Below are 72089 nucleotides of genomic sequence, written 5' to 3'. Positions count from 1 at the left end.
TTAAATGCGGGGAACCCAAATGCAATTTTATGCTATGGGTTAAGAACCTATTTTGACTCAACATATCTGTAACACTGGCAAATTTTTTTTTTTTTTTTTAAACACAGCGGAAGACTTTATTAACAAACACACTATAAGTCGCGTCATTACATTAATGTGAGTAATTAAGTGTAAGTTTACACAACGGTGTTACGTTATTACAAAACATGATTTAAACAAAAGTTCACATTAGAGTAGGGTTGTCAAACATGTCTTCTGCTGACTAGCAGTACTTAAACCTGCAAGGGGTAATTATGTGGGGGATTAGCGCACCGCTAAGTGAATGGAATCTATCTAACAGATATAGCTTAAGTCACACACAAGTTATATACTAACAACAACACATGCTAACTACCAACTAGTATACAATAAGATTATATGAGGATCGGCGGCTTGTACGAGCACACGACTCCCAGCTTATTGGGCCTGAGTCTACCGATAGTCCCTGCTACTCAATTCACAGTATAATTACCCAGATGCAGGGGATGCATCGTTCACACTATACTTTACAATCAGTATCCTATGGACCCAACCTCCCTTAGGCACGGTTGACCTCATACGGACTCTAACCTCACCTAAGCACAGTCTCGAGTCCCCAGTCTCCCTAGGCCCGACTGGTGCCATTCACACAGTGTACACATAATTCACATACAACATCAGGCATACTATATTATTCTAACATGGTAATTTTTTACACTATGCATGGTAAAAGAGTCAACCACAGTAGCATGATATGCTACTTAAACTCTATCCAGAGATAGACCCACTCACCAATTACCAGCAACTGCTCAGTTATTATTTCTGAGCTTCCTCCTTGTCCTTATAACCTGAGAACAACACAAACAAAGTTAATATACATATCCAATAAATAATATAATCATTTCATACGATTAACTAGGTCATAACACCATATATTCATAATTTTATGAGTCTACATCATGACTCCATTCAATAATGGCATACAGGTGCGTGCAAAACACGACATACACACTAAAACTCCTTTTCTGGCCCAAAAACACTTTGATCTAGTTTCTTAAAAGTCACCATTGAAAAGTATTCTTTATTACGATTCTAACGATAGTTTATTCATCAAAAACAAAGTTACGTTTTGAAAGTTACGCCCGTTTCAATCTCATAAAAGGCAATGTAGCAAATAGTGGCACTGTAGCAACTCGAGCACTGTAGCAAATAGTGACACTGTAGCAACTCGGTACTGTAGCAAATAGTGACACTGTAGCAACTCGGGACACTGTAACAAATAGTGACACTGTAGCAACTCGGGTACTGTAGCAAATAGTGACACTGTAGCAACTGGTTTCGAACAAGTTCGCTGATTTCGAACATTTTTCGCCCAAAACTCGATTTTTGAGCGATTTTGATCAAATTTTAAGCACATGGAAGCTACTAAACATATATACAACCTATTTCTAACATCAATTAAGCATAACAAACACCAAACATGAAGATTCAAACTTAAAATCACACTTTTTATTCAAGAACACAAAACCCATTTAATCAAGAATCAAAGCAAGGATTCAAGTAAACAAACCTGATTAGATGATCACAAGGATACAAGAAATTAGTCACTTATGTTACTAGATCTAATTTCTAATCTTGAATTAAACTAGGGTTTGTGTAGGAGATGAAGTTAGGTACGAGCAAGTTTTGAGAAAAATCTAGAAATGGAAATAAAGAAGCAGTTTACACTCTTAAATGGGTATTAAAACCCATACCCCACAACACACGGGTATTTATCAGTTATCTTATCTGATAACCTTTCGTATCTCCTTAGGCGGTCCTAAAGGAGTCCAAATTAAATAAACCAACCTGTTCTGGGACCCTTGTCACAAACTGGTCACCACACAAATATAATAAAACACTAATAAAATAATTAAAATAAAAGCACTTAAGACTAAGCACAAACCCTAAGGGCAAAATAGGCAACTTACAACTAGCTCGGGTTTCAGTCTCTTACAAATCCACCCCCCTTAAGAAGATTCCGTCCTTGGAATCTGATCTTGATCAAACAAATGAGGGAAGCGTTTTCTCATCAACTCTTCCGTTTTCCACGTAAGATTAGATCCCAAACTGTGTTTCCACTCAATCAACACCATCGGAATCTCTTTCTTTCTTAGCTTAGTCACCTTTTGGTCAACCACACGGACCGGCTCTTCCACCAATTTCTTATTCAAATCGACCCTTAAATCTTCTAAAGGAAGAACTTGTGTTTCATCGTCGACTTTACACTTACGAAGATAACATACGTTGAATGTATTATGAATACCAGCTAACTCTGGTGGAAGATCTAACACCACAGTCTGATTATTCAGCACTTCACTGATCGGAAACGGACCAATAAATCTAGGTGCTAACTTACCACGTTTACCGAATCTGATAACCTCTTTCCACGGTGAAACTTTTAGATACACTCGTTCACCCACATTAAAGTTTATCGAACGTCTACGTGGATTAGCATACATTTTCTGCCTATCTCTAGCGGCTTACAACTTTTCTCGAGCAATTGCAACTTTTTCGGCTGTCATTTGAACAATTTCAGGACCTGCAAACTGTTTCTCCCCAGCTTCTAACCAACAAGTCAGAGTTCTGCAACGACGACCGTATAACATTTCATAGGGCGGCATCATTATACTCGAATGATATGAATTATTATACGCGAATTCGACCAACGGCAAATGTGTATCCCACGAACCACCGTATTCTAACACACAAGCCCTTAACATATCCTCCAAAGTCTATATCGTTCTTTCACTCTGACCGTCTGTCTGAGGATGATAAGCTGTACTTAAATTTACACATGTACCGAGATTTTGTTGAAGACTATTCCAGAAATTCGACACAAATCTAGAATCCCTGTCTGAAATAATCGATAACGGCACACCATGTCGACTAACTATCTCTTTCACATACAATTCAGCTAACTCACTTAATGAAGCTGTTTCACGAGTAGCAAGAAAATGAGCACTTTTGGTTAGACGATCCACTATTACCCAAATCATATCATGTCTTTTCTGAGTTCGAGGTAATTTTGTCACAAAATCCATCGTTATATGTTCCCACTTCCACTCTGGAATCTGTAACTGGCGTAACAAACCATAAGGTTTCTGATGTTCTGCCTTCACTTGAGCACATATATGACACTTTTCGACATATCGAGCGATATCTGTTTTCATTTTTGGCCACCAATACACTGTTTTCAAATCATGATACATCTTATTACTACCTGGATGTACTGTTAATCTGGATTTGTGAGCTTCTGTCATGATTAAATCCCTCAAATCTCCAAGCCTAGGCACCCAAACACGACTGTTTAAGGTCTTTAGTCCACGTGAGTCATCAATTAAGTCCACTTTTCGTTTGGTCATTTGTTCAGATTTAATATATTCGTCCTCTAAAGCACAGGTCTGAATGGTTCTTAAGCGGTTAATCAAATCTGAAGTTATATTCAAACGAAGAAATTTCACATTTTCACTTGACTTTTTACGACTTAGCGCATCTGCAACCACATTTGCCTTACCCGGATGGTATTTAATTTCACAATCGTAATCTTTGATCAACTCTTGCCATCGTCTCTGACGCATATTCAATTCTTTCTGTGAGAAGATATACTGCAAACTCTTGTGATCTGTACATATAACACAATGGGTTCCATACAAATAGTGTCTCCACAGTTTCAAAGCAAACACTACTACAGCCATTTCAAGATCATGCACTGAATAATTCTTCTCATGAACTTTAAACTGTCGCGAGGCGTAAGCAATTACTTTATCTCTTTGCATTAATACACAACCCAACCCAGCAAATGACGCATCACAGTATACCACGAAGTCGTCTGAACCTTCTGGTAAAGCTAATACTGGTGCCTGACACAGTAGCTGTTTCAAAATCTGAAAAGCCTTTTCCTGTTCATCAGTCCATTGAAATGCTACATCTTTACGAGTTAACTTAGTCAACGGACCAGCTATTTTCGAGAAATCCTTGATAAATCTGCGATAATAACCGGCTAATCCCAGAAAACTCTTAATCTCAGTCGGAGTCTTCGGAGAATTCCAATTCATTACCGCTTCTATCTTTGTCGGATCAACTTTTATACCCTCGGCACAAATCACATGACCCAAAAACTGCACTTCACGTAACCAAAATTCACACTTTGAAAATTTTGCAAATAGTTGTTCACGTTTCAACATGTTCAAAACCTGTCTCAGATGTTCAGCATGTTCACTTTCGATCTTTGAATACACTAGTATATCATCTATAAACACAATCACAAACTTATCTAAGAACGGGCGACACACTCTATTCATTAGATCCATGAAGATTGCTGGCGCATTCGTCAACCCAAACGGCATGACAAGAAATTCATATTGACCATACCTTGTTCTTAACGCTGTTTTCGGTATATCTGATTCAGCAACACGAACCTGATGATATCCGGATCGTAAGTCTATCTTAGAAAAGAATGAAGCACCATGTAACTGATCGAACAAATCGTCTATTCGAGGTAACGGATACTTATTCTTCACTGTTCTTTTGTTCAATTCACGATAATCAATACACATACGCATTGACCCATCTTTCTTTTTAACAAACAATACCAGAGCACCCCACGGTGAAGAACTCGGTCGGATAAACCCACAATCTAATAGTTCTTGAATCTGTGACATCATTTCACGGATTTCAGACGGCGCTAATCGGTATGGAGCTTTTGCAACTGGAGTTGTTCCAGGAACCAACTCAATCTTATATTCGACTTCCCTTACCGGCAGCAGACCTGGTAACTCATCTGGGAACACTTCGGAAAATTCTGATACTACCGGAATATCAGCCACTGTTTCTTTTCTTTCTTCGCATCAATTACATATGCAAGAAATGATTCACAACCCTTTCCCATCAATTTTTTCGCTTTCATCATGGTTATCAACGGAAGATTATACCCGCTCCGCTCCCCTCGGGCCACAACACGGGTTCCATCGGTCGGACGAAAGGTAATAATTAGCCCTAAGCGAGCTCAACCAATCCATTCCTAGTACTACATCAAAGCTAGGAATAGGTAACACTAAAGAAGTTACCGGGAAAGACTTCCCTTCGATCTCTATACAAACCCCAGTCACATAGGTTGTGACGGGTGTGGTCTTACCATCGGCTACTTCTACACTAACTGGCTTGGATAACACAGTAGCTGGTAAATTCAACTTAGCATAGAAATCTAGGGACATAAAACACCTATTGGCACCACAATCAAACAATACGCGAGCATGTATTGAGTTGATTAGAAACATACCGGTGATCACTTCGTCGGTTGCCACAGCATTCTCAACCGACATCTGAAATGCTCTAGCCTTTGCTGTTGAAGGGTTCTTCCTCTTCTGCCCACTCGAGGCAGTTGACCCTCCAGCTGATGCTGAACGCGCCCCTGACCCTGCCCCGGAACTACCACTCTTCGACGGACAACTAACTAAACGATGCCCTGGTTTGTGACAAGTCCAACACACACTATTCGAATACGGACATGCTGAAGACTTATGCCCAACAACACCACACTTTAAGCATCTTCTTGTAGCCTCAGAACACCGACCACTGTGAGAAGATCGACACGTGTGACACCAATTCCCTTTACCTGATCCAGATCCAGTACTACTCTGACCACTTTTACCCTTCGATTTAAACCCACTAGACTTCTTGGATTTTGATCCTGATTGACCAGATACTTGGCCACCTTGTTGTAGCACATTACCAAACATTCTGTTTCTGGCGGCCTGAACATCACTTTCTACCATCTTAGCCATCACAACAGCTTGAGACAATGATGTAGCTGTTCTAACAAAAGTTCTGTACTCAGGAAGAATGATATTAACAAAATGCTGGATACGAGATGCTTCGTCTGGCACCCATTGTTGTACAAACCTCAGTTTATCCATAAACCTCTCTACTACCTCATCGATCGTCATTTGAGGTGTCATCTTCATTTCAAGAAACTCAGTCTTGATTCGGTTCATATCAAACGGATTACAATACTGTTCACACACCTTCCCATAAAATTGCTCCCATGTGATCATACTCACTTGCTCTTTCGGTATACTGGAAATCAAAGAATCCCACCAAATCATAGCCCTACCTTTCAACAGTCTACTAGCATATGTTACCTTCAACTCGGGTTCACACTGACACGCTTCAAATACCCTTTCAACTTCTCGCAACCAATTGAGAGTTACAGTCAGATTAGTACTTCCAGAGAACTCGGAGGGTTTGCAATCACGAAAATTTTTATAAGTACACCTTTTGGATGGTTGCATGTAAGGTTGTTGGAACATTTGCATTTGGTATGGATTCATCATCATGGGATTTTGGTAAGTAAAGGTGTTTTGTGGTGGCATATAATATTGGTTAGGTATTTGATTCTGAAACTGGTTCTGGGGCACATTAGGTATCGTTTGGGATTGCGCGGTTGGTAATCCAGGTGATGTATCATCATTTCCAGAATGCCTCGCCAATTCAAGCTCATTAATTTTACCCTCAGCCTCTTTTAGCTTGCTTTCTAACTGAAGGATGTAACTACTCTAATCATCATCCGACTCAACACCCTCTTCTGATGCTCTGAATGTTCCGGAGTTGGAGGGGCCAGTTGCGTTTCTATCAGCCATACCTGTGCTACAAAACATCTCACACAAAAGCTTAGTGGATAACAGTTAGTTCAATCACAACTAACACACGTATATCCTATTTTCACTTAGTCCCCACTCACACAGACATGTTTGACTTGCCTCAGGGTTTGGGAACAAAATACGCGCACGTATTTGCTGCCAAACCATGCTCTGATACCAACTTGTAACACCGGCAAAAAAAATTTTTTTTTAAACACAGTAGAAGACTTTATTAACAAACACACTATAAGTCGATCATTACATTAATCTGAGTAATTAAGTGTAAGTTTACACAACGGTGTTACGTTATTACAAAAAATGATTTAAACAAAAGTTCACATCAGAGTAGGGTTGTCAAACATGTCTTCTGCATCAGCACCCATCCCGACTAGCAGTACTTAAACCTGCAAGGGGTAATTATGTGGGGGATTAGTGCACCGCTAAGTGAATGGAATCTAACTAACAGATATAGCTTAAGTCACACACAAGCTATATACTAACAACAACACATGCTAACTACTAACTAGCATATAATAAGACAATACGAGGATCGACGGCTTGTACGAGCACACGACTCCCAGCTGAACGGGCCTGAGTCTACCGATAGTCCCTGCTACTCAATTCACAGTATAATTACCCAGATGTAGGGGATGCATCATTCACACTATACTTTACAATCAGTAGCCTATGGACCCAACCTCCCTTAGGCACGGTTGACCTCATACGGACTCTAACCTCACCTAAGCACGGTCTCGAGTCCCCAGTCTCCCTAGGCCCGACTGGTGCCATTCACACAGTGTACACATAATTCACATACAACATCAGGCATACTATATTATTCTAACATGGTAATTTTTTACACTATGCATGGTAAAAGAGTCAACCACAGTAGCATGATATGCTACTTAAACTCTATCCGGAGATAGACCCACTCACCAATTACCAGCAACTGCTCAGTTATTATTTCTGAGCATCCTCCTTGTCCTTATAACCTGAGAACAACACAAACAAAGTTAATATACATATCCAATAAATAATATAATCATTTCATACGATTAACTAGGTCATAACACCATATATTCATAATTTTATGAGTCTACATCATGACTCCATTCAATAATGGCATACAGGTGCGTGCAAAACACGACATACACACTAAAACTCCTTTTCTGGACCAAAAACACTTTGATCTAGTTTCTTAAAAGTTCACCATTGAAAAGTATTCTTTATTACGATTCTAACGATAGTTTATTCATCAAAAACGGAGTTACGTTTTGAAAGTTACGCCCGTTTCAATTTCATAAAAGGTACTGTAGCAAATAGTGGAACTGTAGCAACTCGGGCACTGTAGCAAATAGTGACACTGTAGCAACTCGGTACTGTAGCAAATAGTGACACTGTAGCAACTCGGGACACTGTAACAAATAGTGACACTGTAGCAACTCGGGTACTGTAGCAAATAGTGACACTGTAGCAACTGGTTTCGAACAAGTTCGCTGATTTCGAACATTTTTCGCCCAAAACTCGATTTTTGAGCGATTTTGATCAAATTTTAAGCACATGGAAGCTACTAAACATATATACAACCTATTTCTAACATCAATTAAGCATAACAAACACCAAACATGAAGATTCAAACTTAAAATCACACTTTTTATTCAAGAACACAAAACCCATTTAATCAAGAATCAAAGCAACGATTCAAGTAAACAAACCTGATTAGATGATCACAAGGATACAAGAAATTAGTCACTTATGCTACTAGATCCAATTTCTAATCTTGAATTAAACTAGGGTTTGTGTAGGAGATGAAGTTAGGTACGAGCAAGTTTTGAGAAAAATCTAGAAATGGAAATAAAGAAGTAGTTTACACTCTTAAATGGGTATTAAAACCCATATCCCACAACACACGGGTATTTATCAGTTATCTTATCTGATAACCTTTCGTATCTCCTTAGGCGGTCCTAACGGAGTCCAAATTAAATAAACCAACCTGTTCTGGGACCCTTGTCACAAACTGGTCACCACACAAATATAATAAAATACTAATAAAATAATTAAAATAAAAGCACTTAAGACTAAGCACAAACCCTAATGGCAAAATAGGCAACTTACAACTAGCCCGGGTTTCAGTCTGTTACAAATCCACCCCCTTAAGAAGATTCCGTCCTCGGAATCTGATCTTGATCAAACAAATGAGGGTAGCATTTTCTCATCAACTCTTCCCTTTCCCACGTAAGATTAGATCTCAAACTGTGTTTCCACTCAATCAACACCATCGGAATCTCTTTCTTTCTCAGTTTAGTCACCTTTTGGTCAACCACACGGACCGGCTCTTCCACCAATTTCTTATTCAAATCGACCCTTAAATCTTCTAAAGGAAGAAGTTGTGTTTCATCGTCGACTTTACACTTACGAAGATAACATACGTTGAATGTATTATGAATACCAGCTAACTCTGGCGGAAGATCTAACACCACAGTCTGATTATTCAGCACTTCACTGATCGGAAACGGACCAATAAATCTCGATGCTAACTTACCACGTTTATCGAATCTGATAACCCCTTTCCACGGCGAAAGTTTCAGATACACTCGTTCACCCACATTAAAGGTTACCGAACGTCTACGTGGATCAGCATACATTTTATGCCTGTCTCTAGCGGCTTTCAACTTTTCTCGAGCAATTGCAACTTTTTCGGCTGTCATTTGAACAATTTCGGGACCTGCAAACTGTTTCTCCCCAGCTTCTAACCAACAAGTCGGAGTTTTGCAACGACGACCGTATAACATTTCATAGGGCGGCATCCCTATACTCGAATGATATGAATTATTATACGCGAATTCGACCAACGGCAAATGTGTATCCCACGAACCACCGTATTCTAACACACAAGCCCTTAACATATCCTCCAAAGTCTGTATCGTTCTTTCACTCTGACCGTCTGTCTGAGGATGATAAGTTGTACTTAAATTTACACGTGTACCGAGATTTTGTTGAAGACTATTCCAGAAATTCGACACAAATCTAAAATCCCTGTCTAAAATAATCGATAACGGCACACCATGTCGACTAACTATCTCTTTCACATACAATTCAGCTAACTCACTTAATGAAGCTGTTTCACGAGTAGCAAGAAAATGAGCACTTTTGGTTAGACGATCCACTATTACCCAAATCATATCATGTCTTTTATGAGTTCGAGGTAATTTTGTCACAAAATCCATCGTTATATTTTCCCACTTCCACTCTGGAATCTGTAACTGGCGTAACGAACCATAAGGTTTCTGATGTTCTGCCTTCACTTGAGCACATATATGACACTTTTTGACATATCGAGCGATATCTGTTTTCATAGTTGGCCACCAATACACTGTTTTTAAATCATGATACATCTTATTACTACCTGGATGTACTGTTAATCTGGATTTGTGAGCTTCTGTCATGATTAAATCCCTCAAATCTCCAAGCTTAGGCACCCAAACATGACTGATTAAGGTCTTTAGTCCACATGAGTCATCAATTAAGTCCACTTTTCATTTGGTCATTTGTTCAGATTTAATATATTGGTCCTCTAAAACACAGGTCTGAATGGTTCTTAAGCGGTTAATCAAATCTGAAGTTATATTCAAACGAAGAAATTTCACATTTTCACTTGACTTTTTACGACTTAGCGCATCTGCAACCACATTTGCCTTACCCGGATGGAATTTAATTTCACAATCGTAATCTTTGATCAACTCTTGCCATCATATCTGACGCATATTCAATTCTTTCTGTGAGAAGATATACTGCAAACTCTTGTGATCTGTACATATAACACAATGGGTTCCATACAAATAGTGTCTCCACAGTTTCAAAGCAAACACTACTGCAGCCATTTCAAGATCATGCACTGGATAATTCTTCTCATGAACTTTCAACTGTCGTGAGGCGTAAGCGATTACTTTATCTCTTTGCATTAATACACAACCCAACCCAGCAAATGACGCATCACAGTATACCAAGAAGTCATCTGAACCCTTCTGGTAAAGCTAATACTGGTGCCTGACACAGTAGCTGTTTCAAAATCTGAAAAGCCTTTTCCTGTTCATTAGTCCATCGAAAGGCTACATCTTTACGAGTCAACTTAGTCAACGGACCCGCTATTTTTGAGAAATCCTTGATAAATCTGCGATAATAACCTGCTAATCCCAGAAAACTCTTAATCTCAGTCGGAGTCTTCGGAGAATTCCAAATCATTACCGCTTCTATCTTTGTCGGATCAACTTTTATACCCTCGGCACAAATCACATGACCCAAAAACTGCACTTCACGTAACCAAAATTCACACTTTGAAAATTTTGCAAATAGTTGTTCACGTTTCAACATGTTCAAAACCTATCTCAGATCTTCAGCATGTTTACTTTCAGTCTTTGAATACACTAGTATATCATCTATAAACACAATCACAAACTTATCTAAGAACGGGTGACACACTCTATTCATTAGATCCATGAAGATTGCTGGCGCATTCGTCAACCCAAACGGCATGACAAGAAATTCATAATGACCATACCTTGTTCTGAATGCTGTTTTCGGTATATCTGATTCAGCAACACGAACCTGATGATATCCGGATCGTAAGTCTATCTTAGAAAAGAATGAAGCACCCTGTAACTGATCGAACAAATCGTCTATTCGAGGTAACGGATACTTATTCTTCACTGTTCTTTTGTTCAATTCACGATAATCAATACACATAAGCATTGACCCATCTTTCTTTTTAACAAATAATACCGGAGCACCCCACGGTGAAGAACTCGGTCGGATAAACCCACGATCTAATAGTTCTTGAATCTGTGACATCATTTCACGGATTTCAGACGGCGCTAATCGGTATGGAGCTTTTGCAATTCGAGTTGGTCCAGGAACCAACTCAATCTTATATTCGACTTCCCTTACCGGCGGCAGACCTGGTAACTCATCTGGGAACACTTCAGAAAATTCTGATACTACCGGAATATCAGCCACTGTTTTCTTTTCTTTCTTCGCATCAATTACATATGCAAGAAATGATTCACAACCCTTTCCCATCGATTTTTTCGCTTTCATCATGGTTATCAACGTGGAAATAAAGAAGTAGTTTACACTCTTAAATGGGTATTAAAACCCATACCCCACAACACACAGGTATTTATCAGTTATCTTATCTGATAACCTTTCGTATCTCCTTAGGCGGTCCTAACGGAGTCCAAATTAAATAAACCAACCTGTTCTGGGACCCTTGTCACAAACTGGTCACCACACAAATATAATAAAACACTAATAAAATAATTAAAATAAAAGCACTTAAGACTAAGCACAAACCCTAAGGGCAAAATAGGCAACTTACAACTAGCCCGGGTTTCAGTCTGTTACAATATCCCAACATAGGATTTCGCGAGTTAGAAAGAGCTTCAAACATACAACATAAAGAAGCATGTTATGCTTACGGGTTAGTATGTTCGCTTCTTACCAAAGTGAGAAAAAGAACATCGGATTACAACTTTTAAATAAAACCTTTCCACAAGTGACGGATTCAGTAGTTGAGGTGAGAAACAAGGTTTTTAGATTATTACGGGGCTGTTGGACATTACGAAACCCTCGTCCTTTTGACGACATTACTACATACTGCCTAGCCAATGGTCATAACGGTTACTTTCCACAAGACCAAGGATGGGAAGTCGTCTTAGTAAAACCAGAATGCATGACTTGTTTCTGGACTTATGAATTACGTGTCTTTATTTCTTTTGCTGAACGACTTGCGTATTAACTAGAATTGCCTTTATAGCTGCGGAGTAGCAAAGTTATTATGTGCTATATTTCATCCTATATGCATAATAGCGGTATTGTAAATTTGTAAAATATTGTATAAATTTGAACGCAAAATATTATTATTATAATCAGTTTTTTCATATAGAATTATAGTAGTTGAATTGTATATTAGCTACGAAATACTATTGACTACTCTTAAAATTCTATATGATTAACTTAATTCTTTTGGGCTATTTTTGAAGGAAATGGCACCGGCAACTCGTCAGAATTTAAACATGAGTGAGGAAGACTTCCATGTTTTCCTTTGCAGCAAACATAGCCCCAGTACAGGCTGCGATGCAAAATAACAATAACTCTGGATCTAGCAGTGGAATTAATTCCACAAGAAATCGTGTAGGATGCTCCTACAAAGAATTCACTGCCTGCAAACCTTTGGAATTTGATGGAACCGAAGGACCAATTGGATTGAAATGGTTGACCGAGAAGGTCGAATCGGTGTTTGCCATAAGTAAGTGTACTGAATAGGACAAAGTTAAGTACGCTACGCATACCTTCATAGGTACTGCGTTAACGTGGTGGAACACCTATCTTGAACAGGTAGGACAAAATACTGCTTACGCACTACCATGGTCGGCATTCAAGCAATTGATGAACGAGCAGTACCGTCCTAGAAACGAAGTCAGTAAGCTCAAGGTAGAACTTAGAGAGTTATGAACACGAGGGTTCGACATTACCACATATGAACGACGATTCATAGAGTTGTGCCTATTGTGTCCGGGAGCGTTCGAAGATGAAGAAGAGAAGATCGACGTGTTTGTAAAAGGGTTACCAGTAAGGATTCAAGAAGATGTGAGTTCACACGAGCCCGCTTCCATACAGAAGGAAAGTCGAATGGCTCATAAACTCATAAATCAGATTGAGGGGAGAATTAAAGAGCATGCGGCTGAAGAAGCCAACACAAAACAACTCAAGAGAAAGTGGGAAGAAACCAGTGACAAGGGTCACCATTACAACAACAACAACAACAATCACAACCATAATCACAATAACAATCATAACAACCGCAACAATAATCACAACAATAACCGTAATCCTAACAATAACTACAACAAATGTCCCAACAACAGCAACAACTACAGCAACCGTTTCAACAACAATAACAATCCCAACAAAAACCTCAATAACAACAAACAACAGAAACAACCATGCATCAGGTGTGCAGAGTGCCATCCGAATGCATTTTGCACAACATTTTGCACCAAGTGTAAGAGAGGTGGTCATGGCGCGGCAAAATGTGAGGTTTACGGACCAAAGAACAACAAAAATAAAGGAACAAATAATGTCGGAACAAATAATGCCGATGTAGTTTGTTATAAATGTGGAAAACTGGGTCACATTATTAGAAATTGCCCAAACCAAGGGAATACTAATGGGCAAGGCCGCGGAAGAGTTTTCAATATTAATGCGACAGAAGCGCAGGAAGACCCGGAGCTTGTTACGGGTACGTTTCTTATTGACAATAAATCTGCTTATGTTTTATTTGATTCGGGTGCGGATAGAAGCTATATGAGTATAGATTTTTGTGCTAAATTAAGTTGCCCATTGACGCCTTTGGATAGTAAATTTTTACTCGAATTAGCAAACGGTAAATTAATTTCAGCAGATAATATATGTCGGGAGAGAGAAATTAAACTGAGGGATGAAACGTTTAAAATTGATTTAATACCAGTCGAGTTAGGGAGTTTTGATGTAACACCCCAGCTTAACATGACCACAATATTGTCCGCCTTGCCCTTAGGCGTACGGCTTTTTCTTGGCTACCACACACGAGAAGCACTTTTCTCAGGAGGTCACCCATCCTGGTAGTGCTCTCGCTCGAGCACGCTTAACTGCAGCGTACTCACACATCTGCTCTGCCTGTGGTCCCAAAATGCGTTGTGTCATTTAAGCGTGAGTATTACCTTATAATCCCATGATCACTCATGTCTGTGGGCGATGTGGGATTTGCCTAGGGTGTTACAATCACCCCCCTCAGGGACTCATCGTCCTCGATGAGGTTTGCCCCACCACCCCCAACGGCACATGAGTGGCTCTGATACCATTCTGTAACACCCCAGCTTAACATGACCACAATATTGTCCGCTTTGCCCGTAGGCACACGGCTTTTTCTTGGCTACCACATACGAGAAGCACTTTTCCCAGGAGGTCACCCATCCTGGTAGTGCTCTCGCCCGAGCAAGCTTAACTGCAGCGTACTCACACATCTGCTCTGCCTGTGGTCCCAAAACACGTTGTGTCATTTAAGCGTGAGTATTACCTTATAATCCCATGATCACTCATGTCTGTGGGTGATATGGGATTTGCCTAGGGTGTTACATTTGAGGTAATAATTGGCATGGACTGGTTGAAAAGGGTGAGAGCAGAGGTCGTTTGTTACAAAAATGCAATTCGCATTATGCGTGAAAAAGGAAAACCTTTAATGGTGTACGGGGAAAAGAACAACGCGAAATCAAATCTTATTAGTAGTTTGAAGGCGCAAAAACTAATAAGAAAATGTTGTTACGTCATTCTAGCACACGTCGAGGAAGTTAAACCTGAAGAAAAGAACATCAATGATGTTCCCGTCGCAAAAGAATTTCCCGATGTATTTTCGAAAGAATTACCGGCATTACCCCCACATCGATACGTTGAATTTCAAATAGACCTTGTACCAGGAGCCGCACCAATAGCTCGTGCTCCATACAGATTCGCACCCAGTGAAATGAAAGAATTACAAAGTCAGTTACAGGAACTTTTAGAGCGTGGTTTCATTCGACCAAACACATCACCGTGGGGAGCTCCTGTTTTGTTTGTCAAGAAGAAGGATGGTACATTTAGGTTGTGTATCGACTACCGAGAGTTGAACAAACTTACTATCAAGAACCGCTACCTACTACCGAGAATCGACGACTTATTTGATCAACTACAAGGCTCGTCAGTTTATTCGAAGATTGATTTACGTTCTGGATATCATCAAATGCGGGTGAAGGAGGATGATATTCTGAAGACTGCTTTTAGGACGCATTACGTACATTACGAGTTTATGGTTATGCCGTTTGGATTGACTAACGCACCAGCTGTGTTCATAGACCTCATGAACTGAGTGTGTGGACCATACCTTGACAAGTTTGTCATTGTTTTCATCGATGACATACTTATTTACTCAAAGAATGACCAAGATCACGAAGAACATTTGAGAAAAGTGCTAGAGTTGTTGAGGAAAGAAAAACTATACGCTAAGTTTTTAAAGTGTGCATTTTGGTTGGAAGAAGTTCAATTCCTCGGTCACATAGTGAACAAAGAAGGTATTCAAGTGGACCCGGCAAAGATTGAAACCGTTGAAAAGTGGGAAACCCCGAAAACTCTGAAGCATATACGCCAATTTTTAGGACTGGCTGGTTTCTACAGAAGGTTCATCCAAGATTTTTCCAAAATAGCAAAACCCTAGACTGCATTAACGCATAAAGGGAAGAAATTTGAATGGAAGGATAAGCAGGAGAAAGCGTTTCAATTGTTGAAGAAAAAGTTAACTACGGCACCTATATTGTCATTACCTGAAGGGAACGATGATTTTGTGATATATTGTGACGCCTCAAAGCAAGGTCTCGGTTGTATATTAATGCAACGAACGAAAATAATTGCTTATACGTCTAGACAAATGAAGATTCACGAGCAAAATTATACAACGCATGATTTGGAATTAGGCGCGGTTGTTTTTGCATTAAAGACTTGGAGGCACTACTTATATGGGGTCAAAAGTATTATATATACCGATCACAAAAGTCTTCAACACATATTTAATCAGAAACAACTGAACATGAGGCAGCACAGATGGATTGAATTGTTGAATGATTACGACTTTGAGATTCGTTACCACCCGGGGAAGGCAAATGTGGTAGCCGATGTAGAGACCCGTCCTAATCTATCCAGACGAAGTCCATATCGATTACAAACGATTCACAACAGTTGATTACATCGCGAGGTAATTGACCTCTATATGATAAATTTTACAAACATTGCATTCGTTTTTAAAAGATAAACTTTCGTTACATCGACAGTTGACAGGCATGTAAAGCATTTCATAATATATCCAAATATAATTGACTTAATAATAATCTTGATGAACTCAACGACTCGAATGCAACATCTTTTGAAATATGTCATGAATGACTCCAAGTAATATCTCTAATATGAGCAAATGCATAGCGGAAGATTTCTTTCGTACCTGAGAATAAACATGCTTTAAAGTGTCAACCAAAAGGTTGGTGAGTTCATTAGTTTATCATAAAGAATCATTTCATAATTTTAATAGACCACAAGATTTCATACTTCCATTTCTCATAATCATACGTCCCATGCATAGAGACAAAAATATCATTCATATGGATTGAACACCTGGTAACCGACATTCACAATATGCATATAAGAATATCCCCATCATTCCGGGATCCTCCTTCGGACATGATATAAATTTCGAAGTACTAAAGCATCCGGTACTTTGAATGGGGCTTGTTGGGCCCGATAGATCTATCTTTAGAGTTCGCATCAATTAGGGTGTCTGTTCCCTAATTCTTAGATTACCAGACTTAATAAAAAGGGGCATATTCAGTTTCGATCATTCAACCATAGAACGTAATTTCGATTACTTGTGTCTATTTCATAAAACAGTTATAAAAGTTGCGCATGTATTCTCAGCCCAAAAATATAAAGGGTAAAAAGGTAAATGAAACTCACAATACTGTATTTTGTAGAAAAAATACATATGACGACATTGAACAATGCAGGGTTGGCCTCGGATTCACGAACCTATATCAAATATTAACACATTATAGTATAAATCAATTAAGTTTATATATTTGTTATGTATTAATTATTCTTATAATATATTATGATACTTATTTGATATTTAATTAATGTTATATCAATAATATTAGTTGAAACATAATTTTATGTAATATTAGTATATTTTATGTAATAATATATTTACATATATATCTTTTGTTTTATAAAATTAATAATTGTAGAAATACCTAAGGATAATAATAATAATATTAATAATAATAATAATTTTTAAAAGTATAAAACTACCTTAGGAGTCAGTTTTAAAAAAATTGCACCAAGCCGGGCTCGAACCCGAGACCTCTCGATCACTCATCAACACCCTTAACCATTCCTCCATTTCAGTTTTTTTGATTTATAATACAAACCCAAATACTTATCTATTACATGTTTCAACCCACTTCATCTTCTTCACCAAAATCTAAACAATCAAACAACTTCATTCTTAATAGTCAATCATCAAAATGGTTTTAGGACTTCTAAACAAACATGAAACAAAAAATAAAAATGTGTTCATGATATAAAAAAAAATGAGAAAAAAAAACAAAAAAATCCTACTGCTTGCTAGTAGCCAAGAAAAAAAAAATTTTGTTTTCAATTTTGAGTTCGTTTTGGACAATCTTTACAACATGAAACATGTTTCAAATCATTCCTAAAAACTATTGAAATCGTCAATTGAACTTAAAACATCAAAACAAGCTCTAATTTCTCCAAGAACAAAACAGTTGACTTTTGACAATTTAACTTTGACTCGCAAATTCGAATTCGTTATCAAGAATTGGAACCTGAGATTTTGCAGGAAGTTTAAGTAAATGATTCCTAACAACTCTACATTTTTAGTCTTTGAAATTTGTTTCGAATTCACGTTAGTGTATATCACTGTGAAGAACTCAAGAACTCAAAAATTGATTTTTAGATTAAGAGTGTTATAGGTTATGATTACAACATGAATTGTGTTGTAAATCATTCCTATAATCTTTATGGATCATCAAATTAACTGGAGATATCAAAACAAACTCGAATTTGATTCAAGAACACTTAGTTGACTTTGAAAACCAAAACTTTGACTCTAAAATTAGAAATTAATAGAAAGAATTGAGGATTGAAAACTTACAGATAGTTTAGATAGACGATTCCTAACATGACTGCATTATTACATTTTGAAAATTTGTTCTAAATCAAAATATGGTGAAAAAGATGAATGTACAGAGTGTCGAGCTTATTTTCTGGGTTTTCTTTATTTTCAACTCAAATTGCAGTTTGTAACTTATATAGAGTGATTAGGTACATGATTTAACAGTTAAATTGATTTCCAATTGATTTGTGAAGTAGACTTGTAACAAACTAGAGACATGAAGTACGTAAATTATTTTCATGTGAAGAAAAAGAAAAAAATTGATAGTTACTTCTAACATAATGGGATTCCCTATTTTTATTTTTAATAAATATTAATAGTAAATACCCTAATAATATTAATAATAATTCTAATAAAATAACTAAATAATATCATAAAAATGATAATAAATAAAAATAAGAATTCGTTTAAATCATAAATAAATTTTAATCTTAATTATCTTGTACATTATTTTACATTTTCAATTCAAATGATTATTTTGTATTTTATTAATACAACTTAATATGCACTCTTATATTTATACATGTATATATATTTACATATTTATTTACACACAATTGTTCGTGAATCGTCGGAAATAGTCACAGGTTAAATGAATCTATATAAATAGTTCAAACATTTCGAGACTCAACATTACAGGCTTTGCTTATTGTGTTGGAACATATAAAGATTAAGTTTTAATTTGGTCGGAAATTTCCGGGTCGTCACAGTACCTACCCGTTAAAGAAATTTCGTCCCGAAATTTGAGTGGAATGGTCATGGCTGACAATAAGTATGTTTTCATGACGTATCCGAGCTAGAAATTAGAGTTTTATCATCAGTGAGTAATATAGGTAAAAAAAAAAAATTGATTACGCGAAGAGTATAATCGAAGCTATCGCAAGAGAGGGAACTGATGACGTAGTTATGATTGATTTCCGGAATTCATGGGATTTAAAGAAAATCTTCGTAATAAGATTTGGTTCTTCGGCGATATAGGAAATCAGATCTTCTTTGATTAAATGCAATAATTTGTTTCGATTGCTCTGTCGGATATTGATAGTGCTCCAAATGAACATATATTTAGTATCAATATCCCTCCGATATGTAAAGATTTCAGTTTCAATTGTTCCATTTTCATATAATATTCATTTATATTAAATAAGTGCGAAGACAAAAGGCGAAAACAACGAATTGAAGACGCAAAGGTCCAAAAAGCTCAAAAGTACAAGATACAATTAAAAAGGTTCAATTTATTGATAAGGAACGTCTAAAAATGACAAGAGTACAAGTTACGAAACGCAAAGTACAAAATATCTCAGCGTACGCAAGGACGTTCGAAAATCCGGAACCGGTACATGAACCAACTCTCAACGCTCGACGCAACGGAAAAAAAATTACGAGTCTACTATGTATATAAATATAATATAATATATAAATAATTATAAAAATTATTTATATATTATATATATTTAAATAAAAACCGTCGGCAGCCTTGGATCTTGAACTTGTGGGCTGGTTTTGGAACCTCCGCGACTTGCGGAGCTGGAAGGCCAAAATGGCCGCAACTCGCGGAGCAGTGAATTTCAGTTCTGGCTATAAAAGCTCTCGAGTTCTGCATGTAAAATATATAATAAAAATAATAATAATACTCCGTATAATATAAATAAATAAATATATATATATATATATATATAGTATAGATTAGTGTTATATTAGATTAGTTTGGGTTATGTAAAAGTTATTTTTACGGGTTTTTGAAGTCGAAATTCTGTCCGTGTAACACTACGCGATAAATACTCAATGTAAGTTATGTTCTCCTTTTTAAATTAATGTCTCGTAACTAAGTTATTATTATGCTTATTTGAGCCGAAGTAATCATGATGTTGGGCTAATTACTAAAATTGGGTAATTGGGCTTTGTACCATAATTGGGGTTTGGATAAAAGAACGACACTTGTGGAAATTAGACTATGGGCTATTAATGGGCTTTATATTTGTTTAACTAAATGATAGTTTGTTAATGTTAATATAAAGATTTACAATTGGGCGTCCTTATAAATTACCATATACACTCGATCGGACACGATGGGCGGGGTATTTATATGTACGAATAATCGTTCATTTAACCGGACACGGGAATGGATTAATAGCCACTAGAATAATTAAAACAGGGGTGAAATTACATTCAAGGGTAATTGGTGTAATTGCTAACAAAGTAGTAAAACCTTGGTTTACACGCAGTTGATAACCTGGTGTATTCATTAAACAAAGTATTAAAACCTTGTTACAATTCGAATCCCCAATTAGTTGGAATATTTAACTTCGGGTATAATAATAATTTGACGAGGACACTCGCACTTTATATTTATGACTGATGGACTGTTATGGACAAAAACCAGACGGACATATTAAATAATCCAGGACAAAGGACAATTAACCCATGGGCATAAAACTAAAATCAACACGTCAACCATCATGATTACGGAAGTTTAAATAAGCATAATATATTTTATTTCATTTTTTTTTCGTACTTTTATTTATTGTCATTTTAATTATTGTTATTTATTTTATATTGTTATTTAAATATCGTCATTTACTATACGCTTCACTTAAAATATAAATCGACAAACCGGTCATTAAACGGTAAACCCCCTTTTATATATTATTATATATATTTTGTACAAATATAGTCGTTTAAAAATATAGTGTGCAATAAGCCCGCTCCCTGTGGAACAAACCGGACTTACTAAAAACTATACTACTCTACGATTAGGTACACTGCCTATAGTGTTGTAGCAAGGTTTAGGTATATCCCATTTGTAAATAAATAATTAAAACTTGTGTAAATTGTGTCGTAATTCGTAGTAAAATATAGTACTATCACGTACCCCTCCGCTACAACATCAAGTTTTTGGCGCCGCTGCCGGGGAACTTGGCGAAACGCTATATTTTTAATATATATTTGTATAAATATATTTTTAGAAAAACAATAAAAAAAAAAAAAAACCGAAAAAAAAAATATATATATATAAATCTAGTTTTACGATTTTTATTTATAAAATTATAAAGTAGTTCTATTTTTATATAAGTTTTTATTATATAAATATTTAGATTTTAAAAAAAAAAAAAAAAAAACACGTCGAATTAAAAACTGTACCAGAGTTGAATTTTGGAACCCCGCGACTCGCGGGGTTTGCTGCATCAATTACCGCGACTCGCGGAGACACTCTGACACGGGTACACAGAACCCTAATTCAGCATTAATTACGGATAATTATTAATTATTATTATTATAACCCTAACTAATTATTATTATTATAATTACTTTTACTTTTTATTTAATTTATATATTTTAGTTAAATTAGTTTAATTAATTTGTAAAATTAATAGTTTTAATAAATAAATAATATAAAAATAATATTTTTATAAAAATTGTACTTTTTACAACTTTTTGTATATTTTTATATTTTGTCCCTTTTTAATCGTTTTAGCGTAATATTTGTATTTTTAGCTCATATTTAGTTTTAAACTTAGTTTTTGCCGTAGTTATTTTTATTTCTAGATTTTTAGGCTTTGCCGTAAAATCCCTTAAGTGCTTTTTCTTTAGACTAAGATTTAGGTGCTTTAGAATTTTGCGACGCCGTTTTTATATTTTAGTACCTTTTTAAGTTATTACCATTTGTGATATAGTTTTTCTTTTAAGCTTTAATATTTTTAGACGCAACTTTTAATTCTTAGTTTTTAATTCTTTTTTAAGTTACGACGCGCTATTTTCTTATTTTTATTTTTCAACGTTTTTCGACGCGCATTCTTTTTCTTTCTTATTTCTCGACGCTTTAGTTTTTAGGACTTAGAAATTTTCTCTATTTCTTATCTAATATCTCAAACGGAAAGAAAAATTATTTAAGTGGTTAAATTAATGGACGTTGACAATTTTCTGCTTCGTAGTAATAGATGGATTTGTTAGTGGCTGAGTTGTGAACTTCCGATTTAAAGGGTTCTGGCTCCCTGCTACATCTTTTGGCTATTCGAAACGTGGGCAAAAGCAGAAAAGTCTATTAATTGGACAACTTATATAAGTTTTTCTATTTTTATAACTAATAGGATAATTAGTAAATGCACCACATTGTAGCTAAAATTTGGCCATCGCAATAAAATGGAAAATTTTGAAAACAAGGCTATGGAAACCCTTTTTGATATCCAAAATCAATTAAATCAATACTCTCAAACGAGTGTTGATGACAATTCGTTCGGTCAATCTTGGATCACGAATGACGAAACAATAACTGGTTGTGAAATCTGTGGAGATTATCACTCGACATGGGAATGTTATTATTATGTTCCTATGGAAAATTACGCACCCACGGAACCTGAATGGAACGATTACGAAGAATACAATTCAAATTGGGATTATTCCCAAGAATATATCCAAACTCAACAACCAGAAGACGAGGAAAATTATGTGCCTGAAAATTCTTTAGACAATATGAAAATCAAACTCGAAGAACTCAATGCTCAAAATGAACAAATGAGAGAGTTTGTAAACCGGCAAGCTGAAACTCTATCAGACTACATACCTGTTAATCTGAGGAGTATTGTGCAAGAAAATCTCATATCATCGAATTTTGATGAATTCGAGAGCTCCGAAATCACCAACTATCCCGATGATACTTTTTATTCAGCTTTACCAATTTCACAACATATCGACACATTAGCCTCTACCGACGAAATCAACGATCCATCAATGGATGAAGAAGAAGAAGTAAGGGTGACAAATTGGTACTCTTGGGAAAACGATAACATTGAAAATTTTACCCCCGAGACCAAAATGGAGGGACTGATAAGGACCGTTAATGAAGAAGAATTTACTTCGATCCCGAAATTCACTATTCAACAACCTTCCAACCCAATATTCTCAATAGACGAGTCATCTACCGAAGATGAACTACGAGCTTTAATAGATAATGACACCTCGGATTTCACCCAAATGGGTAATAGAGGTGAAAACTTTGATCACGAGAATAAAAGGAAGGAAATATTAGGAATTGTCCACCCTATAGAAATATGTATGTCAGTGTATATCGATCCATTTGACCAAGAACCAGAAAAGAGATATATCCATTTACTAAAAGCTACACTTAAAAAAGAATTAAGTAGTGACAATCGGGCGAGTCTAAACTTTAAACCCATTGATATATTATACACCACCCGAGATGTAAATAACTGGCTCACTATTCTAATTCTTGGAACTTATTCTACTGACTTCACATGTCGTCAGCTAAGTTTGAGGAAGTTTAACCCCACTTAACGTTAAATTAGGGGTTCGGGTTAGTGCATAACTCGTTAATAAACATGCATAATAAATTAGGACAAAAGACGTATTTTTAAAGATTAGCAAACAGTTCAGAAAAGCAACCGTTTTTGAAGAAAAATATGTGTGATAAAACATGAAGGAATGAACGATGAGGCGCGCCATCTATCATTCGACGAGTTTTGTAATTAAAAACTGGGTATTTTTAATTACTTTTCTACACTAATCACCCTCATGAATTTATAATTATAGTCTGATTTCATGCAAATGAGGGCATTGCATGATCTAAAGTGTGGGGAAGGGTTATAAATTCTCTCGGGTTTATACTTGGTTTATTTGCCAAATTTTGTGAAAATTTTAAAAATTTTCAACTAAATGAATTCAAAATCATGTTTATACATATTTATGAACGATGAAAACTAGGTGTTAATACCGAAATTATCGTTACCTCGGAAAGGACATAAATTGAGAAACACCCTAAAATGCTTGAATTCATTTAAAATGGAATAAAGGAGAATAAAAAGGCAAAGAAAGAAACTAAGTGTGGGGAGAATGTACCAAGTTATTCAATTAAAAACTATCTATCACATGTTTCTGTAAAGTTTATTGCAAGTGCTTTTGTTTTGGACTAAATTAACTGTTTTACCCGATTTACTGTAATGAAAGATGGATCTACACGATGAATCAATTCCATCATTTAAAGGAAGTAAAGTCTTCCGAAAAAGAAACGCGCTTCTTGATTTAGGTCAAGAAGTTGTCGTTCAGACCAGCTGTAGGTTGACGAAAAATCTAGAAAAGTCAACACTAAAATCAGCAGGAAATCCACGGACCTCAGCATAAAACAGGGTCGCCAGGTGGTCAGATTTATCCTAACCATGAGAAGGATTTATCTCGTACAATGGGGGGGCACCATGCAAATTAGCTGGATAAGACTAATGAATCAGATCCCCGGAAAGGATAATCTCCTTAAAGATTAAAAATCAGCTTTTAAGCCTGATATTACTCAATCCTTGAGATTGACCTTAAAGATTGAGAATTACAAACTCATGGAATTCAATGATATCTAAACTCGAGCTTGAACGAGAAAATATTTTGATCAAAAATACAAACCGATTTGTTTTCTGAAAACCCATTTTCAATGCGTTCATTACCATTGAACGTAAAATCCTAGGAATTCACCTGGAATTCATTAGGTCACCTGAACCAAATCGGGTGTCAACCGTAAGAACGGTGGTTGCATAGCATGGTCGGAGACAGGACCTTTTGCCAAGACCGAAAAACTATAGGGTGATCTTTACTATTGCTCCTACAAAGGATAGTATTGCATCCGACACGTTAAAGACCATAATCAAAAGCATGTCACGGGACATTGCCTTAACAGTTGCTTGTTCATCGCTTTCCTTTACAACCGGACGGTAGTTTACCGAAAAGTAATATACGGGACAAGTAAACTGGACGTGTTGCTTTCCTAATACAAGGTTAGCAAGTGGGTGACACAAAACCATAAGTTTTGAGCTAAAATTTTCAAATCTGAAACCCACAAAACCCACAAAAATATTTTGCAAACACCGGTGAAGGGTTATTCCGGAAAACTTATCTAGGGTAAAAGCTAGATTGAATTTTCAAAAGATCAAATGTTTTCATAAAGATCCAATTTCCTTAAGGATCTACATTTTCATAGTCATGTGGGACTGTAAACCGCCTTTCAAATGTGCACTTTGCTTTGGAAACCGAAAGTAAATCGGCTATTTGATTGCAAGTGTCGTTGACCTAAACCCGAGGCAACTGTGGATGACACACCCACCTTTAACCATGGTTCTATCATTACTATCATTGTTTATACCACCATATCAAAATCACTGATGTACAAAGTGTGATGAATAAAAAAGTGATTCATGTATGTTTTTATTTCAAGTTCTGTATTGCTTGAGGACAAGCAACGTTCAAGTGTGGGGATATTTGATAGTGCTCCAAATGAACATATATTTAGTATCAATATCCCTCCGATATGTAAAGATTTCAGTTGCAATTATTCCATTTTCATGTAATATTCATTTATATTAAATAAGTGCGAAGAAAAAAGGCGAAAACAACGAATTGAAGACGCAAAGGTCCAAAAAGCTCAAAAGTACAAGATACAATTAAAAAGGTTCAATTTATTGATAAGGAACGTCTAAAAATGACAAGAGTACAAGTTACGAAACGCAAAGTACAAAATATCTCAGCGTACGCAAGGACGTTCGAAAATCCGGAACCGGTACATGAACCAACTCTCAACGCTCGACGCAACGGAAAAAAAATTACGAGTCTACTATGTATATAAATATAATATAATATATAAATAATTATAAAAATTATTTATATATTATATATATTTAAATAAAAACCGTCGGCAGCCTTGGATCTTGAACTTGTGGGCTGGTTTTGGAACCTCCGCGACTTGCGGAGCTGGAAGGCCAAAATGGCCGCAACTCGCGGAGCAGTGAATTTCAGTTCTGGCTATAAAAGCTCTCGAGTTCTGCATGTAAAATATATAATAAAAATAATAATAATACTCCGTATAATATAAATAAATAAACATATATATATATATATATATATATATATATATATATATATATATATATATATATATATATATATATATATATATAGTATAGATTAGTGTTATATTAGATTAGTTTGGGTTATGTAAAAGTTATTTTTACGGGTTTTTGAAGTCGAAATTCTGTCCGTGTAACACTACGCGATAAATACTCAATGTAAGTTATGTTCTCCTTTTTAAATTAATGTCTCGTAACTAAGTTATTATTATGCTTATTTGAGCCGAAGTAATCATGATGTTGGGCTAATTACTAAAATTGGGTAATTGGGCTTTGTACCATAATTGGGGTTTGGATAAAAGAACGACACTTGTGGAAATTAGACTATGGGCTATTAATGGGCTTTATATTTGTTTAACTAAATGATAGTTTGTTAATGTTAATATAAAGATTTACAATTGGGCGTCCTTATAAATTACCATATACACTCGATCGGACACGATGGGCGGGGTATTTATATGTACGAATAATCGTTCATTTAACCGGACACGGGAATGGATTAATAGCCACTAGAATAATTAAAACAGGGGTGAAATTACATTCAAGGGTAATTGGTGTAATTGCTAACAAAGTAGTAAAACCTTGGTTTACACGCAGTTGATAACCTGGTGTATTCATTAAACAAAGTATTAAAACCTTGTTACAATTCGAATCCCCAATTAGTTGGAATATTTAACTTCGGGTATAATAATAATTTGACGAGGACACTCGCACTTTATATTTATGACTGATGGACTGTTATGGACAAAAACCAGACGGACATATTAAATAATCCAGGACAAAGGACAATTAACCCATGGGCATAAAACTAAAATCAACACGTCAACCATCATGATTACGGAAGTTTAAATAAGCATAATATATTTTATTTCATTTTTTTTCGTACTTTTATTTATTGTCATTTTAATTATTGTTATTTATTTTATATTGTTATTTAAATATCGTCATTTACTATACGCTTCACTTAAAATATAAATCGACAAACCGGTCACTAAACGGTAAACCCCCTTTTATATATTATTATATATATTTTGTACAAATATAGTCGTTTAAAAATATAGTGTGCAATAAGCCCGCTCCCTGTGGAACGAACCGGACTTACTAAAAACTATACTACTCTACGATTAGGTACACTGCCTATAGTGTTGTAGCAAGGTTTAGGTATATCCCATTTGTAAATAAATAATTAAAACTTGTGTAAATTGTGTCGTAATTCGTAGTAAAATATAGTACTATCACGTACCCCTCCGCTACAACATCAGATATTTTACTATAAATCCACTCCCTTCGTTTCCTTATTTTCACAGCTCACACCTTCCATTCTTTCTCCCCTGATTCATATTTTTAAAGCATTCATTAATATGCTCCATCCAGTTCTGATCCTTGATATACTCTTAACTTTCATATCTGTCATTCTTCTCTTTCATCTACCACCGGAGGATTATATTTACTTCTACTATTATCTTGGGGTTATAGTGTTTTTAATTTTCCCGTGCCTTTACGTGGCAATACGTATTGATATGCACGGTTTGTAATTTATGTGTTGTTGTCGAGCTTTATATTTTCTTTATATTCAAGAGTTCCATACTTTCGTCTCCTCTTCCCGACTTCAAGTCAAGCGAATAATGGTCCGGAATTCGTAGATATGGATTTTGAAATGAACATAGTTAATGTTCTAGAAGGAAATCGTAATGGCACGATCTTGATTTTTCAAATTACTAGAATATCTGAAAAGATAGAACTATTAAGAATATATGTTCTTGATATACTTGGAGATTGGGTAGAATGTAAGAGTCGTGTAACATGGCACATGATGACGTTATGATCTGTGAATCATCACATTCCATTAGAAACTCAGCATGACTTACTGTAATATAATCACGTTGATAAAGTGTCATTATATTATACTAACTCATGCATCAGTTCCCAACATTACTTCAATAACATTCACATTTCAAGCTCGAAAGTTTACAGAATATAGAAACTAACAGTTTCTATATGATGTAACACTAATAGCACGAAGAGATTAATAATTTCAGATAAGAATTGTTATGAAAATATTCTCGGAAATATCAAAGATATTTATGATGATATTTTCAGAATTTCTGAGATCGAATGTTGATGAAGAAAATCCTTTCGCAAGGATTTAGAATAAATAAGGAGCAAGATATTCACTAAAGACTTCATCAGAAACAGAATCATCAGGGTTCTTTATGTACAAGTTTAGTCCTTGTGATTTGCTCAGAGTCTCCTTCATGGTTTGCTCAATTCGTTTTTCAGTACCAAACTTCCTTTTGAGCTTTTCCAACGTATCTTTTTTTTTTATCAAACTTTTGACTGTTAAAATCATCCATAGTTTTTGTTGCTTCATTCAACTTTTCAAAATTTAGAGCATTAATTCACAGACTGGGTGCTTTTCTGAATTTCAGAATGGAAGATCATAGTTCTAAGAGATAAATGTTATATGGATACATATAACTGTTGATGTGGAAACGTTGCGAGACTCAAAATACAAATTTGCTGATTCCCGGTAATTGGTATGGCAGTTCTCGTTACAAGATGCGGATGAGTATATGATAGGGTTTCAATGAATAAATATAATGATTTGTCAGAGAGATTTAAGCCAAAAAAAAACAACGAGGCTGCTGGTACGTCTTCTGGTAATATGGTGGAATATAAAAGAATTCTCCGTTATAAAAAGGGTAATTGTATATATCAGGATTATAGTAAGGCTACTTCGAATGAAAAGTCGAAGTTGACTTGCTGGAGCTGTGACAAAATTAGCTACTTTGAAAAGGGATCGCAAAGTTATTTTTGCTAATAAATGCCAAAGGATCTGATGCGGCTACGTGTTCAACTTTTACTCAGTTGCCGAGAGTTTCTCAGGTGCATAACTATATGCATAAACCTTTCCTTCCGTAGATGAAGTGCGGTTGATTCATCCTATCGATTGAGGTGTTTTCAAGAATCATGAAAGGTTTGAACGCAGATTGTAATCGTCAAGATACAGATGAGGTTTAAGATGAGATCAAGTGGCAAACTTGAAGATATGTTTAGTTTCATATGTTATAATCAATATTTTAATTCATTTTAATTATCCAATGTCGACAGTCCATATTTGATAGTCCACAATTAACAGTCCGATAATACATATATAGCTTAATATATAATATCCGAATTAATTAATACGTATCGGGACCCATGTACATGTCTCAGACTCGATCACAACTCAAAGTATATATATTATTATAGAATCAACCTCAACCCTGTATAGAGAACTCGATCGTTACTGGATATAGAGTGTCTATGGTGATTCCAAATAATATATATAGATGTATCGATATGATATGTCAAAACCTTGTATACGTGTCCCGATATTTAAAGTGCGTAAAATAAATAACAGGAATTAAATAACGATAACTAAAGTGCGTAAAGTAAATAACAGAAATTAGATGACAATAAATAAAATTGCAGGAATGTAAATTGCGATAATTAAATTGCAATAAATAAAATGCGATAAATAGAATGTAATTAGTTAGCTAGGAACAGTTAGCTGGAACAGTTAGCATGGTTTCTTAACAAAATTCCATATTGTTAATTAGTCTGTTTCTAATCAATTTTTATTGTGTCCATTATTTCTTCATTATGCCACTTGTTGGATTATGGTAAGTAAAAATCCAAATATGAAATTGAATTTGAATGAAAATGGTTATTCTGTGGTGAACGGATTCGTATATCGATAGATGTAGGTAGGATGGTAATCGACCTTTGAATCAGATTCGAAGACTGTACAATGTAACTTATTAATGTGAAATCTTAAATATTTCTCGGGTATTACCTACCCGTTAAAATATTTTTACCATTAACAGTTTGTACGAAAGAATTTTTAATCACAATCTATATGAAAATATATTTACATATATATTTTTTTCAGATGTAATTATGGATTTAATGAGTCAATGTGATATTAAACTCATCAAATTTACGATTAGAACTATGATACATAATCTCTAAAACATTAGAGTTTACATAATCGTCATGTCGAACGAAGATAAATGATGTAGAATGATTTGTGGAACGATAATTATACTCGAGGTACAGAATGAGATGTTGAGGCATGGATTGTTGAAACTTGGGTTGTTGGTGGTACTGGTGCCATTGGTGCTAAGGCTGGTGATGTTACTGGTGTTGGTGATACTGTTGATGATTGCAAATTGTATACCGTGCTCTCTAAAGTTAATACTCGAGCTCGGAGTTCTCTAACTTCTTCTACTAACCCGAGTTGTTTATCAATGTGAGGTAGAGGTTGGATATCTTCTCTAGTTCCATTAATGGTCGTTTCAAGACGAAAAATTCTTGCAAATAGGGTATAAACGGTATTGCGAACGGGTTCGCCGGTGAGCGGGTCAAGTACTCCAAGGTTAGGTGGTAGATTTGATTCATGATATGGAGTACCTTCTTCCTTTCTCCATAGGGTGAGTATGTCGCGAACCCATCCCCATTTTCTCCAGTAATCACGGTAGTTGATTGGTTGGTATACTCCTGTCACGCTGTCTTCGGAGTCAGAGGAACTTGGTCGATTCGTAGAGGCCATCTTAAACGATCTCAGGAAAGATTTTTGGTATGAAGAGTTTAGTGGCATCAATTGATAGTTAGATGGTATTCTCAATGCATAATTTGCATAGATATATATAGTACCAGGATCCCTTAAATTAAGGATAAATTTACGAGAGATATCAGGCAAGGTCTACAGTAACAGATACACTAAGATATGAATTGTCAGATACGCTAAGATATGAATTTTGTCTATACACTATTCATGCAGTCAATGCAGTAAAATGTGTCTAGACTAAGAATAATGAGTAGGTAATTTCCTAAGGATGATAAGCAGATGTTTTCCGATAAAAACGATAAGCAAAACTTTTGACATGCAGACACGGTCGAAGCCCAGACTCACTAATGCATCCTAACGACTATCATTTAGGCACGCTAATGCAAGACCTAGTTCGCTAAGACCATCGCTCTGATACCAACTGTAGAGACCCGTCCTAATCCATCCGAAAGAAGTCCATATCGATTACAAACGATTCACAACAGTTGATTACATCGCGAGGTAATTGACCTCTATATGATAAATTTTACAAACATTGCATTCGTTTTTAAAAGATAAACTTTCGTTACATCGACAGTTGACAGGCATGTAAAGCATTTCATAATATATCCAAATATAATTGACTTAATAATAATCTTGATGAACTCAACGACTCGAATGCAACATCTTTTGAAATATGTCATGAATGACTCCAAGTAATATCTCTAATATGAGCAAATGCACAGCGGAAGATTTCTTTCGTACCTGAGAATAAACATGCTTTAAAGTGTCAACCAAAAGGTTGGTGAGTTCATTAGTTTATCATAAAGAATCACTTCATAATTTTAATAGACCACAAGATTTCATACTTCCATTTCTCATAATCATACGTCCCATGCATAGAGACAAAAATATCATTCATATGGATTGAACACCTGGTAACCGGCATTCACAATATGCATATAAGAATATCCCCATCATTCCGGGATCCTCCTTCGGACATGATATAAATTTCGAAGTACTAAAGCATCCGGTACTTTGGATGGGGCTTGTTGGGCCCGATAGATCTATCTTTAGATTTCTCGTCAATTAGGGTGTCTGTTCCCTAATTCTTAGATTACCAGACTTAATAAAAAGGGGCATATTCAGTTTCGATCATTCAACCATAGAACGTAATTTCGATTACTTGTGTCTATTTCGTAAAACAGTTATAAAAGTTGCGCATGTATTCTCAGCCCAAAAATATAAAGGGTAAAAAGGTAAATGAAACTCACAATACTGTATTTTGTAGTAAAAATACATATGACGACATTGAACAATGCAGGGTTGGCCTCGGATTCACGAACCTATATCAAGTATTAACACATTATAGTATAAATCAATTAAGTTTATATATTTGTTATGTATTAATTATTCTTATAATATATTATGATACTTATTTGATATTTAATTAATGTTATATCAATAATATTAGTTGAAACATAATTTTATGTAATATTAGTATATTTTATGTAATAATATATTTACATATATATCTTTTGTTTTGTAAAATTAATAATTGTAGAAATACCTAAGGATAATAATAATAATATTAATAATAATAATAATAATTTTTAAAAGTATAAAACAATCTTAGGAGTCAGTTTTAAAAAAATTGCACCAAGCCGGGCTCGAACCCGAGACCTCTTGTTCACTCATCAACACCCTTAACCATTCTTCCATTTCAGATTTTATGATTTATAATACAAACCCAAATACTTATCTATTACATGTTTCAACCCACTTCATCTTCTTCACAAAAATCTAAACAATCAAACAACTTCATTCTTAATAGTCAATCATCAAAATGGTTTTAGGACTTCTAAACAAACATGAAACAAAAAATAAAAATGTGTTCATGATATAAAAAAAAATGAGAAAAAAAAATCCTACTGTTTGCTCGTAGCCAAGAAAAAAAAAATTTTGTTTTCAATTTTGAGTTCGTTTTGGACAATCTTTACAACATGAAACATGTTTCAAATCATTCCTAAAAACTATTGAAATCGTCAATTGAACTTAAAACATCAAAACAAGCTCTAATTTCTCCAAGAACAAAACAGTTGACTTTTGACAATTTAACTTTGACTCGCAAATTCGAATTCGTTATCAAGAATTGGAACTTGAGATTTTGCAGGAAGTTTAAGTAAATGATTCCTAACAACTCTACATTTTTAGCTTTTGAAATTTGTTTCGAATTCACGTTAGTGTATATCACTGTGAAGAACTCAAGAACTCAAAAATTAATTTTTAGATTAAGAGTGTTATAGGTTATGATTACAACATGAATTGTGTTGTAAATCATTCCTATAATCTTTATGGATCATCAAATTAACTGGAGATATAAAAACAAACTCGAATTTGATTCAAGAACACTTAGTTGACTTTGAAAACCAAAACTTTGACTCTCAAATTAGAAATTAATAGAAAGAATTGAGGATTGAAAACTTACAGATAGTTTAGATAGACGATTCCTAACATGACTGCATTATTACATTTTGAAAATTTGTTATAAATCAAAATATGGTGAAAAAGATGAATGTACAGAGTGTCGAGCTTATTTTCTGGGTTTTCTTTGTTTTCAACTCAAATTGCAGTTTGTAACTTATATAGAGTGATTAGGTACATGATTTAACAGTTAAATTGATTTCCAATTGATTTGTGAAGTAGACTTGTAACAAACTGGAGACATAAAGTACGTAAATTATTTTCATGTGAAGAAAAAGAAAAAAATTGATAGTTACTTCTAACATAATGGGATTCCCTATTTTTATTTTTAATAAATATTAATAGTAAATACCCTAATAATATTAATAATAATTCTAATAAAATAACTAAATAATATCATAAAAATGATAATAAATAAAAATAAGAATTCGTTTAAATCATAAATAAATTTTAATCTTAATTATCTTGTACATTATTTTACATTTTCAATTCAAATGATTATTTTGTATTTTATTAATACAACTTAATATGCACTCTTATATTTATACATGTATATATATTTACATATTTATTTACACACAATTGTTCGTGAATCGTCGGAAATAGTCACAGGTTAAATGAATCTATATAAATAGTTCAAACATTTCGAGACTCAACATTACAGGCTTTGCTTATTGTGTTGGAACATATAAAGATTAAGTTTTAATTTGGTCGGAAATTTCCGGGTCGTCACAGCCGACACCTTGAGCAGAAAGGACAGAGAACCCATTCGAGTAAAAGCTATGAATATAATGATTCACACTAACCTTACTACTCAAATAAAGGAGGCGCAACAAGGAGTTTTAAAAGAGGGAAATTTAAAGGATGAAATACCCAAAGGATCGGAGAAGCATCTTAATATTCGGGATGACGGAACCCGATATAGGGCTGAAAGAATTCGAGTACCAAAATTTGGAGATATGAGAGAAATGGTACTTAGAGAAGCTCATAAAACCAGATACACAATACATCCTGGAATGGAGAAGATGTACAAGGATCTCAAGAAATATTTTTGGTGGCCGGGTATGAAAGCGATGTTGCTAAATACGTAGGAGAATGTTTGACGTGTTCTAAGGTCAAAGCGGAGCATCGGAAACCATCAGGTCTACTTCAAAAACCCGAAATCCCGGAATGGAAATGGGAAAACATTACCATGAATTTCATCACTAAATTGCCAAGGACTGCAAGTGGTTTTGATACTATTTGGGTAATAGTTGATCGTCTTACAAAATCAGCACACTTCTTGCCAATAAGAGAAGATGACAAGATGGAGAAGTTAGCACGACTGTATTTGAAGGAAGTCGTCTCTAGACATGGAATACCAATCTCTATTATCTCTGATAGTTATGGCAGATTTATTTCAAGATTCTGGCAGACATTACAGCAAGCATTAGGAACTCGTTTAGACATGAGTACTGCCTATCATCCACAAACTAATGGGCAGAGTTAAAGGATGATACAAACGCTTGAAGACATGCTACGAGCATGTGTTATTAATTTCGGAAACAGTTGGGATCGACACCTTCCATTAGCAGAATTTTCCTACAACAACAGTTACCATTCAAGCATTGAGATGACTCCGTTTGAAGCACTTTATGGTAGAAAGTGCAGGTCTCCGATTTGTTGGAGTAAAGTGGGGGATAGATAGATTACGGGTCCGGAGATAATATAAGAAACTACCGAGAAGATCATCCAAATTCAACAACGGTTGAAAACCGCCCAAAGTCGACAAAAGAGCTACGCTAACATTAAAAGAAAAGATATAGAATTTGAAATTGGAGAGATGGTCATGCTTAAAGTTGCACCTTGGAAAGGTGTTGTTCGATTTGGTAAACGAGGGAAATTAAATCCAAGGTATATTGGACCATTTAAGATTATTGATCGTGTCTGACCAGTAGCTTACCGACTTGAGTTACCTCAACAACTCGCGACTGTACATAACACTTTTCACGTCTCGAATTTGAAGAAATGTTTTGCTAAAGAAGATCTCACTATTCCGTTAGACGAAATCCAAAACAACGAAAAACTTCAATTCATCAAAGAACCCGTCGAAATAATGGATCGTGAGGTTAAAAGACTTAAGCAAAACAAAATACCAATTGTTAAGGTTCGATGGAATGCTAATAGAGGACCCGAGTTCACTTGGGAACAAGAAGATCAGATGAAGAAGAAATACCCGCACTTATTTCCAGAAGATACGACAACACCTCCAACTACTTAAAATTTCGGGACGAAATTTATTTAACGGGTAGGTACTGTAGTGACCCGAACTTTTCCATGTTTATATATATTAAATGAAATTAATTTTTACATGATTAAGTGTTTTCAACATGTTAAGCAATCAAACTTGTTAAGACTTGATTTTTTGAAATGAGTTTCATGTAGACAATTGACCACCTAAGTTGACCGGGGATTCACGAACGTTAAAACTTGTAAAAATGACATGACGATATATATATATATATATATATATATATATATATATATATATATATATATATATATATATATATATATATATATATATATATATATATATATATATATATATATATATATATATATATGGATATACATATATTTAACGTGAGATTATGATAAGTAAGTATCTCCATAAGTATATTAACAATGAGTTATATACATAAAAATGAGACTACTAAGTTAAGAAACTCGAAACGATATATATAACGATTATCGTTATTACAACGTCTTACTAAATACATATGTATCATATTAAGATATTGTTACACTATATTTAACATGATAAAATGATAATTATATATTTCATTAAGTATGTTAACAGTGAACTACATATGTAAAAACAAGACTACTAACTTAAGGATTTCGAAACGAGACATATATGTAACGATTATCGTTGTAACGATATTTAAATGTATATATATCATATTAATATATATTAATATATCATAATATCATGATAATATAATAATTTAACATCTCATTAGATATAATAAACAATGGGTGAACAACATTAAATGAGATCGTTAACTTAAAGGTTTCAAAACAACACTTACATGTAACGACTAACGATGACTTAACGACTCAGTTAAAATGTATATACATGTAGTGTATTTAGATGTATTAATATACTTTTAGAAGACTTCAAGACATATATCAAAACACTCATACTTAACGAAAATGGTTACAGTTACATTCCCATTCTTTTTTCATCAAGAATTCTAGTCGTATTCATACCCGTATTATACACAGCTTCTAGACGTACTTACTATGGGTATATACTAATAGGAACTAGCATGGGATTCCACTCTTGATTATGTCATGCATGACTAATAAATTTTAACTTCTACCATGAACTAGTCAACTAACTAGAACTCCTTTTAACCCCACTCACCACTTACCACTCATCATTCACTCCATTTCACTTCCAATTCTCTTTCTAATTCTCTCTCAGCACATACACACACTTATGAACGAATTTTTCGAGTAGCTAATCATCATCTTCATCAAAAATTACTTCAAGAATCAAGCTATAATCATCTTAGGAAGAACACTTCAAGAACACTTCGAAAATCCTTTCAAGTTTACTAGTTTAATTTCAAGGTTTCTAATCCATTCCAAGTAATCATCTAAGATCAAGAAACCTTTGTTATTTACAGTAGGTTATCTTTCTTATTCAAGATAATATTCATATTCAAACTTTGATTCAATTTCTATAACTATAAACTATCTTAATTCGAGTAAACATCTTACTTGAACTTGTTTTGTGTCATGATCCTACTTCAAGAACTTTCAAGCCATCCAAGATCCTTTGAAGCTAGATCATTTCTTGTCACTTCCAGTAGGTTTACCTACTAAACTTGAGATAGTAATGATGTTCATAACATCATTCGATTCATATATATAAAACTATCTTATTCGAATGTTTAAACTCGTAATAACTACAACATAGTTTAGTTAATTCTAAACTTGTTCGCAAACAAAAGTTAATCCTTCTAACTTGACTTTTAAAATCAACTAAACACATGTTCTATATCTATATGATATGCTAACTTAATGATTTAAAACCGAAAAACACGAAAAATACCGCAAAACTGGATATACGCCGTCGTAGTAACACCGCGGGCTGTTTTGGGTTAGTTAATTAAAAACTATGATAAACTTTGATTTAAAAGTTGTTCTTCTGAGAAAATTATTTTTCTTATGAACATGAAACTATATCCAAAAATCATGGTTAAACTCAAAGTGGAAGTATGTTTTCCAAAATGGTCATCTAGACGTCGTTCTTTCGAATGAAATGACTACCTTTACAAAAACGACATGTAACCTGTATTTCTGACTATAAACTTATACTTTTCTATTTATATTCATAAACTTAAGTTCAATATGAAACCACAGCAACTTGAAACACTCAAAATGGATTTGAAACGAAGAAGTTATGGGTAAAACAAGATTGGATAATTTTTCTTGTTGTAGCTACGTGAAAATTAGTAACAAATCTATATTAATCATATCCTAGCTAACTTATATTGTATTATACATGTATTCTAATATATTATGTAATCTTGGCACACCATAGACACGTATGCAAATGTTTTGACATATCATATCGACCCATCTATATATATTATTTGGAACAACCATAGACACTCTATATGCAGTAATGTTGGAGTTAGCTATACAAGGTTGAGGTTGATTCCATAAATATATATACTTTGAGTTGTGATCTAGCCTGAGACGTGTATACACTGGGTCGTGGATTGATTCAAGATAATATATATATCGATTTATTTCTGTACATCTAACTATGGACAACTAGTTGTAGGTTACTAACGATGACAGCTGACTTAATAAACTTAAAACATTAAAACATATTAAAAATGTTGTAAATATATTTTGAACATACTTTGATATATATGTACATATTTGTTATAGGTTCGTGAATCTACCAGTGGCCAAATCTTACTTCCCGACGAAGTAAAAATCTGTGAAAGTGAGTTATAGTCCCACTTTTTAAATCTAAAATTTTTGGGATGAGAATACATGCAGTTTTATAAATGTTTTATAAAATAGACACAAGTACGTGAAACTACATTCTATGGGTGAATTATTAAACCGAAGATGGCCCTTTTTTAGTCTGGTAATCTAAGAATTAGGGAACAGACACCCTAATTGACGCGAATCCTAAAGATAGATCTATTGGGTTCAACAAACCCCATCCAAAGTACCGGATGCTTTAGTACTTCAAATTCATCATGTTCGAAGAGAGTCCCAGAATGATAGGTGATATTCTATATGCATCTTGTTAAGGTCGGTTACCAGGTGTTCACCATATGAATGATTTTTATCTCTATGTATGGGATGTATATTGAAATATGAAATCTTGTGGTCTATTATTACGATTTGATAAATATATAGGTTAAACCTATAACTCACCAACATTTTTATTGACGTTTAAAGCATGTTTATTCTCAGGTGATTATTAAGAGCTTCCGCTGTTGCATGCTAAAATATGACCAAGATATGGTGTCAGCATGTTTGTATAATATTGTTTAAAACTGCATTCGAGATTTATTTTGTTATAACATATTAATATTGTAAACCAATATGTATTGGTGGTGTGTAAGTGTGATATTTTTAGATTATCATTTCTGGATAATCTAGGTGGTGTCTTTTTAACCTTGTCGATAAAATAAATGTTATGGTTTGTTTTTAAAAACGAATGCAGTCTTTGAAAAACGTCTCATATAGAGGTCAAAACCTCGCAACGAAATTAATTAATATGGAACGTTTATAATCAATATGAACGGGACATTTCATATATGGTGTGAACCACGGAGCCGGTAGCACCATGACGCGCGTATGGTTAACCATATAGTTTGTGTATGTATTGTAGTGTGACATATTATATTTTGGAGTATATGCTATTATTTATGCTAGTTGCGGTAATGGAGGTTATTAGCTTTATACTTGGAGTTCGTATGCTAATATTATATTGCTAGCATGTTTGCGGTAGGTTAGTAGGTGGTTGCAAGTAGGTATATTATATATGCATGTGTATACTTATTGCACTCACTAAGCGTTAGCTTACCCCTCTCGTTGTTTACCTTTTTACAGGTATTGTGATTGTAAGGCTAGCTAGTCGTTAGACTAGATGTGTAGGAGCGCTTGGGCTCGATGGGGCAGCTTTCGGAGATTTGGACGCAGATTGGGGATTTGGTTGCCCCCGAGATTATGCTCTTGGTATTGGGTTGGGTTATTGAGTATTAACCCTTGTTTGGGTCATTGTTACAAATGATTTTGTAATGTGTCATTTGTGTACTAAGGGTTATGTTAAGTTGTTAAACGTAACGTTATGATATTATGTTTTCGGTTAAAACAGAGTTGAAAATGTTATGTATTATGAACGGGATATTGGGACCTAACTTTAAAAAAAAATATGTGTGCTTCGTTTTTGGTAAACGGATTTGGGGTCGTTACACTTGGCTTAATGGTTACGATAGTTGGGTTTGGTTACTAAGCTATTATTAATGGTTACGATAGTAAAATATTGATTTGTTTCCTACACTCGTACACCGCGCGGTACAGAGAACTGCACAGTTATACATACAAGCATTGGATTGCTCATTCAAATTACTCAGACATTGGTTTGGCCGAATGACTCTTGCAAAAAAACATTGGTTTGCTAATGTGACGCACCACGTCATTGGTTTGTCGATGCGCATGAACATACAAAGTAGGAAAGAGTATAAAATAATGAAGCATTGGTTTGCTTTAGCGCCACCAAAGTTGTGGACGTACAAGCGGAGAACATTGGGTTATTCTCACATGTAAAATATTTAATTGTTCGTATCGAGGGGTCGCAACCGTCATACAACAAAGTTTTTTGCCTAAATTTTGAAAAGTTGTGTGAATAAGCTGTCAAGCAAATGCGTCGAATCGCCACGACAAAAAACAGAATAACACCATACGAATAACTAAAGCGCAAACAATATTACTCAAACATTAAAATTAAATATGTACATATGTTTGAGCATGACAATTAACATAAATGGAAATACGAGCGGGCCTAAAAGTTGGATGTCCAAACTAAAAAGGATGAACGTAATCCTCGTCCACACCGATCAGACAAGAACTTCCCTACTTACAATAAAAGGAAATAAAATCCTACATTGGCTTATTGAGAACGCACCGCTACACTAAAAAGGGTGTACTATGCTCGCCCGCAGCGATCAGACGCACACCCAGCTGTCTGAAATTTAGTTTTTACGCTAATATAATAGGTGTCTTGTTGAGTACGATACCCTATACTAAGGAGAATGTGATATCCTCGCCCCCAGCGATCAGAGGCACATTCTGCTGAATGCGGAAATAAAAACAATTATAATAGGGATGCAAAAATCCTTAACATTCCAGGCCCATCCCTAGCACCTGTAAAACAAAAAACATAAACGTAGCGGACAACAAACATCCCTCCAATCCTTACCACTGACAAGCTCAATTGAGCTTATCATTCTCAATTTCCAGGGACTTGTAGTCCCTATCCTGAACAATCTCCTCCAAAGGAGAAATCAGAATCTTCTCCAATGCTTCAATAACTATTCTGATTTCTCTGCGGCACCTTCAACCAAGAACTCTGCAATTTTCTCTAGAATTATTTCTGGAACTTGCATGTTTTAATGAATCACCTCCCAAAAAAGAATGCGCTCATGGTCGCAGGATGCGAGCATCGCTTCACCACATTTTTCAGTCACAACCTTACAATCCATAATGTTCTGAACAATGGTGGGCAAACCGTTGTGCAACACGTCATACTCAGACCGCAGCGAATCTCGTTTGTTAGTAACAGCTTCATACTTGGTACTCCAATCACTAACAGTGTCAATAAGATGGCTAATTTCTGACTCCACACTCACAAGCTTTGGCCCGACATCTTCTCTTGTGCTTCCAGGTCACGGCGTTGAGAGTCGAAAGTTGCACGATAATTTTTGAAATCTTTAATCTTTGAGAGTATCAAAGACGCCTCATTTTCAGATTTGGCACGAGCGTCAGTGTCAATGGCAAGATTTTGTTGCAATTCTCCGTTTTATTTCTGAAGTCGTTCAATCTCAAGGTTTGATTGATGTGACTCTTTGCGGCTGTCGAAAATTTGATTCACCCTTTGCTTTAGGCAGTGGCGGTCTTTGACCAAGTTAAACAACATAGCTTGGGTGTCCACGTATGAATCTTCTTTCAGAGATAGCAATTCGAGTTTCTGGCAGAGAACCGCCGGTGGACAACTTTGCAGATATGTGAACTGCTCAGAATAGGCAGCGGACGAAAACTTGAAGAATTCGTTAATGTTCCCCATATTGATGTCCGCATAGACATTACGTCCACAGACAGATTTATAACACGGGCGTTTGCAGACACAAATTAATGGTTCTTCTTCTTCTTCGGCAGACACAAATGATGAAGTGGTATTCCCCTTGCTTGGGTTCTTGTAAAGTGCGTTCAACCAGCTAACAAGGTTGAGTCAATACCCTCATGTGCATCGCACATGAGGTCACTTAGCGAAGCTAATTAACGTCCGTGAGTTTCAGGTTTCAAGCGGGCGATAAACCAAAACAACGGGGTATCAAGGTAAAAAACATAATGACAATCCGTGTAAGTTGCACCAAATATTAGGGATGTAATTTTTATCTATCCTATAGCATAAAATGACAAAAATAATACACTGATGTAAAGCTTGCCGTTCAAAAAAAAAAAAAAAAAAAAAAAGAGATAAATAGTTAAGTAATCGTTTTGTCATGATTTCATATTCAAAAAACAGTTCTTTAAGATGTAGTCCTAACTTCTTTGAACGTCAAAGAGTGTTCTTTAGTAGGGGTGTTCATAATATCCGAATCCGAATCCGAATCCGCAATCCGAATAATCCGATAATCCGAACCGAAAATATCCGAAAAATCGGATATCCGGATTTTCGGATATCCGAAAATCGGATATCCGATTTTTCGGATTCGGATTTCGGATAGCTGTTTTCAAAATTTTCGGATATTCGGATATCCGAATATCCGAAATTACATATAATTATTTTTAATATATATTTATATTAACTCACAATATTTGAACTTTTTTGGCAAATTCTAGGTGCCTAACGTTATTATTGTTGTTTTGTATGCATATACTCTGTAGTATATAGTAAGCGTATGTACGGACAGCTAAACACAGTTACATAAATTACCTATGATATTCAAACACAACTTTTTTATAGGAGCAAATGAGTAATTAAACTAAACAGAGACGAGTTAACTATTTTAGTAATCTATTGTACCAAATCATCCTTTATTTTAAATACAAGATTAGTTCTTTGCCCATTAGAAACCAATTTAAATTACATATAGCAGATACTGTATCTCGCGTTGTCATTGTTGAGAGATGGTTACAACATTTTATATCGTAACTGATGAAGTAATAAACCAAAGTGCAATTCACCAATACTAGGATGATTATTACTTGCAACTTCCTTGAAGGATTCTGTGTTCTGATCTACACATCGTGATATTAGGATATTTGATTTCTAAGTTAAATTAAAAATTCGGGTATTTGGATAATCCGATATCCGAATCCGAAATTTCGGATATCCGAAAATCGGATATCCGAAATTTCGGATTCGGATATCGGATGACCAAATCCACTATCCGAATTTTCGGATATCCGAAATTCGGATATCCGAATTTTCGGATATCCGGTTTTGAACACCCCTATTCTTTAGCATATATTTTTTTTACTTAAAATCATACCAAAAAATATCTGAATAAGTTATTGCTTTAGTTTTAAAGTCGTCATATATTGTATCAAAATCATAATTTTTCCAAATGACGAACATGTGACTCATGCATCTCGTGAAATCGTGGTATAAATAAAAAAAATTTAACAAGGGTGTAGCTTTCAATTTCTAATCATCCTGAAGAATCGACAAAGTCATACAAAAATTGTATTGTGAAAGTAGAATGAAATATAATTCCCTTTCGCACTCCATTTGGTACTCTCACCTACGTACACTACATAACAAGACAATATATTAAGTTGACTAAAACATAAATATAATAGAAAAGAACGCATAGAAAACAATTAAATACAATTATACAAGGAGTATATCAAATTACAACCGACTGAATCTACGAGATTAAACATTTTAATACATATAATAGGAATTTTCAATATTTAGTTTCAAACCGTTAATTCCGGACACTGAATCGAATTAAAATTAGTTAAACTAAACTGAATTTGTAAAATTATTTCAGATCAATTAAAACCGAAACTAAGTTCAATATATGATTTTCGGTTTAAATTTTTTTGAATTCAATTAAATTAAAAATCGAATTCCAAGTCGAAAATAAGGAGTAATATTACTTTAATAAATATATTAATAAATATGTGTGATTGTTTGAATTTAGTTAAATAAAACTTAATAGTTTAGTGTTTTGAAAAGTTATGAAATTTAGTTGTGACGTGACTATGAAATATAAAGATTTTATTTGAAGTTTGAAATTCACATACGTTGACATTTTAATTTAATACTCCGTGAACTCGAATTTTGTTAAGAAGAACACTTGTGAATGGTTATACTAAAGTAGCGTGATCATATAATCAAGCATACTTTTGTAATTTCGTATGTTGAAGACTGTTTTTGACAAAACTTAATGTACGTTTGATAAATCTGAATGATTAAGCACTGAATGATTCAGAGGTTCTGAATGAACATTAGTTCTGAATGACAATAAGTTGTTTGATAATTATTTTAAATAATCAATATGAATGAATTAAATCATTGTTAGCGTTTAACATTAACAAAAAATTTCAATATACTTATTTGATAAGTGTTCTGGATACAATGTAAAAAGAATATTACATAAAATTTATCCTCTTAATATTTAAGAGAGTGTTTCATCCCTGAATGGTTCAGCACTGAATGTGAACCATTCAGCGCCATATGTCATTCAGAGGTCAGAAACAAACGCACTGAGTGCTGAATGATTCAGCATTCAGTGCTAAACCATTCCATTAAGAGATAAACAAACGCACCCTTAATATTGTTTATTTTTCAGTTTAGCCAAAATCGAACCGAAAATCGAACTTGAATTTCGTTTGGTTTCGGTTCGACTGAATTTTATGTTTGGTTTTCAATTTAGTTTCGATTTTCCTATATGAAATTCAGAAAACGAACAAACCGAACCGATCAAACAGAAAGGTGAACCGATAAACACCAAAGAAAAAATTAGATATACTTTTATCATGAAAAGTATTCTAACGCACGTTGAAACTAATATCCAAAATAGAACACTTATCAAACTGATTCACATGGGAGCATTTCAAAGAACACCAACTAGATCGAAATGAGTAGTATTGCTATATCCCGTTATACATTACACATAATCCTGACAGTGTCGACCAAGGATGCAAAACTAGCTATTAGGAGAGTAATCGGTCGGGATTTTAGAAAAAGTAATCGCCAATTCGGGTATTAATCGAGGGTTAATTAGATTAAACCTTTTAGACATTTAAATAGTCAATTTTAAAATCACGTGTAAATATAGAAGAAAATCATAAATATAAACATAATTGTCTAAAATGGTTTATTTTGTTTACAAACTCTAAAATTTTAGTTTAAATTCATATTAAAATATTGACCAATTTTGACTTTGACTTGATTAACAAATTCCATGGAATTGGTGTGAGTTTCTTCCAGAACACGCAGTTGGGAGGCGAGTATAGCAACTACCAACATATGTATATTAATGTATCGTCCGTTAGTCCCATTTCACATCTTTATTAAGGTGTAATTACTAGTCCCAAAAGCTGATATAATGGTCTAATGAAATAGTATTTTTTTTTTGTTGTTGATAGAAAATCCACTTCATTCACTAGTCAGATCATATTGTCTTTCCGATTAGTTAATCACAACTTTAAAAATCATGTTTCCAAACCGATGTATGTCAGACTTGTTGTTACGTACTCCTCACATAAACTTTTGACATCTGTGTCCGTCACACCAAGAGACGTTATGACTATAATACCATTTGAAACGCCCCCAAATCTAAAGCAAGGGAATAAACGAAAATCATATCTTTCGATTCCAACTAAAAAACATGGCTAAGAATAACTGATTAGTCTATTGTCACCTCAAGAAAAATAGTCATACATGTGATGATCTTTTAGTGATAACTTATTATTTGGTCATTAATAGCGCTATTTAATTACCATTAAAAAAATCGTCACTAAGTTCTTGTTACTATACGATATTACACTACAGCAAACAGGCCTATTTGAGGCGTTTAAATTCGCCGCAATAAGCCGTACGGCTCGCCGCAAAAGACCTTTTGCGGCGATGTCTCGTCGCAAGAGGAACGACTCCTATGGTTCGCCGTAAAAGTTATTTGCGACGGTTAGTTGCGACGTTTTTTTGTGGGACCCACCTTGGTTTAAAGAATATCAAAAAAGAAAAAAGTAAATGCATTTGCGGCGATGTATCCGTGGCGAGATGATGGTGGGGCCCACGCCGTCGTTTTTGGGGTACACTAATTGGGGTGAGTACTTGCGACCCCTTGTCGCCGCAACTGATCGATTTTGTTCTGGTAAATTTACTACCAATTGCGGCGATGTGTCGCCGCAAATACTCCCGTAGCTGAACTGAAAACTGCTGTTTTGCAGTTTTCCACCCGGTAATTCGGGCGTTTCTTCGCAACCTGATTGTAAGCAATTTTTCAGCATACATAACAACAATAACATCACATTAACAACTAAAAATACGATTAAACGACAAATAAGGAAACGTTAACAATTCAAGTTATTACATAACATCCTACGAATTTAAGTTTTAGTTATTACACAAACGTTAAGAAATTGTTTTGATTACATCGCCATGTCGTCATCCGAATCCATAGTTTTATCCTCCGCCTCCTCCTCCTCCTCCTCCACACTACTTTGCAATTCCATCGAAACCTTTTCTTTTCCCTTTCCTCCCTTTCCGCGGCCAAAAACGTTGTTGTAACAACCCGACTTTTTCCGTTAACTTTTTCGTTAAATATTTAACGACCGTTAGTTAAATTCTATGAATTTATATGCCAGATCTCTTTCTTAGAAAATACAATTTTTAATATGTGCTACATATTACTTGCTTTCATACTTTGGTTTAGAAGTATGCGAGAAACTTAGAAAACGCATGAAAAACGTACGGTTAGTAAAAACCAGGAAAACGTATTTAAGACAACGAAACGAATGATAAATCAATCTTAATAATTATTTTATATAATTATTTTGATTTTAAAATACTTTTAATTAATTAGAAGTTTTATAAAATTAAAACGCGTAGAATTCGCTAAAACGCTCGGTTAACGTTTCAGCTTTCGGTTTCGGTTAACGACACTTAGCAACGAACTAAATAATTATTATTTAGAATAATTATTCTATATAATTTATGTAAATTAGACTTTCTTCAAGATTAAGAGAATTTAATGTAAATTTAGAATCCGAAAAATTAACGTTTAGCGATTCCGTTCACGTTTGCGGGTCACGGAACTCAACCACACTTAACGAAAAACCATATAAACTTAACTAGCAACTTTTGTGAGCCCAATGACCCCTTTCTAACCCTCTTGGCCGAAATCCATTCCATGGGGGCTCCCATACTTGTTAAATTGTGGGCTTTGCTTAATTAAACTTTCTGCCATATATAAACCAATGCATAATTAGACCTAACCACAAAAATACATACACATTCTCCTCTCTCACCCCATCCACAACTATATTCAGCCCCAAACACCATCATCATCATCGATCACTTCATCCCGATCAATCACCATCAAAAATTGCTTGTTTGCTTGAACCTTCAACACGAAAGTGCTTCCTTTGATCGTCCTCAACGCATTGATATAAACAATTTGATCTCTAGAGGTATAAAATCACTAACCCTAATTTTCTAGATCTGATTTTGTTCAATTACATGGTGTACAAGAGTCTAGTGCTCAATTGATTGCGTTTAGAGTTGTCGTTAGTCGTTAAATTGCTCGATTGTTGTTGTTGCTATGAATCACGAATTTGTATGTTATAAATCTGATCAAATTATTTTATGTACTGATTTTGTATTATATCTAGATGGATAGATCTTGAAAAATTAATAAGTTCGGACTTTGATTTCGTTATCGTATGCTCAAGTTATGGTTAATCGAAGTTTCGTTAGGGTTTCACATGATATACGAATTTTCTGAGTTGTTTGCATTATGATTTGGCTAATGAAAAGTGTACTACTGTAATACTTTTGAAAAATCAATCATTTTAGACTTAAAATTTGCGTCAAAAGCTTTTGTGATGCTCTCGGTGCGTCAAAACGAAGATTCGTGTTTTAAAGAGAGCTGAAACTATTTTCGAATGTGAAAGAAAATGTCTAGAGTGAACTAAAAATTGATTGAGACTTTGATCTTTTGTAATATGTTATTTTATATGTTACTTAATGTATTTCATTTGTTTGCTAACTTCTGAAAACGTGTTTTTCCATGAGATATAGGCTTGGTCAAATGACATGTCTGTTTGTTGATTAAAATTGAAAGGTCTATAAAGATGGATTAAACTGTACAAATTGGCTAAAGATATGACTTTGATTATTTTATCACTAAAGATTTGGGATGTTTTGAGATAACTCCAATTGGTCGTTCGTAAAAATCTATTTTCTATATTTTTTGAGAAACGTTTCAAAACTGACGCGCGGGCAGAAACTGATTTAGTAAACCATAACTAGACCTCTTCTGATATCCTACTTTTAGACATCGTATGAGGGTCGGGTTAGACTTTTTGGAATCGATTTTGAGTCTAGTTGTGATCTGGAGTTTTCCATGATTTTATGAATTATGTGCTATGAGTTAAAGTTGTATCTTTTTTTTTTAGAACAACGAATTTGGGATCACCCGAGGGGGAATTACCAACCCGTTGCGATCATCTCCCGTTTTGACTATGTCGATGCAGTGATATTAACCTGTCCCCTATCGCTGCCCGGGAGGAAACCTTGAACCGATCCAAGGGCACGACCAAGTAAAACCCCCCTCCCCTTCACCCCCCCAACACAATGTGGGAAAGGTGCCATGGGTGGATCCTTACATGGCAGAGATAGAATTGCATTAATTGTTGCCCTGGAGTGGAGTCGACCTCCTGACCTCAAGTGTGTTAGAGGCAGGCCACTACCATCTTTCTACGGTGTACGTATTTTAATGGCATGCGTTAAACTACGAATGTGCAATTTGATTAACTATGAGCTATAAAGTGATACTTGACCTAAGTTTGACATGTTGACCATGATTGCATGACCTACTGAGATGTTTGACTTTAGTTGACCACTTTGACCGAGTTGACTTTAGAGTTGACTTTGGTTGACTTTTGTTGACTTGCTTGGATTAGTTGACTTTTACTTGTTCGTTGAGTCAGTCTGAGCACTAGGACTTTACGTACTCTACGGGTTAACATAGTGTGACCTATATGTATACTTAAGATGACCTATTTGACTAGGTTGCATTGTTCGGTCGAGATTGTTCGACTACTGTACGAATTTACTAAGAGATTTCAGTGCTTTTGCTAAGGTGAGTCTACAGTCCCTTTTTCAATAACATTTTTGGGATGAGATACATGCTGCTTTTGAAAATGTTTCTTAAACTATTTTTACAACTATGTTACATATTAGGCATGAGTAAATTACCAGAATATACATATGAGTTTAGATAAAAAAATCTCTTAGCTTGATTATATTAGTTACTTTATGTAAGCTCGACTTATAGGGACGGTACCGTTAGGTTTGACAAACCTCACCGCAACATAACTGGTGCTTATTTTGTTGTTATTTGTACACCTAATCAGTGTATGCTTAGAAAGGGTAAAAGGAAGATAAATATCGCTTTAGCTATCCGCAAAGCTTAAAGATTTATAATCAAGTGCTCATGATAAGTGTATATTTTTACGAAGCTTTTCAGAAATTTCGTGGCCTAACTTACGATGAATGTTACTTAAACATGATGTTTACAAACTTGAAACTAGACATGGTAATGTCTACAAACAGATGAAACAAAAAGAACTTTTTGATGTCACTCACAGTTAAAACTTGACATCATACAAACAGTTTATTACTTATCATTTGCTATATGCAAACTTTTGAGATTAAACCTTAGCGGTTTATTCAGATAAACGATTTTGAAAAATGATTTTCGACAAACAATTTATGGAAACTGTTTTATGAAACATATGAGAACTATTTACTCAAACCTGTAGATTCACTCAACTTTATGTTGACCCGTTTTGCATGTTTTATCTCAGGTATTAGTTGCTTTCGCTTTAGAACATTGTTGTTACGTAGAAGTCAGGCCGAGCATTGGGACCAGAGTTAACATTCCGTTAATGGATTTTGATGGGGTGTTATAGTTGTTCATGAATAAATCGCGCATAGTTCGTTTAATAGTTTTTGACATCGTTTTCGAGACTTCCTTCGTCACCTCTACTTTTAACTTATCACGGTCCGTGGCCCACGTTCGATTATACTCATCATCCATGAAAATTCGTTGACTTGTTTGGGTGGAAGTACACGAATCAACCGACCTTCGTGCATAACTTGGACCAACACCACGTTCCCATCCATAATGACGACCTAAGACATCTCGCAAGATTTCCCGTTCACTCATTGGACTTTCTGCCCCAACTTGCTCATCATGCATCCGCACCATGTCATTCTTCTTAGTTAAAACACAAGAATAACCACAATTAAAAACTTGAAAATGATATATTTTTATTATACAAAAAAACGAGCTAGTGATTATAATTACTTACATAATTGCGAATGGTGTGCTCGGAAGGTTCATACCAATTTCCCTTGTCATCAGTATTGTTCCTCTTATAGCCTTCGATTAAGCTTTCTTGCTCGTTAGTTTCCCGGTTACGCTGTAAATATCGCAAAATTGATAGATATGTACTGTGATGCCCCGTCCAAAAATCAATGGCACGGATCATCAACAATAGGTCCATTACACGGTATAACACTACATGCTGTTTTAAAACAAAGTTTTGCATTCATAAAAAGATAACGTTTTCCCAACGACAAATATTTAACAAGAGTAACATGCTTCTACGAATAGAAAGCATTTAAAAATAGTACAGGACACTAAGGTCATTACAAAACCATAGTTTAATTGTAACATAGTAATGAATGCAAAGTAAAAAGTTCCATGATTGAGACATCTCTAACAATGCAGCAGAAGTCTAACACAGTAAGACCATAACAGCAGTCTATTACAGTGAAAGCAAACTCGTCTAAGCACCTGAGAAATAACATGCTTAAAAAGTCAACACGAATGTTGGTGAGCTATAGTTTTATTGTAAACAATAATGTAATGTAGACCACGAGATTTCGTATTCAAAACAGTATGAAAAGTATATGCTTAACCGTGGACACTTGGTAACTAACTTAACGTAAAATAATATATCACCCCCTAAAAGTACACTTGGGGAGTGCGTTAAAACAGATGAAGTATTAAACACCCGTTAAATGCTAGCGCGACTAGCCCGAGTGGGGATGTCAAACCCTATGGATCCATATCTATGATTCGCGTCTACCGGTTCATAAACCAATAGTTAAACGTTACCGAGCTAAGGGGAATATTTGTGCCGTTATATCACCCACACATATATAAAGTTAAAGTACTCATGTCTAGTATGTAAAACATAAAAAGCGCATGTATTCTCAGTCCCAAAAATAGTTAAAGTAAAAAGGGAGCTATAACTCACAGTGAATGTGCGGTATAATCGGTACGAAAGAGTAAGCAAGTAGTAAGTCGGTTCAAATAAGTAAGTTGGTCGATCCAAAAGGTTCTCAACCTAAGTCAATGGTTACTGAGTCAGTAAATCGTCCCATAAGGTTTAAAAGTACGTAAGTTAAGTCTTAAGCATCATCATTATCATCATTCGTGAAAGATAAAGTAAAGTTTTAACAAGAATAGAGATCGAAATGAATAGCTGAATTTGTACAGCCGCTACGACCTCTATACAAAATAAAATGACGCGCGGCCAGTGGCCAAGGCTCCGTTTGTGAGTCCTCTTACTGCTATCCAATTTTAAGATCCTAACTCGATGTCGTTTGACCGTGGCGACGGTTCAAGCGCGAGTAGGTCAGAAATTTAAGCACGTCATTACGAAGGCGTAGTGATTTTCGGAAGGCTATAAATCCTAAACCGTATACCGGATTTAGGCTAGTCTTAAACAAAAAGTCATCTACTCAAACCGAACTATCTGGAAATCAACTTTCCAGAAGCCCCAGGAGTCTGATCAGCCCTGAAAAATTGAAACAAATGCTCCGGTGAGTTTCTTGGTGATTGATGCTTATCACGGTTCTCATCCTTGATGCGTATAAGCCTCAAGTGTACAACTCTTTTATGTTTTCGCATCATTATGACCAAGTTTTAACCATCAACACACAACTAAAAGTAAAAGCTAACTTTCTATAAGTTTGGTACATCAAAATTGTCTCTTTATTGTATAAACACAATAAAACTTCAACCTTTGTCCTTTTGATACAAGTTTATGCATCTTCATCATATGAGATGATGAAGACTTGATTTTTATTACCATAAAGATCATAGAAAGGTTCCTAGTAAGTGAGATCTACAAATAAAAACTTAAATCTCAAGTATTAAGAAACCCTAAGCTAGAAAGCTTGGATTTTTACAAGATTAATGAGACCATAAGCTAGAAAGCTAAGATCAAGTAAAATGATGAGACTATAAGCTAAAAAGCTTAGATCTAAATAAAATAATGAAACCCTAAGCTAGAAAGCTTGGATATCTAATGTTCTTGTAGATCCTTAAAGTAAAAAGTTAGATCTACAAGTTTTATGAAGATCATAAACACAAGTTTTGATCTTTAAATAAAAATAAAGTGATCTTAAGCTATAAAACTTAGATCCAACAAAGTGATGAAGATTCAAAGCTAGAAAGCTTGAATCTTTTATGTTCTTGAAGATTTCTAATCAAGGTTTGAATCTACAAGATATAACAAGAACAAAAGCTAAAAAGCTTGATCTCATGGTGATGATGATGATGTCGTGACTAAGAAGAAAAAAAGAAGAAGAAAGAAATTCAAGAACTTACAATTCTTAAGCTTTTAGTGTGAGAAAGACTAGAGAGAAAATTAGAGAGAGAGAGTGTGTGAAATGAGAAATGAAATGAAGTGTGAAATGAGGATGAGGTTTGAATTTATAGTAGTGGTGGGGGGCATGGTGGCCGACGGTTTTGGGGACAAGGGGGGACCATTTTGCTTTTGCATGGTGGTGGTACAAAGGTGGTGCTTGTATGTTGGGATCCCATGCAACAAAGTGTAGGAAATGGTACACAAATATGCTAGTATGTTGACTTATCTTAATGGGTTTTGTCCTATATATTAATGGGTTATAAGTCCATTAAAATTGGGCTAACTTAAAAGTCCATTAGCTAGAGTAGGGTGGGCCTTAGTCCATTAAGGTAAAAAGTCCATTAACACTAACTAGTGTGCATTAGTAAAACACTAAGCATAATTTAGCAACCAATAAGCCAAGTAATTATCATTAGAAATTAACAATTAGTTTTAAGTAGTCATAATACTCCAATTATGAAAAAGTTTAACGTGTACAAAGTACGTAGCTCATTTTAAATGACAAGTGACACTAACAGTCGTAAAAGCATTCGAGGATCAAGTTAAGTGATTAAGCAATTAATAACACGTTGTAAGGTATTATCGAAAGTAATTAGCATGAATAATGATCACATAATAGAATATAGCTTAGTACGCACAAATACGCAGTTTCGAGAAAGTATAAAATATAATTATAAGTCGAAAAAGTCGGGTCGTTACATCACCCACCTGTTAAAGAAAATTTCATCCCGAAATTTTAAGCTGAGGTAGACGGCAGAGTCGTGAAGAGGTAAGGATACTTTTGCATCATTTGATCCTCTCATTCCCAAGTAAACACAGGTCCTCGTTTAGTATTCCAACGGACCCGGACAATTGGAATCTTGTTGTGCTTCAAGGTCTTGACCTTGTGGTCCATGACCTTAACAGGTTCTTCCACGAAGTGGAGTTTGTCATCAATCGTAAGCTCCTCTAATGGTATGACAAGTTCTGGTTCAGCAAGACACTTCTTTAGGTTCGATACGTGGAAGGTAGGATGAACGGATCTTAATTGCGTCGGAAGATCCAAACGGTAAGCCACGGGTCCAACACGCTCTAAGATTTCAAAAGGACCAATATATCACGGATTTAACTTTCCACACTTTCCGAAACGGATTACACCTTTCCAAGGTGCGACTTTCAACATTACGCGGTCACCTACTTGGAATTCGAGATCTTTATGTTTAAGATCGGCATAGCTCTTTTAACGATCACGGGCCGTCTTGAGCCTTGCTTGGATTTGAACGATCTTCTCGGTTGTTTTATTGATGAGTTCGGGTCCGGTGATTTGCTTTTCACCTACTTCGGCCCAACAAATAGGAGAACGACATTTGCAGCCATACAAAGCTTCGAAAGGTGCGGCATTAATACTCGAATGGTAACTATTGTTGTAAGAGAACTCTGCTAGCGGCAAATGCCTTTCCCAAGCTTTTTCGAAGTCAATAACATAAGCTCGTAACATGTCCTCCAAGGTTTAAATCGTGCGTTCGCTTTGTCCGTCGGTTTGCGGGTGATATGTGGTACTCATGTCTAAACGTGTTCCCAAAGCTTCTTGTAAGGAACGCCAAAATCTAAAAGCAAAACGGGCATCTCGGTCTGAAATAATCGATAAGGGTACATCGTGACGAGATACAATTTCCTTTATGTATAGTTGTGCGAGTTTGTCCATTGTATCGGTTTCTTTCATGACTAGGAAGTGAGCGGATTCGGTGAGACGGTCAATAATAACCCAGATGGCATCAGAGCCAGGCCCCGGACCAAACGTGCACAGCGAGGACGTTGTGTCCCATTAGGGGGGAGGATTGTAACATTCGTGTTACATCCGTCCCACATCGGTTGGAGACGGGAACGAAGCATGCCTTATAAGGGTGTGGAGACCTTTCCTAGCATGACGCGTTTTGGGACCACAAGCGCAGCAGATCCCATGAGAACTCTGCAGTTAAGCGTGCTCAGGCGAGAGCACTACCAGGATGGGTGACCTCCTGGGAAAGTGCTCGTCGTGTTTGGTCGCCAAGAAAAATCCGTGCGTCTACGGGCAAAGCGGATAATATCATGCTACGGGGATGGACTAGGATGTTACATGTACATATATTTTTTTTTTACTAATTTATACATATATATATACATATATATATATATATACATATATATATACACACACACATACATACATACATACATACATACATACATATATATATATACATACATACTTATATATATATATATATTTATGTATGTATATATTATCCAAAATAAAATTAAACTAACTTACATGCTCATATCGATTTTGAGCGAATGACTTTCGGCCTTGGTGAACGACATTCAATATTTGCTTCGGACCTTCTTTGGTGTTGTTCACTTTCAATCATCTCTTTATAGCGATTCCAATAAGCTTGGGTTAATTTGCATCCGGGTGGCGGGTTGTCGTTTCCTTCTTTTTTGTTCCAAAAAGTATTCTTGAACTTATACTTTTTGTCCCGGTATAATTTACCGGCAGCTTTATCTATACCATTTCGAACCATATCACCCTGGGGACCTTCAAGATGCGGCCTTTTGAAGAACCACTACATAATTTTGAGAAATAGTTAAGTCAACAAATATATATATATATATATATATATATATATATATATATATATATATATATATATATATATATATATATATATATATATATATATATATATAGTGGTAGGATCAAGGGGGAAGTAACCAATTGCGGGGAAGCGGGGGTAATCAAATTTTTTTTTCGTTTTTTGAAAAAACTTTGTTCACGAACATTATAGATTGAATGAAAATATGAACATTTAATAAGGACACTTTGTGATAAATGTTTTATTTTGGCGGGAAAATGCTCGAAAAAGTAATATATAACAATTATCGTGTTTTTCGAGCGTATGTTGATGTTTTAGATATTAGGGTTTAGAAATTTTGGGTTTAGGGTTTAGATTTAGGATTTAGATTGAGTTTTTAACACGAACGGTTTAGAGTTTAGGGTTTAGGGTTTTGGATTTAGGAACTAAACCCAAAACCCCAAACCTTAAACCCTAAATGTAACGACCCAAACCTCGTTATACCAAAAATACGACCCAAAAAAAATATATTAGACAGTACCTCTGGACGGCGTCCAGTCATCTGGATGGCGTCCAGTACTGAAGGCCAGGACGACGTCCAATCATTTGAGATGGCGTCCCAATGAACTGCCAGATTCTGATCTAGGGGTCCAACTTACGCGAGCGGAAAACCCACTTCCCAGCATTTTTAAACGAAACCATTTTCACAACATAACCATATAATTAAAACTAAGAGATTTCCACCATAAGATCGAGTTTACAACATCAGGCCCACATCGGCCGTTTTACGAACTTCGTTCAAAAATACAAGTTTCGACCACAAGAGTTTAAATTCTAAACGACACCTAGAGCATGGTGTTTGGGGTTAAACTACCCACATCTTGGTCGAACTTTCAAAAGCTAAACCCCCGTGAGCCACTACAAATCCAAACGGATACCTTTGCCCTTATCCACGCCGGAGCCTAAAAAGGTAAACAACGAGAGGGTAAGCAAAACGCTTAGTGAATGCAATAATTATACACATACATATATAATATACCTACTTGCAAACACTTACACATATACCGCATACATGCTAGCAACACAATTAGCTTATCATCTTAAATACGAAGCTATTAACCTCCGATACCACAAGCAAGCACAACAATATCATATATATAACTCGAACAATGTAATATGCTTACGCTACAACACAATAACCATGGTTAACCAATCGTACAAGGGAAAGGCACTCGCGAAAGGCCATCGGTGTTCATAACATCCGTTAGTGTACTTAACACCTCATATCACTAAACCCTCGGGTGGCATCTTAACACCGTAAAACCGGACATACGCCGTCGTAGTAACACCGCGGGCTGTTTTGGGTTTGATAATTAAAAACTATGATAAAATTTGATTTAAAAGTTGTTCTTCTAGGAAAATGATTTTTATTATGAACATGAAACTATATCCAAAAATCATAGTTAAACTCAAAGTAGAAGTATGTTTTTCAAAATGGTCATCAAGACGTCGTTCTTTCGACTGAAATGACTACCTCTTACAAAACCAACTTGTAACTTATATTTCCGACTATAAACCTATACTTTTTCTATTTAGATTCATAAAATAGAGTTCAATATGAAACCATAGCAATTTGATTCACTCAAAACGGATTTAAAACGAAGAAGTTATAGGTAAAACAAAATTGGATATTTTTTGATTGTTGTAGCTACGGGAAATATTGTAACAATTCTATACAATTCATATCCTAGCTAACTTATATTGTATTATACATATATTCTAATATATTATGTAATCTTGGGATTCCATAGACACGTATGCAAATGTTTTGACATATCATATTGACCCATGTATATATATTATTTGGAACAACCATAGACACTCTATATGCACTAATGTTTGAGTTAGCTATACAGGGTTGAGGTTGATTCCAAAAATATATATACTTTTAGTTGTGATATAGCCTAAGATGTGTATACATTGGGTCATGGATTGATTCAAGATAATATATATCAATTTATTTCTGTACATCTAACTATGGACAACTAGTTGTAGGTTACTAACGAGGACAGCTGACTTAATAAACTTAAAACATCAAAATGTATTAAAAATGTTGTAAATATATTTTGAACATACTTTGATATATATATGTATATATTTGTTATAGGTTCTTGAATCGACCAGTGGTCAAGTCTTACTCCCGACGAAGTAAAAATCTGTGAAAGTGAGTTATAGTCCCACTTTTAAAATCTAATATTTTGGGATGAGAATACATGCAGTTTTAAAAATGTTTTACGAAATAGACACAAGTAAATGAAACTACATTATATGGGTGAATGATCGAAGCCGAATATGCCTCTTTTGCTTGGTAGCATAAGAATTAGTAAACCGATCTACTAATTGACTCGAATCCTAAAGATAGATCTATTGGGCCTAACGAACCCCATCCAAAGTACCGGATGCTTTAGTACTTCGAATTCATTTTTTATCATGTCCGAAGGATTTCCCGGAATGATAGGGGATATTCTTATATGCATCTTGTTAATGTCGGTTACCAGGTGTTCACCATATGAATGATTTTTATCTCTATGTATGGGATGTATATTGAAATATGAAATCTTGTGGTCTATTATTATGATTTGATAATATATAGGTTAAACCTATAACTCACCAACATTTTTGTTGACGTTTTAAGCATGTTTATTCTCAGGTGATTATTAAGAACTTCCGCTGTTGCATACTAAAATAAGAACAAGATTTGGAGTCCATGCTTGTATGATATTATGTAAAAACTGCATTCAAGAAACTTATTTTTGATGTAATATATTCTTATTGTAAACCATTATATAATGGTCGTGTGTAAAAGGTATATTTTAGATTATCATTATTTGATAATCTACGTAATGCTTTTTAAACTTTTATAGATATAATAAAGATTATGGTTGTTTTAAAAATGAATGCAGTCTTTGAAAACGTCTCATATAGAGGTCAAAACCTCGCGACGAAATCAATTAATATGGAACGTTTATAATCAATATGAACGGGACATTTCAATTCGTAAGGCCAAAAGGCATAACTACAAACTCAAAATTCCCATAACGTGTTCGAAAGGCCGTTTTCTCAATATCTTCCTCACGGACCCGCATTTAGTGATAGCCAGACCGTAAGTCTATTTTAGAAAAATAAGTCGCGCCTTGGAGTTGATCAAACAAATCGTCAATTCGAGGCAATGGATAACGATTCTTGATAGTCACTTTATTCAACTCTCGATAATCGATTCACATTCGCATACTACCATCCTTCTTCTTCACGAATAAAACCAGAGCGCCCCATGGTGAAGCACTCGGCCGAATAAAACCCTTTTCTAGCAACTCTTGGGTTTGATTTAACAACTCTTGCATCTCTGTTGGTGCTAAACGATAAGGAGTTTTAGCAATGGGAGTAGCCCCCGGAACCAACTCAATGCGAAATTCAACTTGTCTTTCCGCCGAAACACCCGGTAATTCATCCGGAAAAACGTCTTCGAATTCACTAACCACCAAAATTTCACGAATGGATGGTGGCTCTTCACGAGTATAAACTATATGAGCAAGAAAAGCCATGCCACCACTAACAAGAAAATGACGTGCCCGTGCATAAGTGCATAATGGCACAAGTCATCTTCGTTTTCGCCAAGAATAATTAACTCTCCCCCACTAGGGGTCTTCACACGAATAGACTTTTCGTGGCATGCAATGTCGGCTCTATAACGATCGAGCCAATCCATACCAACGACAATATCGAATTCACCAAAGGTCATCGGGATAAGATCAATTTTAAACGTTTCGGTACCAAACACAATATCACAATCATTACAAACATCAACCCCTAGCACCGTCTTACCATCCGCTATTTCAACTTCTACCGGATGACTTAACTTAGCTAGCGGTTAACAGCTTAGACACAAAACGCGGAGACACAAATGACAAATTTTCACCGCTATCAAATAGTATCCTTTCCGGATTAGAGTTAACCATGAAAGTACCTGAGACAACTTCATTGGATTGCTTGGCTTCATCATTTGTCATCATATAATTTCATCCTCTAGCCGTACCCGCCCCCTTCTCTAACCGTTTAACATGATCGGTGTTCAAATCGGGACACTCCGACTTTTGATGTCCTTGCTTTTGGCAATTGAAACATGTGAGTTTGTTTCCGGAAGATGGGTTCGGGCAATCACGAGCCATATGACCCATTTGTCCACAATTGTAGCATGTATAAGAAAAACCCCCTGAAGCACTCTTCTTCACACTGTTGACACTTTCGGAACCCTTCTGCTCTTGCTCTTTTTTCTTGAAAAGCTCGAATGACTCGAACCTTCAAATTTTCTCTTAGAAAAAGAGAAATCACTTCTTTTTGGAACCTCCAGCTCGAAACCCCGGGCTAACTCAAACAATTCATCAAAAGACTTAGCCATTCCCCGACTAATCTTACGCTTCAACTCATCGCTTAGTGTACGATAAAAATCTAGCATCAACATTCGGTCATCACCTACATACTCCGGACAAAAACGAGTCTTTGACAAGAAGGTAGACTTGAGAGTAACCAAGTCCATCGAACCTTATCGCAAATCGCGCAACTCGTCCCGGATTTTGTTAAGGTCGGATGGAGTCCGATATTCATTAAAGAACTCCTTTTTAAACTCATCCCACGTCAAGCTCATACATTGCTCTTCACCATACAACTTAATCTTATCGTCCCACCATAACTTAGCCTCTTCGCGCAACATACTAGAACCGTATCTCGTTTTCTTCTCGGGAGGACATTCGACGGTACGGAAAGCCCCCTCGATGTCAGAGATCCAACATGTGCTTTTCAACGAATCTCTCACCCCATTGAACATAGGAGGTTGAGCATCCTTGAAATTTTTGTAATGGAAGTCCCGCCTTCCATATACCCTATTACCATCACCCTCTTCGCCATGAGGATGGATGTTTCTAGCATCGAGTGCCTCTTCGATTGCGGCATTCATTCACTCGTTTATTAACTCGGTTACTTTCCCATCAACCGATTCTTGGAAAACCTTTCGGACATCCTCAAGAAATTCCGCTCTTTGCTTCTTAATGATAGCCTCAACCTTGGTCGTGAACTCAACATCTTCACTCGTGCCCCCTTCATGGTTCTCGGGTCCGTTTCTCGTCTTCATACTATAAAATGGAAATAGGTTAAATAATGAAACGAAAGGACATAACATAAAAGCGTATATGTACATCTCACACCGCCCCATCTTGCTCAACAATCGTCGTACATCGCTTGTTTGACACGATTTGAACCCGTAACAAAGGTAGCTAATCATTGTTATGCGAGCACATCACATTTACTTGCTAGTACAACATCTATCTCGCTTGATGATTGCAAATACAACGCAAAACAATTAGCACATAGCTAGTTCACCTCAACCTAGGCACTAACAAATCTCCGGTCCGACCCGTCTCCTACAAGTCCCGCATAAAGCGCATTCATAATAAAGTCTAAGTCTAGGCACCTATCTCAAGTCGCCTAAATCCCTTAGACCATGCTCTGATACCACTTGTAACGACCCAAACCTCGTTATACCAAAAATACGACCCCAAAAAAAAATATTAGACAGTACCTCTAAACAACATCCAGTTATCTAGACGGCGTCCAGTACTGAAGGCTAAGACGGCGTCCAATCATTTGGGACGACGTCCCAATGAACTGCTAGATTCTGATCTAGGGGTCCAACTTACGCGAGCGGAAAACCCACTTCCCAGCATTTTTAAACGAAACCCTTTTCACAACATAACCATATAAGTAAAACTAAGGGATTTCCACCATAAGATCGAGTTTACAACATCGGGCCCACATCGGCCGTTTTACGAATTTCGTTCAAAAATACAAGTTTCGACCACAAGAGTTTAAATTCCAAACGACACCTAGAGCATGGTGTTTGAGGTTAAACTACCCACATCTTGGTCGAACTTCCAAAAGCTAAACCCCCGTGAGGCACTACAAATCCAAAACGGATACCTTTGCCCTTATCCACGTCGGAGCCTAAAAAGGTAAACAACGAGAGGGTAAGCAAAACGCTTAGTGAATGCAATAATTATACACATACATATATAATATACCTACTTGCAAATACTTACACATATACCGCATACATGCTAGCAACACAATTAGCTTATCATCTCGAATACGAAGCTATTAACCTCTGATACCACAAGCTAGCACAACAATAGCATATATATAACTCGAACAATGTAATATGCTTACGCTACAACACAATAACCATGGATAATCAATAGTACAAGGGAATGGTACACGCGAAAGGCCATCGGTGTTCATAACATTCATTAGTGTACTTAACACCTCGTATCACTAAACCCTCGGGTGGCATCTTAACACCTCGACGCTTCACCCTTTACCTTATGGAGAGATGCCTTAACACCTCGGCACTTCACTCCTAGGTGGCATCTTAACACCTCGATGCTTCACCACGAGTGGCGTCTTAACACCTCGACGCTTCACTCGTCAAGTGAAACATGGTGTCTTAACACTTCGACACTTCACATCTCACGCTACAACAAATAAATGCATTATATACCTACGCATATAATTATTCCACTCACCTTAAAGTCTTTTGTGAAAGATAACCGAGCTTGCAACCTTCAATGTAATGTACCTATTACATTATGCATATAATAATCACAAACTCAAGTTAGTCAACCAACTCACTTACCATCCTAGTGTCATTTTGACCCTTAGTGCAATTTCGACCCATTTGCACGTATACAATTATAAATTTAAACGTATTTAACCTCAGTTTTCGGGATTATTGTAAGTTTATAATGATCAGGTACATCGTTTCAAATAGGATAATATATTGGCATCCCATTTAAAGTAATACCCAAAACTGAACCAAAGGTCCGAGAGTAGTCACCAACGGGCACATATGTCTCTAAATCATCCTCCTCAAATTCAATCTCTAACAGACCAAACTTCTTAACGTGGTTCTTTAGCATTAGGTTGCGGGTTTTCCCGCGACCTTTTGAACCTACACATTTAGAATAAAAAATTAATTTTTTAAATAAACTAAGAAATAAAATAAATAAATATAGAATATAAAATTAATTTTGAACCTACCCAAATAATGACTCTTTGATGGCTCCCATGGGTCATTACGATTAGGTGGACCGTTTCCACCACCATAGTTGGAAGCGACATCAGCCATCTGTAAAAAAAAAAATACAAGTATACAGGTATACATACAAAGGATATATATATATATATATATATATATATATATATATATATAACGATTAAAGATAATGTGTTTTTACAAATTACAATCATAAGCATCATCGTCATCATCGTCGTCTTCATCGTTGACTACTTGGTTGACTGCATCATCATCTAAATCTTCATCGGAATCGTCGTCTTCATAGTAGCTCCCCTCGACATCAACATCAATTGTGGCACGAATGTCTACTTCAACTACCGTTGGTTCGTTTCTACTCAAATTTGTTTGAACGACTTCTTCCAAGTTAGAAGATAAATGAATATCTGACGAAGTGCAGCCATTGATAAGATCCAACTCGTTATCTCCAACGAAGATATCTCGATCCCAAGTGTTACGCTGGTATACTTCTTGAACAACCTTCCAATACTTGCTTTGCTGACCTCTTCTTTTAGTCGGGTCATCATGGTAAAAGACTAGATTTGCTTGTGTTGCAAGGATGTATTGATTGTCTTTATACCATTCTTGTTGAGTATTAATGGTGGTTATGTTATTATTTGTGACACAGTTACTGCCGGCGGTTTTGAACCATTTGCAGCGAAATAAAAAAACATTATTGGACATAAATAAATAATTAAGCTCCAAAATTTCTTCCAACACACCATAATAAAGTGTTCCCCCAGGACCACCAGGAGATGAAATTCCACTGTTCTGGGTTGTTCGACGTAAATCTCGACTTTGAACCACAAACCTCACACCGTTACATATGCAAGCGGTGTAAGATGTTACATGTATCGGTCCATGTGCCAAAGCAAGTAACTCGTCACTAACTTAAGATTTGTCATTTATTCGCAAAGACTTGATCTACGAAAAAGATGAGGTTAATCAAGATAAGAAAATCGTTACTTATAAAGGGTGATGCAGGGCAACGAGTTTACCTTGTGTTTGAACCAACCCGGAAACTCTTTTTCCATATTAGCACTCTGCATTTCACTTGTAAAGTCACTGCAACTATTCGATATATTAGTATAATCATCGAATATATAACTTACAAATAAAATATGAAGGGAACAAACACTTACTCCCTGTATTTGTCAAGCTCGTAGCTGTTGTTAAGTAAGAACCAGGAAATTTTAGCCTTAGTGTCGGGATCCAAATCTACATCGTCACCTTTACTAATAGGTCTACAAACGGACAGAAAGATGTAATGCTTACATTGGGGAACTGAAGCATCAAAATTTCTGTCTGGCCTATTAAATCTTGTTTGTACAGTGTCAAGATACCTTAAGGCATAAGTTAAGGCTTCATCCGCAACATAGCCCTCGGCAATAGAACCTTCCGGTCTAGCTTTATTCCTGACATAATTCTTCAACTTTTTCATGTATCTTTCAAATGGATACATCCACCGCATGTAAACAGGGCCACCTTGAATAGCCTCTTCAGGCAAATGCATAACCAAATGAATCATTATGTCAAAAAATGACGGAGGAAATATTTGCTCTAGCGAACACAAAATGTTTATCAGCTGAGTTTTGGTGGCTTCCATGTCAGAAATCTTCAAGGTTTGAGCACAAAGTTTCTTAAAGAATAAACAAAGTTGAATAAGTGGGGTTGACATAAATGAGTCTAAGAAAGCTTGTAAACTAATCAAAAGCAACCGTTGCATCATTAAATGATGGTCGTGAGACTTGAGCCCTGATATTTTGGTATCATCATCGACGACTTTAGTTCTAAAATTTGAGCCAAAGCCATCAGGTAATTTAACACCCCTAATGAATTGAAAAAATATACTTTGATCGGCAGTTGAAAAGGAGTAATTAGGATGAGGTTTTTCTTCCTTTTCATTATTACCTGTTGGTTTCATCCACAACTCTGAACGAATGCCCACTCTTTTAACACCTTCCTTGCCTTAACGGTGTCTTTCGATTTTTCTTTGTGCATTATCAAAGTATTCAACAAACTTTCGCACACATTTTTTTTTTCTATATGCATGACATCCAAATTATGTTTCAGTTCAACATTAGACCAATAGCTAAGCTCGTAGAAGATAGATGTCTTACTCCAATTACCCTCAACTGTCTCATCGCGTCTCCTTTTCTTCCCCATGTTCTGGATGTTTCCCCGGTTCACGTTGCAAATCTTTTCTAAAAAATGGTCTAAGTTGTTCTAAGATCTCATCATTGGTTCTTCTACGAGGAGGAGGCCTAGTCTCTATCTCGCCATTGAATGACAAGATTTGCCTCAATGGATGATTCTCTTCCAGGTAAATTCTATGGACAAAATAAACATTTTAGATAACACGTGTAAACAAGGAGTGTCGACATTACATGTACAGCATGCATAATAGCCTTGACCACTCCAACCAGACAAACTACTACGAGCAGAAAAATCATTAATGGTCATTAAAAGCGCGACACGCATAGTAAAAACACTGTTTGTGAAGGAGTCCTTTGTTACGACTCCATTAGACCACAGATCTTTCAATTCATCAGCCAACGGACGTAAAAAAACTTCCATGTCCTTACCCGGCAATTTAGGACCAGGTATTAACAGTGTTAACATGAATGAAGAATCTTTCATACAAATCCAGGGGGAAAATTGTATGTTGTCAATACGACTGGCCACATACTGTAAGCATTATTCATGTTGTCAAATGGATTAAAACCATCAGAAGACAACCCTAACCTAACATTTCTAGGTTCACTTGCAAAATCTGGATAACTTGCGTCAAATTTGTACTTTTGTAGCATTTGTGTCGTATTTCATTTTCAACTAACCGATGTAATCCCCTTTAGAAGTATTGTGTTGTAGTTTGTAGTTTCTGAATTAATTTCAGTTCCTGGTAACTCATGTATTGTCGTTTGAAGTAACTGATGTAATTTCTTTTGACAATTATTTGTTATGTTATACGCTATAAACACTAAACCCCAATTTAAACCTAACTAACATTCTTTGTATAATATTCGATTCATCTACTACACTAACATCTGATAACGACGTTACATATCATCTAATTGGGGGATAGACGATGTGAACTTGCTTAGAAACCTCAAAACGTTAATGATGTTAATGAAATCAGGGGAACCGATAAAAATACCATAGTAGACCTCATCAGAGGTTGTAGACGATGTCAACTCACTTAGAAACCTCAAAACGTTAATGATGTTAATGAAATCAGGGGAACCGATAACAATACCATAGTAGACCTCATCAGAGGTTGTAGACGATGTCAAATCGCTTAGAAACCTCAAAACGTTAATGATGTTAATGAAATCAGCCTTCCATAATCTAATTCACCACCACCACTTCCACCACCGACACATAAATACTGTTACAATACACCGACACATAACACCGTTACAATACACTGACACATAACACCGTTACATTACACTGACACATAAACACCGTTACATTTGGGCGGGAAACATTTGTGCGGGAATTCTTTATGGCAGTTTATGTCTACTTAAAGAGTAGCCATACACACTCTTTTCATCCATATCTATCCATTGAAGTCTTTCTCTTTCTCTACATTCACACTATGAATCAACCAACAAATAATAGACCTATTAGTGAAGGTCGAGAAGTCAGTCTAAAAGATTTTCCAAAGATCGACCATGAATTCAGAAGAATGGGTTGGTGTAACAACTCTGCTATTTCCGTTAAGTTTCGTTAACTGCCCGTTAAGTTATTTAACGGAACTTACTTGAATTTTGTGTATTTAATCTAATTAAATGCATACTTGAGTTTATGAAGAACTACTAAGTTTAATATATGATTATGTTATCCGGAAAACCTATTCATATTTTGAAATACTGAGGAAACGATACGGTTTTGAAAACTGCAAATGAGGTCCCTTGAGACTGCGAAACGTTCGATTTTCGACAAAATAATTATTTTTAATAATTATTAACTTTGGGAAAAACGTATTTTATGTATTATATAATTAATGAATTAAACTTGGTGGGATGCGTTTTAACGACCAGTTAACGTTCCGGGAATTCAGTTTCGGTTAACGGCTACTAGAAACGAACCACATTTAGTGTACTAGCAAGCCAAAACATAATATTCACTTTAATAATTATTTTATATAATTATATATTTTAAAAATACTTCCAATTTATTGAAATTTTTATAAGATTAAAAACACGAGAAATTAACGTTTAACGTTCCGGTTTGCGTTTTTGGCTAACGAAACCTAACGGGCTACACAAGGAATGCATCAACTAGTCAAGACAATCCCATGGACTCCCTCTTGGACCCTCATGGCCGAAGTCCACCTAACCCCCATCTTTTTGGTCTTGTTTTTAGCCCATGTTTAATTACTTGCTAGTTAGGTCCTAATCTAAATCAAGTAAGTAAATAAAACACTGCCATTTATCTCCCACGACCTAATTAGGTCGACTTTTTGCTCTGCCCTCTCCCTTTTTCACGTCGACCTCAGGCCCCAAGAACACCATCATCAAACCTCAAAATTAGAACAAGTCTCGTGCATTAAAGTTGTTGCTTTCTTCATCCTCTACGCGTATCTACTTGCAATTTATGTTTTAAAGGTATAAAACCACTAACCCTAATCTTGTTAGATCTGATTTTTGTTAAATTACATATTGTACAAGAGTCTAGTGCTCAATTGATTGTGATTGTATTCGTTGTTAGTCGTTATTTTGCGCGATTGATGTGTTTTAATGCAATCACGAATTGATTTGCTATGAATCTAATAAAATAAGTTTACATACTGTTAATGTAATGTATCTAGATGGATAGATCTCGAAAAATTAATAAATTTGGACTTTGGATTTTTGTGATTGCGTTACCGGATGCACTAGTTATGATCAATTGAAGTTTTTGCTAGGATTTTGCATGCAATACGAATTTTCTGGTGTTTAAGCATTATGAATGAGTCATAGAAATGCTAAACACTAAATTCCTTGTTAAAATCCACTCAAGTTAGACTTAAGAATCATGCTAATTGATTATGTATAACTCTCGGTATGATTAAATGAAAAATGGTGATTTGTATTGAGTTGAAACTGTTTGCATATACACTCGAAATGACCTCATGTGAACTCTGAATTGTTTGGGACTTTGATCTTCTGGAATGTTGTTATTTAGATATTCATAAGCATATTACATTGGTATGATAGCTTCTGAAAACGTTGTTTGCTATGTGTTATGTGCATTGCCAAATGACATGTCTGAATGCTATCCAAAACAGAAGGTCTGAATGAATAAACTGTGCAAAATGGCAACATAAAAGTCTTTGGTTATTTTATCACTGAACATTTGGAGTGTCTAAAGTCATCTCCAATTGGCCGTTCGTTAATAGCTATTTTCTAAATTAAATGAGAATTTTTCTAAAACTGCTGCGCGTGTTGAAACTGATTTGGTAAACCTTAACTAGACCCTATCTGAAACCCGACTTGTAGACAGCGTATGAGGCCCTGGCTAGGATTTTTGGAAACTTTTATGATTCTAGTTATGATCTGAAGTTTTCCATATTACCATGATTTATGAGCTATGAATTATGTGCGTTGTTTGTAACTTGTGCATGAATTTTATGCTAAACGATAAACCGTGAACGCGTACTTGACAAACTGTGAGTTAAAACATGTTAGTTGACTTAGGATTGACATGTTGACCAAGATTGCATGACCTACTGATATGGTTGACTTTATTTGACCACTTTGGCCAAGTTTTACTTTTGGTTTGACTTTTGTTGACTTACTTGGACTAGTTGACTTTTGTTTGCTTATTGAATTAGTCTGAGCACTAGGACTATGCGTACGCTATGGGTTCACATAGTGTGACCTGTGTATTTATTTAATGTAACTTATTTGATTAGGTTGCGTTTTACGATCGTGATTGTCCGACTACAGTACTGTTTTACTAAGAGTTTACTGTGCGTTTTCAAGGTGAGTCCACAGTCCCATTTTCTTTAACATTTTTTTGGATGAGATAACATGCTATTTCAAATGTTTTACATATTAGGCAAGAGTAACTTAATCGAATATACATATGAGTTCAGATAAAAAAATTCCTTAGCTTGATTATATTAATTACTTTAAGTAAGCTCGACTTATAGGGACGGTACCGTTAGGTTTGACAAACCTCGCCCCAACGCACGAGGTGCTTATCTTGTTGTAACTTGTACACTTGATTGGTGTATGCTTAGAAAGGGTAAAAGGAAGACGCGTAGCGAATGAGCTTTCCGGAGGTTAAAGTCTTATAATCAAGTGCTCATGACAAATGTATACTATTACGAAGCTTAAAAAGAAATCTCGTGACCTAACTTACGATAAATGTTAATAAAGAATTATTACACTGAATACTGTTTTTCAGAATGTGCTTTATGCTACTTAAACCTGTGGTTTACGAACTAGAAATTAGACATGGTAATGTTTACAAACATTTGAAAAAAAACCTTTTTGATGTCCTACTCAGTTGAAACTTGACATCTCTAATTACAAACAGTTTAATACTTAGCATTTGCTGTATGTAAACGTTTAGACATTAAACCTTGGTGGTTTATACTGATAAATGTTTACTGATTCCTGAATACTGATTTTCAGATACCGATTACTGATAAACAATTTTGATATCTGATTTTCGATAAATGATTTATGGAAACTATTTTCTCAAACATATGATGAACTGTTACTTAAACCTTTAGATTCACTCAACTTTATGTTGACGCGTTTTGCATGTTTTATCTCAGATATTAATTGCTTCCGCTGTAGAACTTTGCTGTTACATAGAAGTCAAGCCAAGCACTGGGACCAGAGTTAACTTTCCATTAATGGATTTTGACGGGGTGTTATAGTTGGCTTCCTTTCCTTTTGGTAGATAAGTTTTTTATTTCCTGCACTTGTGCATCAATTCTATTCCAACTTTGAATTCACTAATGAACAATTAGTGAGGCTTCAAATCTATAGATGGCAACACGAGTATACTCTTTAACAATTTGGTATGCTATTGGGCGTACCATTTGAAGGTAGAAATATATATTTTCCCGATGAAGACCTCGAAGCTCTTCCTCAAGATATTCCAAAACATGAAATGACCATACTTGTGTGTCGTACTGCAGTTCCATACAGGACCGTAGAACGTTCAGGCATCCTTAACGAATATCTTCGTTCGAAAAATATTGCTACAATAAATGCAATTATTAGGAGTAACATGTACCACCGTGAACCAAATGTCACTCGTTTATCAATGACTGAAGCATGTCTTCACTGGTGCATAACTCACAACATCCAAGTAAATATGGCTCATTTGGTCGCTTCCCGAATGAATCAACTTCGTTATGCAGAAACAAGACCTCATCTTCCTTACGGAGCATTTCTGGACCGTGTATTTAGTAGTATTGGTGTGGTTGAAGGTCTGGTGGGACGATGTCTGATAACCACGTTACCTATCGACCGATCCTTCGTTTCGGAAACATCGAGCTCAGGTTCTGAAAGGTCGACCACTATGTCAGATCGTAGTCATCCTCGTCGTCGTTATTAGTGTGTTTCAATACCAGTAATGAATTTGTGTTTAGATATGTTTGTATTTAGCCATGTTTGTGTTTAGTTTCAAAAAAATGTAACCGTGTTTGGTGTTTTAATAAAAGTGACGTTAAAAAAAGTAATCTTTTATAATTAGTAAAAATAATAATAATAATAATAATAATAATAATAATAATAATAATAATAATAATAATAATAATAATAATAATAATAATAATAATAATAATAAATTTAATAATAACAATATTAATATTAATAACAATAATAGTAGCATTCCATCATCTAATCCACCACCACCACCACTTCAGTATTAATTATGGATTAATTATATTTTATTCAGTATTAATTATGGATTAATTAATACTTACGGGTAATTATTAAGTGTTTTCCGGCGAGTATTTCAATTTGTAATGTTCCAAATTACTATAAAAGAATATATAAAAAAATTGAACTGTAATTTAAATCACAATTGTTATTCAACATAACTAGTGAAAACGATACAATTAATACCAAAATAAAAACGATACAATTAATACTATAATAAAAACGATACAAAGGATATTAAAATAAAAACGATACAATTAACACCAAAATAATTAATACTAAAATAAAAACGATACAATTAACACTAAAATAAAAACGATACAATTAACACTAGAATAAAAACGATAAAATTAATACCAAACTTAACTAAACTTAACAGTTTAGTTGACGGAAATTAAAACGACTTTACTCATATTCCAAAACTAAATAAAGAGAAATGCGATTAGAACGCCAACTCTGAAAGGACCCGTTCATATACATTATAAACGATTCACAATAGTTGATTACATTGCGAGGTATTTGACCTCTATATGATACATTTTACAAACATTGCATTCGTTTTTAAAAGACAATCTTTCTTTACATCGAAAATTGATAGGCATGCATACCATTTCATAATATCCACTATCCAACTATAAATTGATTTAATAATAATCTTTGATGAACTCAATGACTCGAATGCAACGTTCTTTGAAATATGCTATGAAAGACTCCAAGTAATATCTTTAAAATGAGCAAATGCACATCGGAAGATTTCTTTAACACCTGAGAATAAACATGATTTAAAGTGTCAACCAAAAAGTTGGTGAGTTCATTAGTTTATCATAATCATTTATTTCCATCATTTTAATAGACCACAAGAATTTCATTTCCAGTTCTCATAAATGTACGTCCCATGCATAGAGACAAAAATAATCATTCATATGGTGAACACCTAGTAACCGACATTAACTAGATACATATAAGAATATCCCCTATCATTCCGGGATCCTCCTTCGGACATGATATAAATTTCGAAGTACTAAAGCATCCGGTACTTTGGATGGGGTTTGTTAGGCCCAATAGACCTATCTTTAGGATTCGCGTCAATTAGGGTGTCTGTTCCCTAATTCTTAGATTACCAGACTTTAATAAAAAGGGGCATAATCGATTTTGATAATTCAACCATAGAATGTAGTTTCAATTACTTGTGTCTATTTCGTCAAACATTTATAAAAGCGCATGTATTCTTAGTCCCAAAAATATAAAGGGTAAAAAGGCAAATGAAACTCACCATACTGTATTTCGTAGTAAAAATACATATAACGTCATTGAACAAGTGCAAGGTTGGCCTCGGATTCACGAACCTAAATTAATTATATATATTTATGTGTTGGTCAATATTTGTCTAACAAATTAGGTCAAGTCATAGTGTACCACAATCCTAATGCTCGAGACTAATATGCAAAAGTCAACAAAAGTAAATTTGACTCAAAATAATTTCCAAAAATCTATACATGATTAATATATAGTTTAAATATCGTCATTTTATATTTTTAAATATTTTTAACAGATTTATTAGAGTAAATAATATAATTTATTTATTAATAAATAAAATTTTATATTAAATTTATATAATAAAATATACTTTTATATATATTAAGTAATAAAATTTATAGGGTTCATTTAATATTATAAAGATTATATGATAGGTATTATTAAAGTAAGTTATTACACGTAGTAAAATATATTTGTATC

This window comes from Rutidosis leptorrhynchoides, chromosome 6, assembly GCF_046630445.1.
Source record: "Rutidosis leptorrhynchoides isolate AG116_Rl617_1_P2 chromosome 6, CSIRO_AGI_Rlap_v1, whole genome shotgun sequence".
NCBI lineage: Eukaryota > Viridiplantae > Streptophyta > Magnoliopsida > Asterales > Asteraceae > Rutidosis > Rutidosis leptorrhynchoides.
The sequence above is the reverse complement of the archived record's forward strand: the minus strand, read 5'-3'. Positions refer to the sequence as shown.